This window comes from Lithobates pipiens, unplaced genomic scaffold, assembly GCF_037356315.1.
Source record: "Lithobates pipiens isolate NorthernLeopardFrog02 unplaced genomic scaffold, aLitPip1_a1.2 Scaffold_24, whole genome shotgun sequence".
NCBI lineage: Eukaryota > Metazoa > Chordata > Amphibia > Anura > Ranidae > Lithobates > Lithobates pipiens.
This window is the reverse complement of record NW_027507786.1, coordinates 20,956,449-21,027,557: the sequence shown is the minus strand read 5'-3', so window position 1 is coordinate 21,027,557 and position 71,109 is coordinate 20,956,449. Positions and strand designations below refer to the sequence as shown.

General features: G+C 53.6%; 1 protein-coding gene and 1 non-coding gene across 2 annotated transcripts; one reads left to right on the top strand and one right to left on the bottom strand.

The window, feature by feature from the left end:
- The first annotated feature begins 47,407 nt into the window (after positions 1-47,407).
- PSMA1 (proteasome 20S subunit alpha 1) lies at positions 47,408-68,821 on the top strand. The gene is made up of 10 exons (XM_077453678.1): positions 47,408-47,520; positions 55,511-55,555; positions 58,145-58,246; positions 58,640-58,743; positions 60,111-60,199; positions 62,284-62,354; positions 63,336-63,465; positions 64,415-64,494; positions 65,883-65,987; positions 68,551-68,821. Exons 1-10 carry the CDS (start codon positions 47,518-47,520, stop codon positions 68,605-68,607), a joined length of 786 nt encoding a protein of 261 aa, XP_077309804.1. The 5' UTR covers positions 47,408-47,517; the 3' UTR covers positions 68,608-68,821.
- Positions 52,285-52,356, bottom strand: TRNAG-UCC (transfer RNA glycine (anticodon UCC)). Its single transcript has one exon. It is a non-coding gene; the product is annotated as a tRNA-Gly (tRNA).
- Positions 68,822-71,109: the final 2,288 nt, after the last annotated feature.

The following is a 71,109-nucleotide window of genomic DNA, read 5'->3' as shown; positions in this document are numbered from 1 at the left end:
TGGAGGAAACCAGTGGGACCCAGGTACCCCCATCTACTGTTCGGAGAAGTCTGGTGGAAACCAGTGGGACCCAGGTATACCCAACTACTGTCTGGAGAAGTCTGGAGGAAACCAGTGGGACCCAGGTACACCCATCTACTGTCCAGAGAAGTCTGGAGGAAACCAGTGGGACCCAGATACACCCATCTACTGTCCAGAGAAGTCTAGAGGAAATCAGTGGGACCCAGGTACCACCATCTACTGTCCAGAGAAGTCTAGAGGAAATCAGTGGGACCCAGGTACACCCATCTACTGTCCAGAGAAGTCTGGAGGAAATCAGTGGGACCCAGGTACACCCATCTACTGTCCAGAGAAGTCTGGAGAAAACCAGTGGGACCCAGGTACCCCCATCTACTGTCGGGAGAAGTCTGGTGGAAACCAGAGGGACCCAGGTACACCCATCTACTGTCCAGAGAAGTCTGGAGAAAACCAGTGGGACCCAGGTACACCCATCTACTGTCCAGAGAAGTCTAGAGGAAACCAGAGGGACCCAGGTACCCCCATCTACTGTCCAGAGAAGTCTAGAGGAAACCAGTGGGACCCAGGTACACCCATCTACTGTCCAGAGAAGTCTGGAGGAAACCAGTGGGACCCAGATACACCCATCTACTGTCCAGAGAAGTCTAGAGGAAACCAGTGGGACCCAGGTACCCCATCTACTGTCCAGAGAAGTCTGGAGGAAATCAGTGGGACCCAGATACACCCATCTACTGTCCAGAGAAGTCTGAAGGAAACCAGTGGAACCCAGATACACCCATCTACTGTCCGGAGAAGTCTGGAGGAAACCAGTGGGACCCAGGTACCCCCATCTACTGTCGGGAGAAGTCTGGTGGAAACCAGAGGGACCCAGGTACACCCATCTACTGTCCAGAGAAGTCTGGAGGAAATCAGTGGGACCCAGGTACACCCATCTACTGTCGGGAGAAGTCTGGAGAAAACCAGTGGGACCCAGGTACCCCCATCTACTGTCGGGAGAAGTCTGGTGGAAACCAGAGGGACCCAGGTACACCCATCTACTGTCCAGAGAAGTCTGGAGAAAACCAGTGGGACCCAGATACACCCATCTACTGTCCAGAGAAGTCTAGAGGAAACCAGTGGGACCCAGGTACACCCATCTACTGTCCAGAGAAGTCTGGAGGAAACCAGTGGGACCCAGGTACCCCATCTACTGTCCAGAGAAGTCTGGAGGAAACCAGTGGGACCCAGGTACACCCATCTACTGTCCAGAGAAGTCTGGAGGAAACCAGTGGGACCCAGGTACCCCATCTACTGTCCAGAGAAGTCTGGTGGAAACCAGTGGGACCCAGGTACCCCATCTACTGTCCAGAGAAGTCTGGAGAAAACCAGTGGCACCCAGGTACCCCCATCTACTGTCCGGAGAAGTCTGGAGGAAATTAGTGGGACCCAGATACACCCATCTACTGTCCAGAGAAGTCTAGAGGAAATTAGTGGGACCCAGGTACCCCCATCTACTGTCCGGAGAAGTCTGGAGGATATTAGTGGGACCCAGGTACACCCATCTACTGTCCAGAGAAGTCTGGAGGAAACCAGTTGGACCCAGGTACCCCATCTACTGTCCGGAGAAGTCTGGTGGAAACCAGTGGGACCCAGGTACCCCATCTACTGTCCAGAGAAGTCTGGAGGAAACCAGTGGGACCAAGGTACCCCATCTACTGTCCAGAGAAGTCTAGAGGAAACCAGTGGGACCCAGGTACACCCATCTACTGTCCAGAGAAGTCTGGAGGAAACCAGTGGGACCCAGGTACCACCATCTACTGTCCAGAGAAGTCTGGTGGAAACCAGTGGGACCCAGGTACCCCATCTACTGTCCAGAGAAGTCTGGAGAAAAACAGTGGCACCCAGATACACCCATCTACTGTCCGGAGAAGTCTGGAGGAAATTAGTGGGACCCAGGTACCCCATCTACTGTCGGGAGAAGTCTGGAGGAAACCAGTGGGACCCAGGTACCCCGTCTACTGTCCAGAGAAGTCTGGAGGAAACCAGTGGGACCCAGGTATACCCAACTACTGTCCAGAGAAGTCTGGTGGAAACCAATGGGACCCAGGTACCCCATCTACTGTCCAGAGAAGTCTGGTGGAAACCAGTGGGACCCAGGTACCCCATCTACTGTCCAGAGAAGTCTGGAGGAAACCAGTGGGACCCAGGTACACCCATCTACTGTCCAGAGAAGTCTGGAGGAAACCAGTGGGACCCAGGTACCACCATCTACTGTCCAGAGAAGTCTGGTGGAAAGCAGTGGGACCCAGGTACCCCAGCTACTGTCCAGAGAAGTCTGGAGAAAACCAGTGGCACCCAGATACACCCATCTACTGTCCGGAGAAGTCTGGAGGAAATTAGTGGGACCCAGGTACCCCATCTACTGTCGGGAGAAGTCTGGAGGAAACCAGTGGGACCCAGGTACCCCGTCTACTGTCCAGAGAAGTCTGGAGGAAACCAGTGGGACCCAGGTATACCCAACTACTGTCCAGAGAAGTCTGTTGGAAACCAATGGGACCCAGGTACCCCATCTACTGTCCAGAGAAGTCTGGAGGAAACCAGTGGGACCCAGATACACCCATCTACTGTCCGGACAAGTCTGGAGGAAACCAGTGGGACCCAGGTACCCCCATCTACTGTCGGGAGAAGTCTGGTGGAAACCAGAGGGACCCAGGTACACCCATCTACTGTCCAGAGAAGTCTGGAGGAAACCAGTAGGATCCAGGTACCCCATCTACTGTCCAGAGAAGTCTGGAGGAAATTAGTGGGACCCAGGTACCCCATCTACTGTCCAGAGAAGTCTGGTGGAAACCAGTAGGACCCAGGTACCCCATCTACTGTCCAGAGAAGTCTGGAGGAAATTAGTGGGACCCAGGTACACCCATCTACTGTCCAGAGAAGTCTGGAGGAAACCAGTAGGACCCAGGTACCCCATCTACTGTCCGGAGAAGACTGGAGGAAACCAGTAGGACCCAGGTACAACCATCTACTGTCCAGAGAAGTCTGGAGAAAACCAGTTGGACCCAGGTACCCCCATCTACTGTCCATAGAAGTCTGAAGGAAACCAGTTGGACCCAGGTACCCCATCTACTGTCCAGAGAAGTCTGGAGGAAACCAGTTGGACCCAGGTACCCCCATCTACTGTCCAGAGAAGTCTGGAGGAAACCAGTTGGACCCAGGTACCCCATCTACTGTCCAGAGAAGTCTGGTGGAAACCAGTAGGACCCAGGTACCCCATCTACTGTCCATAGAAGTCTGAAGGAAACCAGTTGGACCCAGGTACCCCCATCTACTGTCGGGAGAAGTCTGGTGGAAACCAGAGGGACCCAGGTACACCCATCTACTGTCGGGAGAAGTCTGGTGGAAACCAGAGGGACCCAGGTACACCCATCTACTGTCCAGAGAAGTCTGGAGAAAACCAGTGGGACCCAGATACACCCATCTACTGTCCAGAGAAGTCTAGAGGAAACCAGTGGGACCCAGGTACACCCATCTACTGTCCAGAGAAGTCTGAAGGAAACCAGTGGAACCCAGGTACCCCCATCTACTGTTCGGAGAAGTCTGGTGGAAACCAGTGGGACCCAGGTATACCCAACTACTGTCCAGAGAAGTCTGGAGGAAACCAGTGGGACCCAGGTACCCCATCTACTGTCCAGAGAAGTCTGGAGGAAACCAGTGGGACCCAGGTACACCCATCTACTGTCCAGAGAAGTCTGGAGGAAACCAGTGGGACCCAGGTACCCCATCTACTGTCCAGAGAAGTCTGGTGGAAACCAGTGGGACCCAGGTACCCCATCTACTGTCCAGAGAAGTCTGGAGAAAACCAGTGGCACCCAGGTACCCCCATCTACTGTCCGGAGAAGTCTGGAGGAAATTAGTGGGACCCAGATACACCTATCTACTGTCCAGAGAAGTCTAGAGGAAATTAGTGGGACCCAGGTACCCCCATCTACTGTCCGGAGAAGTCTGGAGGAAATTAGTGGGACCCAGGTACACCCATCTACTGTCCAGAGAAGTCTGGAGGAAACCAGTTGGACCCAGGTACCCCATCTACTGTCCGGAGAAGTCTGGTGGAAACCAGTGGGACCCAGGTACCCCATCTACTGTCCAGAGAAGTCTGGAGGAAACCAGTGGGACCAAGGTACCCCATCTACTGTCCAGAGAAGTCTAGAGGAAACCAGTGGGACCCAGGTACACCCATCTACTGTCCAGAGAAGTCTGGAGGAAACCAGTGGGACCCAGGTACCACCATCTACTGTCCAGAGAAGTCTGGTGGAAACCAGTGGGACCCAGATACACCCATCTACTGTCCAGAGAAGTCTGGAGAAAACCAGTGGCACCCAGATACACCCATCTACTGTCCAGAGAAGTCTGGAGGAAATTAGTGGGACCCAGATACACCCATCTACTGTCCAGAGAAGTCTGGAGGAAACCAGTTGGACCCAGGTACCCCGTCTACTGTCCAGAGAAGTCTGGAGGAAACCAGTGGGACCCAGGTATACCCAACTACTGTCCAGAGAAGTCTGGTGGAAACCAATGGGACCCAGGTACCACCATCTACTGGTCGGAGAAGTCTGGTGGAAACCAGTGGGACCCAGGTATACCCAACTACTGTCTGGAGAAGTCTGGAGGAAACCAGTGGGACCCAGGTACCCCCATCTACTGTTCGGAGAAGTCTGGTGGAAACCAGTGGGACCCAGGTATACCCAACTACTGTCTGGAGAAGTCTGGAGAAAACCAGTGGGACCCAGGTACACCCATCTACTGTCCAGAGAAGTCTGGAGGAAACCAGTGGGACCCAGATACACCCATCTACTGTCCAGAGAAGTCTAGAGGAAATCAGTGGGACCCAGGTACCACCATCTACTGTCCAGAGAAGTCTAGAGGAAATCAGTGGGACCCAGGTACACCCATCTACTGTCCAGAGAAGTCTGGAGGAAATCAGTGGGACCCAGGTACACCCATCTACTGTCCAGAGAAGTCTGGAGAAAACCAGTGGGACCCAGATACCCCCATCTACTGTCGGGAGAAGTCTGGTGGAAACCAGAGGGACCCAGGTACACCCATCTACTGTCCAGAGAAGTCTGGAGAAAACCAGTGGGACCCAGGTACACCCATCTACTGTCCAGAGAAGTCTAGAGGAAACCAGAGGGACCCAGGTACCCCCATCTACTGTCCAGAGAAGTCTAGAGGAAACCAGTGGGACCCAGGTACACCCATCTACTGTCCAGAGAAGTCTGGAGGAAACCAGTGGGACCCAGATACACCCATCTACTGTCCAGAGAAGTCTAGAGGAAACCAGTGGGACCCAGGTACCCCATCTACTGTCCAGAGAAGTCTGGAGGAAATCAGTGGGACCCAGATACACCCATCTACTGTCCAGAGAAGTCTGAAGGAAACCAGTGGAACCCAGATACACCCATCTACTGTCCGGAGAAGTCTGGAGGAAACCAGTGGGACCCAGGTACCCCCATCTACTGTCGGGAGAAGTCTGGTGGAAACCAGAGGGACCCAGGTACACCCATCTACTGTCCAGAGAAGTCTGGAGGAAATCAGTGGGACCCAGGTACACCCATCTACTGTCGGGAGAAGTCTGGAGAAAACCAGTGGGACCCAGGTACCCCCATCTACTGTCGGGAGAAGTCTGGTGGAAACCAGAGGGACCCAGGTACACCCATCTACTGTCCAGAGAAGTCTGGAGAAAACCAGTGGTACCCAGATACACCCATCTACTGTCCAGAGAAGTCTAGAGGAAACCAGTGGGACCCAGGTACACCCATCTACTGTCCAGAGAAGTCTGAAGGAAACCAGTGGAACCCAGGTACCCCCATCTACTGTTCGGAGAAGTCTGGTGGAAACCAGTGGGACCCAGGTATACCCAACTACTGTCCAGAGAAGTCTGGAGGAAACCAGTGGGACCCAGGTACCCCATCTACTGTCCAGAGAAGTCTGGAGGAAACCAGTGGGACCCAGGTACACCCATCTACTGTCCAGAGAAGTCTGGAGGAAACCAGTGGGACCCAGGTACCCCATCTACTGTCCAGAGAAGTCTGGTGGAAACCAGTGGGACCCAGGTACCCCATCTACTGTCCAGAGAAGTCTGGAGAAAACCAGTGGCACCCAGGTACACCCATCTACTGTCCAGAGAAGTCTGGAGGAAACCAGTGGGACCCAGATACACCCATCTACTGTCCAGAGAAGTCTAGAGGAAATTGGTGGGACCCAGGTACCCCCATCTACTGTCCGGAGAAGTCTGGAGGAAATTAGTGGGACCCAGATACACCCATCTACTGTCCAGAGAAGTCTAGAGGAAATTGGTGGGACCCAGGTACCCCCATCTACTGTCCGGAGAAGTCTGGAGGAAATTAGTGGGACCCAGGTACCCCATCTACTGTCCGGAGAAGTCTGGTGGAAACCAGTGGGACCCAGGTACCCCATCTACTGTCCAGAGAAGTCTGGAGGAAACCAGTGGGACCAAGGTACCCCATCTACTGTCCAGAGAAGTCTAGAGGAAACCAGTGGGACCCAGGTACACCCATCTACTGTCCAGAGAAGTCTGGAGGAAACCAGTGGGACCCAGGTACCACCATCTACTGTCCAGAGAAGTCTGGTGGAAACCAGTGGGACCCAGGTACCCCATCTACTGTCCAGAGAAGTCTGGAGAAAACCAGTGGCACCCAGATACACCCATCTACTGTCCGGAGAAGTCTGGAGGAAATTAGTGGGACCCAGGTACCCCATCTACTGTCGGGAGAGGTCTGGAGGAAACCAGTGGGACCCAGGTACCCCGTCTACTGTCCAGAGAAGTCTGGAGGAAACCAGTGGGACCCAGGTATACCCAACTACTGTCCAGAGAAGTCTGGTGGAAACCAATGGGACCCAGGTACCCCATCTACTGTCCAGAGAAGTCTGGTGGAAACCAGTGGGACCCAGGTACCCCATCTACTGTCCAGAGAAGTCTGGAGGAAACCAGTGGGACCCAGGTACACCCATCTACTGTCCAGAGAAGTCTGGAGGAAACCAGTGGGACCCAGGTACCACCATCTACTGTCCAGAGAAGTCTGGTGGAAAGCAGTGGGACCCAGGTACCCCATCTACTGTCCAGAGAAGTCTGGAGAAAACCAGTGGCACCCAGATACACCCATCTACTGTCCGGAGAAGTCTGGAGGAAATTAGTGGGACCCAGGTACCCCATCTACTGTCGGGAGAAGTCTGGAGGAAACCAGTGGGACCCAGGTACCCCGTCTACTGTCCAGAGAAGTCTGGAGGAAACCAGTGGGACCCAGGTATACCCAACTACTGTCCAGAGAAGTCTGGTGGAAACCAATGGGACCCAGGTACCCCATCTACTGTCCAGAGAAGTCTGGAGGAAACCAGTGGGACCCAGATACACCCATCTACTGTCCGGACAAGTCTGGAGGAAACCAGTGGGACCCAGGTACCCCCATCTACTGTCGGGAGAAGTCTGGTGGAAACCAGAGGGACCCAGGTACACCCATCTACTGTCCAGAGAAGTCTGGAGGAAACCAGTAGGATCCAAGTACCCCATCTACTGTCCAGAGAAGTCTGGAGGAAATTAGTGGGACCCAGGTACCCCATCTACTGTCCAGAGAAGTCTGGTGGAAACCAGTAGGACCCAGGTACCCCATCTACTGTCCAGAGAAGTCTGGAGGAAATTAGTGGGACCCAGGTACACCCATCTACTGTCCAGAGAAGTCTGGAGGAAACCAGTAGGACCCAGGTACCCCATCTACTGTCCGGAGAAGTCTGGAGGAAACCAGTAGGACCCAGGTACAACCATCTACTGTCCAGAGAAGTCTGGAGAAAACCAGTTGGACCCAGGTACCCCCATCTACTGTCCATAGAAGTCTGAAGGAAACCAGTTGGACCCAGGTACCCCATCTACTGTCCAGAGAAGTCTGGAGGAAACCAGTTGGACCCAGGTACCCCCATCTACTGTCCAGAGAAGTCTGGAGGAAACCAGTTGGACCCAGGTACCCCATCTACTGTCCAGAGAAGTCTGGTGGAAACCAGTAGGACCCAGGTACCCCATCTACTGTCCATAGAAGTCTGAAGGAAACCAGTTGGACCCAGGTACCCCCATCTACTGTCGGGAGAAGTCTGGTGGAAACCAGAGGGACCCAGGTACACCCATCTACTGTCGGGAGAAGTCTGGTGGAAACCAGAGGGACCCAGGTACACCCATCTACTGTCCAGAGAAGTCTGGAGAAAACCAGTGGGACCCAGATACACCCATCTACTGTCCAGAGAAGTCTAGAGGAAACCAGTGGGACCCAGGTACACCCATCTACTGTCCAGAGAAGTCTGAAGGAAACCAGTGGAACCCAGGTACCCCCATCTACTGTTCGGAGAAGTCTGGTGGAAACCAGTGGGACCCAGGTATACCCAACTACTGTCCAGAGAAGTCTGGAGGAAACCAGTGGGACCCAGGTACCCCATCTACTGTCCAGAGAAGTCTGGAGGAAACCAGTGGGACCCAGGTACACCCATCTACTGTCCAGAGAAGTCTGGAGGAAACCAGTGGGACCCAGGTACCCCATCTACTGTCCAGAGAAGTCTGGTGGAAACCAGTGGGACCCAGGTACCCCATCTACTGTCCAGAGAAGTCTGGAGAAAACCAGTGGCACCCAGGTACCCCCATCTACTGTCCGGAGAAGTCTGGAGGAAATTAGTGGGACCCAGATACACCCATCTACTGTCCAGAGAAGTCTAGAGGAAATTAGTGGGACCCAGGTACCCCCATCTACTGTCCGGAGAAGTCTGGAGGAAATTAGTGGGACCCAGGTACACCCATCTACTGTCCAGAGAAGTCTGGAGGAAACCAGTTGGACCCAGGTACCCCATCTACTGTCCGGAGAAGTCTGGTGGAAACCAGTGGGACCCAGGTACCCCATCTACTGTCCAGAGAAGTCTGGAGGAAACCAGTGGGACCAAGGTACCCCATCTACTGTCCAGAGAAGTCTAGAGGAAACCAGTGGGACCCAGGTACACCCATCTACTGTCCAGAGAAGTCTGGAGGAAACCAGTGGGACCCAGGTACCACCATCTACTGTCCAGAGAAGTCTGGTGGAAACCAGTGGGACCCAGGTACCCCATCTACTGTCCAGAGAAGTCTGGAGAAAACCAGTGGCACCCAGATATACCCATCTACTGTCCGGAGAAGTCTGGAGGAAATTAGTGGGACCCAGGTACCCCATCTACTGTCGGGAGAAGTCTGGAGGAAACCAGTGGGACCCAGGTACCCCGTCTACTGTCCAGAGAAGTCTGGAGGAAACCAGTGGGACCCAGGTATACCCAACTACTGTCCAGAGAAGTCTGGTGGAAACCAATGGGACCCAGGTACCCCATCTACTGTCCAGAGAAGTCTGGTGGAAACCAGTGGGACCCAGGTACCCCATCTACTGTCCAGAGAAGTCTGGAGGAAACCAGTGGGACCCAGGTACACCCATCTACTGTCCAGAGAAGTCTGGAGGAAACCAGTGGGACCCAGGTACCACCATCTACTGTCCAGAGAAGTCTGGTGGAAAGCAGTGGGACCCAGGTACCCCATCTACTGTCCAGAGAAGTCTGGAGAAAACCAGTGGCACCCAGATACACCCATCTACTGTCCGGAGAAGTCTGGAGGAAATTAGTGGGACCCAGGTACCCCATCTACTGTCGGGAGAAGTCTGGAGGAAACCAGTGGGACCCAGGTACCCCGTCTACTGTCCAGAGAAGTCTGGAGGAAACCAGTGGGACCCAGGTATACCCAACTACTGTCCAGAGAAGTCTGTTGGAAACCAATGGGACCCAGGTACCCCATCTACTGTCCAGAGAAGTCTGGAGGAAACCAGTGGGACCCAGATACACCCATCTACTGTCCGGACAAGTCTGGAGGAAACCAGTGGGACCCAGGTACCCCCATCTACTGTCGGGAGAAGTCTGGTGGAAACCAGAGGGACCCAGGTACACCCATCTACTGTCCAGAGAAGTCTGGAGGAAACCAGTAGGATCCAGGTACCCCATCTACTGTCCAGAGAAGTCTGGAGGAAATTAGTGGGACCCAGGTACCCCATCTACTGTCCAGAGAAGTCTGGTGGAAACCAGTAGGACCCAGGTACCCCATCTACTGTCCAGAGAAGTCTGGAGGAAATTAGTGGGACCCAGGTACACCCATCTACTGTCCAGAGAAGTCTGGAGGAAACCAGTAGGACCCAGGTACCCCATCTACTGTCCGGAGAAGTCTGGAGGAAACCAGTAGGACCCAGGTACAACCATCTACTGTCCAGAGAAGTCTGGAGAAAACCAGTTGGACCCAGGTACCCCCATCTACTGTCCATAGAAGTCTGAAGGAAACCAGTTGGACCCAGGTACCCCATCTACTGTCCAGAGAAGTCTGGAGGAAACCAGTTGGACCCAGGTACCCCCATCTGCTGTCCAGAGAAGTCTGGAGGAAACCAGTTGGACCCAGGTACCCCATCTACTGTCCAGAGAAGTCTGGTGGAAACCAGTAGGACCCAGGTACCCCATCTACTGTCCATAGAAGTCTGAAGGAAACCAGTTGGACCCAGGTACCCCCATCTACTGTCGGGAGAAGTCTGGTGGAAACCAGAGGGACCCAGGTACACCCATCTACTGTCGGGAGAAGTCTGGTGGAAACCAGAGGGACCCAGGTACACCCATCTACTGTCCAGAGAAGTCTGGAGAAAACCAGTGGGACCCAGATACACCCATCTACTGTCCAGAGAAGTCTAGAGGAAACCAGTGGGACCCAGGTACACCCATCTACTGTCCAGAGAAGTCTGAAGGAAACCAGTGGAACCCAGGTACCCCCATCTACTGTTCGGAGAAGTCTGGTGGAAACCAGTGGGACCCAGGTATACCCAACTACTGTCCAGAGAAGTCTGGAGGAAACCAGTGGGACCCAGGTACCCCATCTACTGTCCAGAGAAGTCTGGAGGAAACCAGTGGGACCCAGGTACACCCATCTACTGTCCAGAGAAGTCTGGAGGAAACCAGTGGGACCCAGGTACCCCATCTACTGTCCAGAGAAGTCTGGTGGAAACCAGTGGGACCCAGGTACCCCATCTACTGTCCAGAGAAGTCTGGAGAAAACCAGTGGCACCCAGGTACCCCCATCTACTGTCCGGAGAAGTCTGGAGGAAATTAGTGGGACCCAGATACACCCATCTACTGTCCAGAGAAGTCTAGAGGAAATTAGTGGGACCCAGGTACCCCCATCTACTGTCCGGAGAAGTCTGGAGGAAATTAGTGGGACCCAGGTACACCCATCTACTGTCCAGAGAAGTCTGGAGGAAACCAGTTGGACCCAGGTACCCCATCTACTGTCCGGAGAAGTCTGGTGGAAACCAGTGGGACCCAGGTACCCCATCTACTGTCCAGAGAAGTCTGGAGGAAACCAGTGGGACCAAGGTACCCCATCTACTGTCCAGAGAAGTCTAGAGGAAACCAGTGGGACCCAGGTACACCCATCTACTGTCCAGAGAAGTCTGGAGGAAACCAGTGGGACCCAGGTACCACCATCTACTGTCCAGAGAAGTCTGGTGGAAACCAGTGGGACCCAGGTACCCCATCTACTGTCCAGAGAAGTCTGGAGAAAACCAGTGGCACCCAGATACACCCATCTACTGTCCGGAGAAGTCTGGAGGAAATTAGTGGGACCCAGGTACCCCATCTACTGTCGGGAGAAGTCTGGAGGAAACCAGTGGGACCCAGGTACCCCGTCTACTGTCCAGAGAAGTCTGGAGGAAACCAGTGGGACCCAGGTATACCCAACTACTGTCCAGAGAAGTCTGGTGGAAACCAATGGGACCCAGGTACCCCATCTACTGTCCAGAGAAGTCTGGTGGAAACCAGTGGGACCCAGGTACCCCATCTACTGTCCAGAGAAGTCTGGAGGAAACCAGTGGGACCCAGGTACACCCATCTACTGTCCAGAGAAGTCTGGAGGAAACCAGTGGGACCCAGGTACCACCATCTACTGTCCAGAGAAGTCTGGTGGAAAGCAGTGGGACCCAGGTACCCCATCTACTGTCCAGAGAAGTCTGGAGAAAACCAGTGGCACCCAGATACACCCATCTACTGTCCGGAGAAGTCTGGAGGAAATTAGTGGGACCCAGGTACCCCATCTACTGTCGGGAGAAGTCTGGAGGAAACCAGTGGGACCCAGGTACCCCGTCTACTGTCCAGAGAAGTCTGGAGGAAACCAGTGGGACCCAGGTATACCCAACTACTGTCCAGAGAAGTCTGTTGGAAACCAATGGGACCCAGGTACCCCATCTACTGTCCAGAGAAGTCTGGAGGAAACCAGTGGGACCCAGATACACCCATCTACTGTCCGGACAAGTCTGGAGGAAACCAGTGGGACCCAGGTACCCCCATCTACTGTCGGGAGAAGTCTGGTGGAAACCAGAGGGACCCAGGTACACCCATCTACTGTCCAGAGAAGTCTGGAGGAAACCAGTAGGATCCAGGTACCCCATCTACTGTCCAGAGAAGTCTGGAGGAAATTAGTGGGACCCAGGTACCCCATCTACTGTCCAGAGAAGTCTGGTGGAAACCAGTAGGACCCAGGTACCCCATCTACTGTCCAGAGAAGTCTGGAGGAAATTAGTGGGACCCAGGTACACCCATCTACTGTCCAGAGAAGTCTGGAGGAAACCAGTAGGACCCAGGTACCCCATCTACTGTCCGGAGAAGTCTGGAGGAAACCAGTAGGACCCAGGTACAACCATCTACTGTCCAGAGAAGTCTGGAGAAAACCAGTTGGACCCAGGTACCCCCATCTACTGTCCATAGAAGTCTGAAGGAAACCAGTTGGACCCAGGTACCCCATCTACTGTCCAGAGAAGTCTGGAGGAAACCAGTTGGACCCAGGTACCCCCATCTGCTGTCCAGAGAAGTCTGGAGGAAACCAGTTGGACCCAGGTACCCCATCTACTGTCCAGAGAAGTCTGGTGGAAACCAGTAGGACCCAGGTACCCCATCTACTGTCCATAGAAGTCTGAAGGAAACCAGTTGGACCCAGGTACCCCCATCTACTGTCGGGAGAAGTCTGGTGGAAACCAGAGGGACCCAGGTACACCCATCTACTGTCGGGAGAAGTCTGGTGGAAACCAGAGGGACCCAGGTACACCCATCTACTGTCCAGAGAAGTCTGGAGAAAACCAGTGGGACCCAGATACACCCATCTACTGTCCAGAGAAGTCTAGAGGAAACCAGTGGGACCCAGGTACACCCATCTACTGTCCAGAGAAGTCTGAAGGAAACCAGTGGAACCCAGGTACCCCCATCTACTGTTCGGAGAAGTCTGGTGGAAACCAGTGGGACCCAGGTATACCCAACTACTGTCCAGAGAAGTCTGGAGGAAACCAGTGGGACCCAGGTACCCCATCTACTGTCGAGAGAAGTCTGGAGGAAACCAGTGGGACCCAGGTACACCCATCTACTGTCCAGAGAAGTCTGGAGGAAACCAGTGGGACCCAGGTACCCCATCTACTGTCCAGAGAAGTCTGGTGGAAACCAGTGGGACCCAGGTACCCCATCTACTGTCCAGAGAAGTCTGGAGAAAACCAGTGGCACCCAGGTACCCCCATCTACTGTCCGGAGAAGTCTGGAGGAAATTAGTGGGACCCAGATACACCCATCTACTGTCCAGAGAAGTCTAGAGGAAATTAGTGGGACCCAGGTACCCCCATCTACTGTCCGGAGAAGTCTGGAGGAAATTAGTGGGACCCAGGTACACCCATCTACTGTCCAGAGAAGTCTGGAGGAAACCAGTTGGACCCAGGTACCCCATCTACTGTCCGGAGAAGTCTGGTGGAAACCAGTGGGACCCAGGTACCCCATCTACTGTCCAGAGAAGTCTGGAGGAAACCAGTGGGACCAAGGTACCCCATCTACTGTCCAGAGAAGTCTAGAGGAAACCAGTGGGACCCAGGTACACCCATCTACTGTCCAGAGAAGTCTGGAGGAAACCAGTGGGACCCAGGTACCACCATCTACTGTCCAGAGAAGTCTGGTGGAAACCAGTGGGACCCAGGTACCCCATCTACTGTCCAGAGAAGTCTGGAGAAAACCAGTGGCACCCAGATACACCCATCTACTGTCCGGAGAAGTCTGGAGGAAATTAGTGGGACCCAGGTACCCCATCTACTGTCGGGAGAAGTCTGGAGGAAACCAGTGGGACCCAGGTACCCCGTCTACTGTCCAGAGAAGTCTGGAGGAAACCAGTGGGACCCAGGTATACCCAACTACTGTCCAGAGAAGTCTGGTGGAAACCAATGGGACCCAGGTACCCCATCTACTGTCCAGAGAAGTCTGGTGGAAACCAGTGGGACCCAGGTACCCCATCTACTGTCCAGAGAAGTCTGGAGGAAACCAGTGGGACCCAGGTACACCCATCTACTGTCCAGAGAAGTCTGGAGGAAACCAGTGGGACCCAGGTACCACCATCTACTGTCCAGAGAAGTCTGGTGGAAAGCAGTGGGACCCAGGTACCCCATCTACTGTCCAGAGAAGTCTGGAGAAAACCAGTGGCACCCAGATACACCCATCTACTGTCCGGAGAAGTCTGGAGGAAATTAGTGGGACCCAGGTACCCCATCTACTGTCGGGAGAAGTCTGGAGGAAACCAGTGGGACCCAGGTACCCCGTCTACTGTCCAGAGAAGTCTGGAGGAAACCAGTGGGACCCAGGTATACCCAACTACTGTCCAGAGAAGTCTGGTGGAAACCAATGGGACCCAGGTACCCCATCTACTGTCCAGAGAAGTCTGGAGGAAACCAGTGGGACCCAGATACACCCATCTACTGTCCGGACAAGTCTGGAGGAAACCAGTGGGACCCAGGTACCCCCATCTACTGTCGGGAGAAGTCTGGTGGAAACCAGAGGGACCCAGGTACACCCATCTACTGTCCAGAGAAGTCTGGAGGAAACCAGTAGGATCCAGGTACCCCATCTACCGTCCAGAGAAGTCTGGAGGAAATTAGTGGGACCCAGGTACCCCATCTACTGTCCAGAGAAGTCTGGTGGAAACCAGTAGGACCCAGGTACCCCGTCTACTGTCCAGAGAAGTCTGGAGGAAACCAGTGGGACCCAGGTATACCCAACTACTGTCCAGAGAAGTCTGTTGGAAACCAATGGGACCCAGGTACCCCATCTACTGTCCAGAGAAGTCTGGAGGAAACCAGTGGGACCCAGATACACCCATCTACTGTCCGGACAAGTCTGGAGGAAACCAGTGGGACCCAGGTACCCCCATCTACTGTCGGGAGAAGTCTGGTGGAAACCAGAGGGACCCAGGTACACCCATCTACTGTCCAGAGAAGTCTGGAGGAAACCAGTAGGATCCAGGTACCCCATCTACTGTCCAGAGAAGTCTGGAGGAAATTAGTGGGACCCAGGTACCCCATCTACTGTCCAGAGAAGTCTGGTGGAAACCAGTAGGACCCAGGTACCCCATCTACTGTCCAGAGAAGTCTGGAGGAAATTAGTGGGACCCAGGTACACCCATCTACTGTCCAGAGAAGTCTGGAGGAAACCAGTAGGACCCAGGTACCCCATCTACTGTCCGGAGAAGTCTGGAGGAAACCAGTAGGACCCAGGTACAACCATCTACTGTCCAGAGAAGTCTGGAGAAAACCAGTTGGACCCAGGTACCCCCATCTACTGTCCATAGAAGTCTGAAGGAAACCAGTTGGACCCAGGTACCCCATCTACTGTCCAGAGAAGTCTGGAGGAAACCAGTTGGACCCAGGTACCCCCATCTGCTGTCCAGAGAAGTCTGGAGGAAACCAGTTGGACCCAGGTACCCCATCTACTGTCCAGAGAAGTCTGGTGGAAACCAGTAGGACCCAGGTACCCCATCTACTGTCCATAGAAGTCTGAAGGAAACCAGTTGGACCCAGGTACCCCCATCTACTGTCGGGAGAAGTCTGGTGGAAACCAGAGGGACCCAGGTACACCCATCTACTGTCGGGAGAAGTCTGGTGGAAACCAGAGGGACCCAGGTACACCCATCTACTGTCCAGAGAAGTCTGGAGAAAACCAGTGGGGCCCAGATACACCCATCTACTGTCCAGAGAAGTCTAGAGGAAACCAGTGGGACCCAGGTACACCCATCTACTGTCCAGAGAAGTCTGAAGGAAACCAGTGGAACCCAGGTACCCCCATCTACTGTTCGGAGAAGTCTGGTGGAAACCAGTGGGACCCAGGTATACCCAACTACTGTCCAGAGAAGTCTGGAGGAAACCAGTGGAACCCAGGTACCCCATCTACTGTCCAGAGAAGTCTGGAGGAAACCAGTGGGACCCAGGTACACCCATCTACTGTCCAGAGAAGTCTGGAGGAAACCAGTGGGACCCAGGTACCCCATCTACTGTCCAGAGAAGTCTGGTGGAAACCAGTGGGACCCAGGTACCCCATCTACTGTCCAGAGAAGTCTGGAGAAAACCAGTGGCACCCAGGTACCCCCATCTACTGTCCGGAGAAGTCTGGAGGAAATTAGTGGGACCCAGATACACCCATCTACTGTCCAGAGAAGTCTAGAGGAAATTAGTGGGACCCAGGTACCCCCATCTACTGTCCGGAGAAGTCTGGAGGAAATTAGTGGGACCCAGGTACACCCATCTACTGTCCAGAGAAGTCTGGAGGAAACCAGTTGGACCCAGGTACCCCATCTACTGTCCGGAGAAGTCTGGTGGAAACCAGTGGGACCCAGGTACCCCATCTACTGTCCAGAGAAGTCTGGAGGAAACCAGTGGGACCAAGGTACCCCATCTACTGTCCAGAGAAGTCTAGAGGAAACCAGTGGGACCCAGGTACACCCATCTACTGTCCAGAGAAGTCTGGAGGAAACCAGTGGGACCCAGGTACCACCATCTACTGTCCAGAGAAGTCTGGTGGAAACCAGTGGGACCCAGGTACCCCATCTACTGTCCAGAGAAGTCTGGAGAAAACCAGTGGCACCCAGATACACCCATCTACTGTCCGGAGAAGTCTGGAGGAAATTAGTGGGACCCAGGTACCCCATCTACTGTCGGGAGAAGTCTGGAGGAAACCAGTGGGACCCAGGTACCCCGTCTACTGTCCAGAGAAGTCTGGAGGAAACCAGTGGGACCCAGGTATACCCAACTACTGTCCAGAGAAGTCTGGTGGAAACCAATGGGACCCAGGTACCCCATCTACTGTCCAGAGAAGTCTGGTGGAAACCAGTGGGACCCAGGTACCCCATCTACTGTCCAGAGAAGTCTGGAGGAAACCAGTGGGACCCAGGTACACCCATCTACTGTCCAGAGAAGTCTGGAGGAAACCAGTGGGACCCAGGTACCACCATCTACTGTCCAGAGAAGTCTGGTGGAAAGCAGTGGGACCCAGGTACCCCATCTACTGTCCAGAGAAGTCTGGAGAAAACCAGTGGCACCCAGATACACCCATCTACTGTCCGGAGAAGTCTGGAGGAAATTAGTGGGACCCAGGTACCCCATCTACTGTCGGGAGAAGTCTGGAGGAAACCAGTGGGACCCAGGTACCCCGTCTACTGTCCAGAGAAGTCTGGAGGAAACCAGTGGGACCCAGGTATACCCAACTACTGTCCAGAGAAGTCTGGTGGAAACCAATGGGACCCAGGTACCCCATCTACTGTCCAGAGAAGTCTGGAGGAAACCAGTGGGACCCAGATACACCCATCTACTGTCCGGACAAGTCTGGAGGAAACCAGTGGGACCCAGGTACCCCCATCTACTGTCGGGAGAAGTCTGGTGGAAACCAGAGGGACCCAGGTACACCCATCTACTGTCCAGAGAAGTCTGGAGGAAACCAGTAGGATCCAGGTACCCCATCTACTGTCCAGAGAAGTCTGGAGGAAATTAGTAGGACCCAGGTACACCCATCTACTGTCCAGAGAAGTCTGGAGGAAACCAGTAGGACCCAGGTACCCCATCTACTGTCCAGAGAAGTCTGGAGGAAATTAGTGGGACCCAGGTACACCCATCTACTGTCCAGAGAAGTCTGGAGGAAACCAGTAGGACCCAGGTACCCCATCTACTGTCCGGAGAAGTCTGGAGGAAACCAGTAGGACCCAGGTACAACCATCTACTGTCCAGAGAAGTCTGGAGAAAACCAGTTGGACCCAGGTACCCCCATCTACTGTCCATAGAAGTCTGAAGGAAACCAGTTGGACCCAGGTACCCCATCTACTGTCCAGAGAAGTCTGGAGGAAACCAGTTGGACCCAGGTACCCCCATCTACTGTCCAGAGAAGTCTGGAGGAAACCAGTTGGACCCAGGTACCCCATCTACTGTGCAGAGAAGTCTGGTGGAAACCAGTAGGACCCAGGTACCCCATCTACTGTCCAGAGAAGTCTGGAGGAAATTAGTGGGACCCAGGTACACCCATCTACTGTCCAGAGAAGTCTGGAGGAAACCAGTTGGACCCAGGTACCCCCATCTACTGTCCATAGAAGTCTGAAGGAAACCAGTTGGACCCAGGTACCCCATCTACTGTCCAGAGAAGTCTGGAGGAAACCAGTTGGACCCAGGTACCCCCATCTACTGTCCAGAGAAGTCTGGAGGAAACCAGTTGGACCCAGGTACCCCATCTACTGTCCAGAGAAGTCTGGTGGAAACCAGTAGGACCCAGGTACCCCATCTACTGTCCAGAGAAGTCTGGAGGAAATTAGTGGGACCCAGGTACACCCATCTACTGTCCAGAGAAGTCTGGAGGAAATTAGTGGGACCCAGGTACCCCATCTACTGTCCAGAGAAGTCTGGAGGAAACCAGTGGGACCCAGGTACACCCATCTACTGTCCAGAGAAGTCTGGAGGAAACCAGTGGGACCCAGGTACCCCATCTACTGTCCAGAGAAGTCTGGTGGAAACCAGTGGGACCCAGGTACCCCATCTACTGTCCAGAGAAGTCTGGAGAAAACCAGTGGCACCCAGGTACCCCCATCTACTGTCCGGAGAAGTCTGGAGGAAATTAGTGGGACCCAGATACACCCATCTACTGTCCAGAGAAGTCTAGAGGAAATTAGTGGGACCCAGGTACCCCCATCTACTGTCCGGAGAAGTCTGGAGGAAATTAGTGGGACCCAGGTACACCCATCTACTGTCCAGAGAAGTCTGGAGGAAACCAGTTGGACCCAGGTACCCCATCTACTGTCCGGAGAAGTCTGGTGGAAACCAGTGGGACCCAGGTACCCCATCTACTGTCCAGAGAAGTCTGGAGGAAACCAGTGGGACCAAGGTACCCCATCTACTGTCCAGAGAAGTCTAGAGGAAACCAGTGGGACCCAGGTACACCCATCTACTGTCCAGAGAAGTCTGGAGGAAACCAGTGGGACCCAGGTACCACCATCTACTGTCCAGAGAAGTCTGGTGGAAACCAGTGGGACCCAGGTACCCCATCTACTGTCCAGAGAAGTCTGGAGAAAACCAGTGGCACCCAGATACACCCATCTACTGTCCGGAGAAGTCTGGAGGAAATTAGTGGGACCCAGGTACCCCATCTACTGTCGGGAGAAGTCTGGAGGAAACCAGTGGGACCCAGGTACCCCGTCTACTGTCCAGAGAAGTCTGGAGGAAACCAGTGGGACCCAGGTATACCCAACTACTGTCCAGAGAAGTCTGGTGGAAACCAATGGGACCCAGGTACCCCATCTACTGTCCAGAGAAGTCTGGTGGAAACCAGTGGGACCCAGGTACCCCATCTACTGTCCAGAGAAGTCTGGAGGAAACCAGTGGGACCCAGGTACACCCATCTACTGTCCAGAGAAGTCTGGAGGAAACCAGTGGGACCCAGGTACCCCATCTACTGTCCAGAGAAGTCTGGTGGAAAGCAGTGGGACCCAGGTACCCCATCTACTGTCCAGAGAAGTCTGGAGAAAACCAGTGGCACCCAGATACACCCATCTACTGTCCGGAGAAGTCTGGAGGAAATTAGTGGGACCCAGGTACCCCATCTACTGTCGGGAGAAGTCTGGAGGAAACCAGTGGGACCCAGGTACCCCGTCTACTGTCCAGAGAAGTCTGGAGGAAACCAGTGGGACCCAGGTATACCCAACTACTGTCCAGAGAAGTCTGGTGGAAACCAATGGGACCCAGGTACCCCATCTACTGTCCAGAGAAGTCTGGAGGAAACCAGTGGGACCCAGATACACCCATCTACTGTCCGGACAAGTCTGGAGGAAACCAGTGGGACCCAGGTACCCCCATCTACTGTCGGGAGAAGTCTGGTGGAAACCAGAGGGACCCAGGTACACCCATCTACTGTCCAGAGAAGTCTGGAGGAAACCAGTGGGACCCAGGTACACCCATCTACTGTCCAGAGAAGTCTGGAGGAAATTAGTGGGACCCAGGTACACCCATCTACTGTCCAGAGAAGTCTGGAGGAAACCAGTAGGACCCAGGTACCCCATCTACTGTCCGGAGAAGTCTGGTGGAAACCAGAGGGACCCAGGTACACCCATCTACTGTCCAGAGAAGTCTGGAGGAAACCAGTGGGACCCAGGTACCCCCATCTACTGTCCAGAGAAGTCTGGAGAAAACCAGAGGGACCCAGGTACCCCATCTACTGTCCGGAGAAGTCTGGTGGAAACCAGTGGGACCCAGGTACCCCATCTACTGTCCGGAGAAGTCTAGTGGAAACCAGTGGGACCCAGGTACCCCATCTACTGTCCGGAGAAGTCTGGTGGAAACCAGTGGGACCCAGGTACCCCCATCTACTGTCCATAGAAGTCTGAAGGAAACCAGTTGGACCCAGGTACCCCCATCTACTGTCCAGAGAAGTCTGGAGGAAACCAGTTGGACCCAGGTACCCCATCTACTGTCCAGAGAAGTCTGGAGGAAACCAGTTGGACCCAGGTACCCCATCTACTGTCCGGAGAAGTCTGGAGGAAACCAGTGGAACCCAGGTACCCCATCTACTGTCCAGAGAAGTCTGGTGGAAACCAGTTGGACCCAGGTACCCCATCTACTGTCCGGAGAAGTCTGGAGGAAACCAGTGGGACCCAGGTACCCCATCTACTGTCCGGAGAAGTCTGGAGGAAACCAGTGGGACCCAGGTACCCCATCTACTGTCCGGAGAAGTCTGGTGGAAACCAGTGGGACCAAGGTACACCCATCTACTGTCCAGAGAAGTCTGGTGGAAACCAGTGGGACCCAGGTACCCCATCTACTGTCCAGAGAAGTCTGGAGAAAACCAGTGGCACCCAGATACACCCATCTACTGTCCGGAGAAGTCTGGAGGAAATTAGTGGGACCCAGGTACCCCATCTACTGTCGGGAGAGGTCTGGAGGAAACCAGTGGGACCCAGGTACCCCGTCTACTGTCCAGAGAAGTCTGGAGGAAACCAGTGGGACCCAGGTATACCCAACTACTGTCCAGAGAAGTCTGGTGGAAACCAATGGGACCCAGGTACCCCATCTACTGTCCAGAGAAGTCTGGTGGAAACCAGTGGGACCCAGGTACCCCATCTACTGTCCAGAGAAGTCTGGAGGAAACCAGTGGGACCCAGGTACACCCATCTACTGTCCAGAGAAGTCTGGAGGAAACCAGTGGGACCCAGGTACCACCATCTACTGTCCAGAGAAGTCTGGTGGAAAGCAGTGGGACCCAGGTACCCCATCTACTGTCCAGAGAAGTCTGGAGAAAACCAGTGGCACCCAGATACACCCATCTACTGTCCGGAGAAGTCTGGAGGAAATTAGTGGGACCCAGGTACCCCATCTACTGTCGGGAGAAGTCTGGAGGAAACCAGTGGGACCCAGGTACCCCGTCTACTGTCCAGAGAAGTCTGGAGGAAACCAGTGGGACCCAGGTATACCCAACTACTGTCCAGAGAAGTCTGGTGGAAACCAATGGGACCCAGGTACCCCATCTACTGTCCAGAGAAGTCTGGAGGAAACCAGTGGGACCCAGATACACCCATCTACTGTCCGGACAAGTCTGGAGGAAACCAGTGGGACCCAGGTACCCCCATCTACTGTCGGGAGAAGTCTGGTGGAAACCAGAGGGACCCAGGTACACCCATCTACTGTCCAGAGAAGTCTGGAGGAAACCAGTAGGATCCAGGTACCCCATCTACTGTCCAGAGAAGTCTGGAGGAAATTAGTGGGACCCAGGTACCCCATCTACTGTCCAGAGAAGTCTGGTGGAAACCAGTAGGACCCAGGTACCCCATCTACTGTCCAGAGAAGTCTGGAGGAAATTAGTGGGACCCAGGTACACCCATCTACTGTCCAGAGAAGTCTGGAGGAAACCAGTAGGACCCAGGTACCCCATCTACTGTCCGGAGAAGTCTGGAGGAAACCAGTAGGACCCAGGTACAACCATCTACTGTCCAGAGAAGTCTGGAGAAAACCAGTTGGACCCAGGTACCCCCATCTACTGTCCATAGAAGTCTGAAGGAAACCAGTTGGACCCAGGTACCCCATCTACTGTCCAGAGAAGTCTGGAGGAAACCAGTTGGACCCAGGTACCCCCATCTACTGTCCAGAGAAGTCTGGAGGAAACCAGTTGGACCCAGGTACCCCATCTACTGTCCAGAGAAGTCTGGTGGAAACCAGTAGGACCCAGGTACCCCATCTACTGTCCATAGAAGTCTGAAGGAAACCAGTTGGACCCAGGTACCCCCATCTACTGTCGGGAGAAGTCTGGTGGAAACCAGAGGGACCCAGGTACACCCATCTACTGTCGGGAGAAGTCTGGTGGAAACCAGAGGGACCCAGGTACACCCATCTACTGTCCAGAGAAGTCTGGAGAAAACCAGTGGGACCCAGATACACCCATCTACTGTCCAGAGAAGTCTAGAGGAAACCAGTGGGACCCAGGTACACCCATCTACTGTCCAGAGAAGTCTGAAGGAAACCAGTGGAACCCAGGTACCCCCATCTACTGTTCGGAGAAGTCTGGTGGAAACCAGTGGGACCCAGGTATACCCAACTACTGTCCAGAGAAGTCTGGAGGAAACCAGTGGGACCCAGGTACCCCATCTACTGTCCAGAGAAGTCTGGAGGAAACCAGTGGGACCCAGGTACACCCATCTACTGTCCAGAGAAGTCTGGAGGAAACCAGTGGGACCCAGGTACCCCATCTACTGTCCAGAGAAGTCTGGTGGAAACCAGTGGGACCCAGGTACCCCATCTACTGTCCAGAGAAGTCTGGAGAAAACCAGTGGCACCCAGGTACCCCCATCTACTGTCCGGAGAAGTCTGGAGGAAATTAGTGGGACCCAGATACACCCATCTACTGTCCAGAGAAGTCTAGAGGAAATTAGTGGGACCCAGGTACCCCCATCTACTGTCCGGAGAAGTCTGGAGGAAATTAGTGGGACCCAGGTACACCCATCTACTGTCCAGAGAAGTCTGGAGGAAACCAGTTGGACCCAGGTACCCCATCTACTGTCCGGAGAAGTCTGGTGGAAACCAGTGGGACCCAGGTACCCCATCTACTGTCCAGAGAAGTCTGGAGGAAACCAGTGGGACCAAGGTACCCCATCTACTGTCCAGAGAAGTCTAGAGGAAACCAGTGGGACCCAGGTACACCCATCTACTGTCCAGAGAAGTCTGGAGGAAACCAGTGGGACCCAGGTACCACCATCTACTGTCCAGAGAAGTCTGGTGGAAACCAGTGGGACCCAGGTACCCCATCTACTGTCCAGAGAAGTCTGGAGAAAACCAGTGGCACCCAGATATACCCATCTACTGTCCGGAGAAGTCTGGAGGAAATTAGTGGGACCCAGGTACCCCATCTACTGTCGGGAGAAGTCTGGAGGAAACCAGTGGGACCCAGGTACCCCGTCTACTGTCCAGAGAAGTCTGGAGGAAACCAGTGGGACCCAGGTATACCCAACTACTGTCCAGAGAAGTCTGGTGGAAACCAATGGGACCCAGGTACCCCATCTACTGTCCAGAGAAGTCTGGTGGAAACCAGTGGGACCCAGGTACCCCATCTACTGTCCAGAGAAGTCTGGAGGAAACCAGTGGGACCCAGGTACACCCATCTACTGTCCAGAGAAGTCTGGAGGAAACCAGTGGGACCCAGGTACCACCATCTACTGTCCAGAGAAGTCTGGTGGAAAGCAGTGGGACCCAGGTACCCCATCTACTGTCCAGAGAAGTCTGGAGAAAACCAGTGGCACCCAGATACACCCATCTACTGTCCGGAGAAGTCTGGAGGAAATTAGTGGGACCCAGGTACCCCATCTACTGTCGGGAGAAGTCTGGAGGAAACCAGTGGGACCCAGGTACCCCGTCTACTGTCCAGAGAAGTCTGGAGGAAACCAGTGGGACCCAGGTATACCCAACTACTGTCCAGAGAAGTCTGTTGGAAACCAATGGGACCCAGGTACCCCATCTACTGTCCAGAGAAGTCTGGAGGAAACCAGTGGGACCCAGATACACCCATCTACTGTCCGGACAAGTCTGGAGGAAACCAGTGGGACCCAGGTACCCCCATCTACTGTCGGGAGAAGTCTGGTGGAAACCAGAGGGACCCAGGTACACCCATCTACTGTCCAGAGAAGTCTGGAGGAAACCAGTAGGATCCAGGTACCCCATCTACTGTCCAGAGAAGTCTGGAGGAAATTAGTGGGACCCAGGTACCCCATCTACTGTCCAGAGAAGTCTGGAGGAAATTAGTGGGACCCAGGTACACCCATCTACTGTCCAGAGAAGTCTGGAGGAAACCAGTAGGACCCAGGTACCCCATCTACTGTCCGGAGAAGTCTGGAGGAAACCAGTAGGACCCAGGTACAACCATCTACTGTCCAGAGAAGTCTGGAGAAAACCAGTTGGACCCAGGTACCCCCATCTACTGTCCATAGAAGTCTGAAGGAAACCAGTTGGACCCAGGTACCCCATCTACTGTCCAGAGAAGTCTGGAGGAAACCAGTTGGACCCAGGTACCCCCATCTGCTGTCCAGAGAAGTCTGGAGGAAACCAGTTGGACCCAGGTACCCCATCTACTGTCCAGAGAAGTCTGGTGGAAACCAGTAGGACCCAGGTACCCCATCTACTGTCCATAGAAGTCTGAAGGAAACCAGTTGGACCCAGGTACCCCCATCTACTGTCGGGAGAAGTCTGGTGGAAACCAGAGGGACCCAGGTACACCCATCTACTGTCGGGAGAAGTCTGGTGGAAACCAGAGGGACCCAGGTACACCCATCTACTGTCCAGAGAAGTCTGGAGAAAACCAGTGGGACCCAGATACACCCATCTACTGTCCAGAGAAGTCTAGAGGAAACCAGTGGGACCCAGGTACACCCATCTACTGTCCAGAGAAGTCTGAAGGAAACCAGTGGAACCCAGGTACCCCCATCTACTGTTCGGAGAAGTCTGGTGGAAACCAGTGGGACCCAGGTATACCCAACTACTGTCCAGAGAAGTCTGGAGGAAACCAGTGGGACCCAGGTACCCCATCTACTGTCCAGAGAAGTCTGGAGGAAACCAGTGGGACCCAGGTACACCCATCTACTGTCCAGAGAAGTCTGGAGGAAACCAGTGGGACCCAGGTACCCCATCTACTGTCCAGAGAAGTCTGGTGGAAACCAGTGGGACCCAGGTACCCCATCTACTGTCCAGAGAAGTCTGGAGAAAACCAGTGGCACCCAGGTACCCCCATCTACTGTCCGGAGAAGTCTGGAGGAAATTAGTGGGACCCAGATACACCCATCTACTGTCCAGAGAAGTCTAGAGGAAATTAGTGGGACCCAGGTACCCCCATCTACTGTCCGGAGAAGTCTGGAGGAAATTAGTGGGACCCAGGTACACCCATCTACTGTCCAGAGAAGTCTGGAGGAAACCAGTTGGACCCAGGTACCCCATCTACTGTCCGGAGAAGTCTGGTGGAAACCAGTGGGACCCAGGTACCCCATCTACTGTCCAGAGAAGTCTGGAGGAAACCAGTGGGACCAAGGTACCCCATCTACTGTCCAGAGAAGTCTAGAGGAAACCAGTGGGACCCAGGTACACCCATCTACTGTCCAGAGAAGTCTGGAGGAAACCAGTGGGACCCAGGTACCACCATCTACTGTCCAGAGAAGTCTGGTGGAAACCAGTGGGACCCAGGTACCCCATCTACTGTCCAGAGAAGTCTGGAGAAAACCAGTGGCACCCAGATACACCCATCTACTGTCCGGAGAAGTCTGGAGGAAATTAGTGGGACCCAGGTACCCCATCTACTGTCGGGAGAAGTCTGGAGGAAACCAGTGGGACCCAGGTACCCCGTCTACTGTCCAGAGAAGTCTGGAGGAAACCAGTGGGACCCAGGTATACCCAACTACTGTCCAGAGAAGTCTGGTGGAAACCAATGGGACCCAGGTACCCCATCTACTGTCCAGAGAAGTCTGGTGGAAACCAGTGGGACCCAGGTACCCCATCTACTGTCCAGAGAAGTCTGGAGGAAACCAGTGGGACCCAGGTACACCCATCTACTGTCCAGAGAAGTCTGGAGGAAACCAGTGGGACCCAGGTACCACCATCTACTGTCCAGAGAAGTCTGGTGGAAAGCAGTGGGACCCAGGTACCCCATCTACTGTCCAGAGAAGTCTGGAGAAAACCAGTGGCACCCAGATACACCCATCTACTGTCCGGAGAAGTCTGGAGGAAATTAGTGGGACCCAGGTACCCCATCTACTGTCGGGAGAAGTCTGGAGGAAACCAGTGGGACCCAGGTACCCCGTCTACTGTCCAGAGAAGTCTGGAGGAAACCAGTGGGACCCAGGTATACCCAACTACTGTCCAGAGAAGTCTGTTGGAAACCAATGGGACCCAGGTACCCCATCTACTGTCCAGAGAAGTCTGGAGGAAACCAGTGGGACCCAGATACACCCATCTACTGTCCGGACAAGTCTGGAGGAAACCAGTGGGACCCAGGTACCCCCATCTACTGTCGGGAGAAGTCTGGTGGAAACCAGAGGGACCCAGGTACACCCATCTACTGTCCAGAGAAGTCTGGAGGAAACCAGTAGGATCCAGGTACCCCATCTACTGTCCAGAGAAGTCTGGAGGAAATTAGTGGGACCCAGGTACCCCATCTACTGTCCAGAGAAGTCTGGTGGAAACCAGTAGGACCCAGGTACCCCATCTACTGTCCAGAGAAGTCTGGAGGAAATTAGTGGGACCCAGGTACACCCATCTACTGTCCAGAGAAGTCTGGAGGAAACCAGTAGGACCCAGGTACCCCATCTACTGTCCGGAGAAGTCTGGAGGAAACCAGTAGGACCCAGGTACAACCATCTACTGTCCAGAGAAGTCTGGAGAAAACCAGTTGGACCCAGGTACCCCCATCTACTGTCCATAGAAGTCTGAAGGAAACCAGTTGGACCCAGGTACCCCATCTACTGTCCAGAGAAGTCTGGAGGAAACCAGTTGGACCCAGGTACCCCCATCTGCTGTCCAGAGAAGTCTGGAGGAAACCAGTTGGACCCAGGTACCCCATCTACTGTCCAGAGAAGTCTGGTGGAAACCAGTAGGACCCAGGTACCCCATCTACTGTCCATAGAAGTCTGAAGGAAACCAGTTGGACCCAGGTACCCCCATCTACTGTCGGGAGAAGTCTGGTGGAAACCAGAGGGACCCAGGTACACCCATCTACTGTCGGGAGAAGTCTGGTGGAAACCAGAGGGACCCAGGTACACCCATCTACTGTCCAGAGAAGTCTGGAGAAAACCAGTGGGACCCAGATACACCCATCTACTGTCCAGAGAAGTCTAGAGGAAACCAGTGGGACCCAGGTACACCCATCTACTGTCCAGAGAAGTCTGAAGGAAACCAGTGGAACCCAGGTACCCCCATCTACTGTTCGGAGAAGTCTGGTGGAAACCAGTGGGACCCAGGTATACCCAACTACTGTCCAGAGAAGTCTGGAGGAAACCAGTGGGACCCAGGTACCCCATCTACTGTCGAGAGAAGTCTGGAGGAAACCAGTGGGACCCAGGTACACCCATCTACTGTCCAGAGAAGTCTGGAGGAAACCAGTGGGACCCAGGTACCCCATCTACTGTCCAGAGAAGTCTGGTGGAAACCAGTGGGACCCAGGTACCCCATCTACTGTCCAGAGAAGTCTGGAGAAAACCAGTGGCACCCAGGTACCCCCATCTACTGTCCGGAGAAGTCTGGAGGAAATTAGTGGGACCCAGATACACCCATCTACTGTCCAGAGAAGTCTAGAGGAAATTAGTGGGACCCAGGTACCCCCATCTACTGTCCGGAGAAGTCTGGAGGAAATTAGTGGGACCCAGGTACACCCATCTACTGTCCAGAGAAGTCTGGAGGAAACCAGTTGGACCCAGGTACCCCATCTACTGTCCGGAGAAGTCTGGTGGAAACCAGTGGGACCCAGGTACCCCATCTACTGTCCAGAGAAGTCTGGAGGAAACCAGTGGGACCAAGGTACCCCATCTACTGTCCAGAGAAGTCTAGAGGAAACCAGTGGGACCCAGGTACACCCATCTACTGTCCAGAGAAGTCTGGAGGAAACCAGTGGGACCCAGGTACCACCATCTACTGTCCAGAGAAGTCTGGTGGAAACCAGTGGGACCCAGGTACCCCATCTACTGTCCAGAGAAGTCTGGAGAAAACCAGTGGCACCCAGATACACCCATCTACTGTCCGGAGAAGTCTGGAGGAAATTAGTGGGACCCAGGTACCCCATCTACTGTCGGGAGAAGTCTGGAGGAAACCAGTGGGACCCAGGTACCCCGTCTACTGTCCAGAGAAGTCTGGAGGAAACCAGTGGGACCCAGGTATACCCAACTACTGTCCAGAGAAGTCTGGTGGAAACCAATGGGACCCAGGTACCCCATCTACTGTCCAGAGAAGTCTGGTGGAAACCAGTGGGACCCAGGTACCCCATCTACTGTCCAGAGAAGTCTGGAGGAAACCAGTGGGACCCAGGTACACCCATCTACTGTCCAGAGAAGTCTGGAGGAAACCAGTGGGACCCAGGTACCACCATCTACTGTCCAGAGAAGTCTGGTGGAAAGCAGTGGGACCCAGGTACCCCATCTACTGTCCAGAGAAGTCTGGAGAAAACCAGTGGCACCCAGATACACCCATCTACTGTCCGGAGAAGTCTGGAGGAAATTAGTGGGACCCAGGTACCCCATCTACTGTCGGGAGAAGTCTGGAGGAAACCAGTGGGACCCAGGTACCCCGTCTACTGTCCAGAGAAGTCTGGAGGAAACCAGTGGGACCCAGGTATACCCAACTACTGTCCAGAGAAGTCTGGTGGAAACCAATGGGACCCAGGTACCCCATCTACTGTCCAGAGAAGTCTGGAGGAAACCAGTGGGACCCAGATACACCCATCTACTGTCCGGACAAGTCTGGAGGAAACCAGTGGGACCCAGGTACCCCCATCTACTGTCGGGAGAAGTCTGGTGGAAACCAGAGGGACCCAGGTACACCCATCTACTGTCCAGAGAAGTCTGGAGGAAACCAGTAGGATCCAGGTACCCCATCTACCGTCCAGAGAAGTCTGGAGGAAATTAGTGGGACCCAGGTACCCCATCTACTGTCCAGAGAAGTCTGGTGGAAACCAGTAGGACCCAGGTACCCCGTCTACTGTCCAGAGAAGTCTGGAGGAAACCAGTGGGACCCAGGTATACCCAACTACTGTCCAGAGAAGTCTGTTGGAAACCAATGGGACCCAGGTACCCCATCTACTGTCCAGAGAAGTCTGGAGGAAACCAGTGGGACCCAGATACACCCATCTACTGTCCGGACAAGTCTGGAGGAAACCAGTGGGACCCAGGTACCCCCATCTACTGTCGGGAGAAGTCTGGTGGAAACCAGAGGGACCCAGGTACACCCATCTACTGTCCAGAGAAGTCTGGAGGAAACCAGTAGGATCCAGGTACCCCATCTACTGTCCAGAGAAGTCTGGAGGAAATTAGTGGGACCCAGGTACCCCATCTACTGTCCAGAGAAGTCTGGTGGAAACCAGTAGGACCCAGGTACCCCATCTACTGTCCAGAGAAGTCTGGAGGAAATTAGTGGGACCCAGGTACACCCATCTACTGTCCAGAGAAGTCTGGAGGAAACCAGTAGGACCCAGGTACCCCATCTACTGTCCGGAGAAGTCTGGAGGAAACCAGTAGGACCCAGGTACAACCATCTACTGTCCAGAGAAGTCTGGAGAAAACCAGTTGGACCCAGGTACCCCCATCTACTGTCCATAGAAGTCTGAAGGAAACCAGTTGGACCCAGGTACCCCATCTACTGTCCAGAGAAGTCTGGAGGAAACCAGTTGGACCCAGGTACCCCCATCTGCTGTCCAGAGAAGTCTGGAGGAAACCAGTTGGACCCAGGTACCCCATCTACTGTCCAGAGAAGTCTGGTGGAAACCAGTAGGACCCAGGTACCCCATCTACTGTCCATAGAAGTCTGAAGGAAACCAGTTGGACCCAGGTACCCCCATCTACTGTCGGGAGAAGTCTGGTGGAAACCAGAGGGACCCAGGTACACCCATCTACTGTCGGGAGAAGTCTGGTGGAAACCAGAGGGACCCAGGTACACCCATCTACTGTCCAGAGAAGTCTGGAGAAAACCAGTGGGGCCAAGATACACCCATCTACTGTCCAGAGAAGTCTAGAGGAAACCAGTGGGACCCAGGTACACCCATCTACTGTCCAGAGAAGTCTGAAGGAAACCAGTGGAACCCAGGTACCCCCATCTACTGTTCGGAGAAGTCTGGTGGAAACCAGTGGGACCCAGGTATACCCAACTACTGTCCAGAGAAGTCTGGAGGAAACCAGTGGGACCCAGGTACCCCATCTACTGTCCAGAGAAGTCTGGAGGAAACCAGTGGGACCCAGGTACACCCATCTACTGTCCAGAGAAGTCTGGAGGAAACCAGTGGGACCCAGGTACCCCATCTACTGTCCAGAGAAGTCTGGTGGAAACCAGTGGGACCCAGGTACCCCATCTACTGTCCAGAGAAGTCTGGAGAAAACCAGTGGCACCCAGGTACCCCCATCTACTGTCCGGAGAAGTCTGGAGGAAATTAGTGGGACCCAGATACACCCATCTACTGTCCAGAGAAGTCTAGAGGAAATTAGTGGGACCCAGGTACCCCCATCTACTGTCCGGAGAAGTCTGGAGGAAATTAGTGGGACCCAGGTACACCCATCTACTGTCCAGAGAAGTCTGGAGGAAACCAGTTGGACCCAGGTACCCCATCTACTGTCCGGAGAAGTCTGGTGGAAACCAGTGGGACCCAGGTACCCCATCTACTGTCCAGAGAAGTCTGGAGGAAACCAGTGGGACCAAGGTACCCCATCTACTGTCCAGAGAAGTCTAGAGGAAACCAGTGGGACCCAGGTACACCCATCTACTGTCCAGAGAAGTCTGGAGGAAACCAGTGGGACCCAGGTACCACCATCTACTGTCCAGAGAAGTCTGGTGGAAACCAGTGGGACCCAGGTACCCCATCTACTGTCCAGAGAAGTCTGGAGAAAACCAGTGGCACCCAGATACACCCATCTACTGTCCGGAGAAGTCTGGAGGAAATTAGTGGGACCCAGGTACCCCATCTACTGTCGGGAGAAGTCTGGAGGAAACCAGTGGGACCCAGGTACCCCGTCTACTGTCCAGAGAAGTCTGGAGGAAACCAGTGGGACCCAGGTATACCCAACTACTGTCCAGAGAAGTCTGGTGGAAACCAATGGGACCCAGGTACCCCATCTACTGTCCAGAGAAGTCTGGTGGAAACCAGTGGGACCCAGGTACCCCATCTACTGTCCAGAGAAGTCTGGAGGAAACCAGTGGGACCCAGGTACACCCATCTACTGTCCAGAGAAGTCTGGAGGAAACCAGTGGGACCCAGGTACCACCATCTACTGTCCAGAGAAGTCTGGTGGAAAGCAGTGGGACCCAGGTACCCCATCTACTGTCCAGAGAAGTCTGGAGAAAACCAATGGCACCCAGATACACCCATCTACTGTCCGGAGAAGTCTGGAGGAAATTAGTGGGACCCAGGTACCCCATCTACTGTCGGGAGAAGTCTGGAGGAAACCAGTGGGACCCAGGTACCCCGTCTACTGTCCAGAGAAGTCTGGAGGAAACCAGTGGGACCCAGGTATACCCAACTACTGTCCAGAGAAGTCTGGTGGAAACCAATGGGACCCAGGTACCCCATCTACTGTCCAGAGAAGTCTGGAGGAAACCAGTGGGACCCAGATACACCCATCTACTGTCCGGACAAGTCTGGAGGAAACCAGTGGGACCCAGGTACCCCCATCTACTGTCGGGAGAAGTCTGGTGGAAACCAGAGGGACCCAGGTACACCCATCTACTGTCCAGAGAAGTCTGGAGGAAACCAGTAGGATCCAGGTACCCCATCTACTGTCCAGAGAAGTCTGGAGGAAATTAGTAGGACCCAGGTACACCCATCTACTGTCCAGAGAAGTCTGGAGGAAACCAGTAGGACCCAGGTACCCCATCTACTGTCCAGAGAAGTCTGGAGGAAATTAGTGGGACCCAGGTACACCCATCTACTGTCCAGAGAAGTCTGGAGGAAACCAGTAGGACCCAGGTACCCCATCTACTGTCCGGAGAAGTCTGGAGGAAACCAGTAGGACCCAGGTACAACCATCTACTGTCCAGAGAAGTCTGGAGAAAACCAGTTGGACCCAGGTACCCCCATCTACTGTCCATAGAAGTCTGAAGGAAACCAGTTGGACCCAGGTACCCCATCTACTGTCCAGAGAAGTCTGGAGGAAACCAGTTGGACCCAGGTACCCCCATCTACTGTCCAGAGAAGTCTGGAGGAAACCAGTTGGACCCAGGTACCCCATCTACTGTGCAGAGAAGTCTGGTGGAAACCAGTAGGACCCAGGTACCCCATCTACTGTCCAGAGAAGTCTGGAGGAAATTAGTGGGACCCAGGTACACCCATCTACTGTCCAGAGAAGTCTGGAGGAAACCAGTTGGACCCAGGTACCCCCATCTACTGTCCATAGAAGTCTGAAGGAAACCAGTTGGACCCAGGTACCCCATCTACTGTCCAGAGAAGTCTGGAGGAAACCAGTTGGACCCAGGTACCCCCATCTACTGTCCAGAGAAGTCTGGAGGAAACCAGTTGGACCCAGGTACCCCATCTACTGTCCAGAGAAGTCTGGTGGAAACCAGTAGGACCCAGGTACCCCATCTACTGTCCAGAGAAGTCTGGAGGAAATTAGTGGGACCCAGGTACACCCATCTACTGTCCAGAGAAGTCTGGAGGAAATTAGTGGGACCCAGGTACCCCATCTACTGTCCAGAGAAGTCTGGAGGAAACCAGTGGGACCCAGGTACACCCATCTACTGTCCAGAGAAGTCTGGAGGAAACCAGTGGGACCCAGGTACCCCATCTACTGTCCAGAGAAGTCTGGTGGAAACCAGTGGGACCCAGGTACCCCATCTACTGTCCAGAGAAGTCTGGAGAAAACCAGTGGCACCCAGGTACCCCCATCTACTGTCCGGAGAAGTCTGGAGGAAATTAGTGGGACCCAGATACACCCATCTACTGTCCAGAGAAGTCTAGAGGAAATTAGTGGGACCCAGGTACCCCCATCTACTGTCCGGAGAAGTCTGGAGGAAATTAGTGGGACCCAGGTACACCCATCTACTGTCCAGAGAAGTCTGGAGGAAACCAGTTGGACCCAGGTACCCCATCTACTGTCCGGAGAAGTCTGGTGGAAACCAGTGGGACCCAGGTACCCCATCTACTGTCCAGAGAAGTCTGGAGGAAACCAGTGGGACCAAGGTACCCCATCTACTGTCCAGAGAAGTCTAGAGGAAACCAGTGGGACCCAGGTACACCCATCTACTGTCCAGAGAAGTCTGGAGGAAACCAGTGGGACCCAGGTACCACCATCTACTGTCCAGAGAAGTCTGGTGGAAACCAGTGGGACCCAGGTACCCCATCTACTGTCCAGAGAAGTCTGGAGAAAACCAGTGGCACCCAGATACACCCATCTACTGTCCGGAGAAGTCTGGAGGAAATTAGTGGGACCCAGGTACCCCATCTACTGTCGGGAGAAGTCTGGAGGAAACCAGTGGGACCCAGGTACCCCGTCTACTGTCCAGAGAAGTCTGGAGGAAACCAGTGGGACCCAGGTATACCCAACTACTGTCCAGAGAAGTCTGGTGGAAACCAATGGGACCCAGGTACCCCATCTACTGTCCAGAGAAGTCTGGTGGAAACCAGTGGGACCCAGGTACCCCATCTACTGTCCAGAGAAGTCTGGAGGAAACCAGTGGGACCCAGGTACACCCATCTACTGTCCAGAGAAGTCTGGAGGAAACCAGTGGGACCCAGGTACCACCATCTACTGTCCAGAGAAGTCTGGTGGAAAGCAGTGGGACCCAGGTACCCCATCTACTGTCCAGAGAAGTCTGGAGAAAACCAGTGGCACCCAGATACACCCATCTACTGTCCGGAGAAGTCTGGAGGAAATTAGTGGGACCCAGGTACCCCATCTACTGTCGGGAGAAGTCTGGAGGAAACCAGTGGGACCCAGGTACCCCGTCTACTGTCCAGAGAAGTCTGGAGGAAACCAGTGGGACCCAGGTATACCCAACTACTGTCCAGAGAAGTCTGGTGGAAACCAATGGGACCCAGGTACCCCATCTACTGTCCAGAGAAGTCTGGAGGAAACCAGTGGGACCCAGATACACCCATCTACTGTCCGGACAAGTCTGGAGGAAACCAGTGGGACCCAGGTACCCCCATCTACTGTCGGGAGAAGTCTGGTGGAAACCAGAGGGACCCAGGTACACCCATCTACTGTCCAGAGAAGTCTGGAGGAAACCAGTGGGACCCAGGTACACCCATCTACTGTCCAGAGAAGTCTGGAGGAAATTAGTGGGACCCAGGTACACCCATCTACTGTCCAGAGAAGTCTGGAGGAAACCAGTAGGACCCAGGTACCCCATCTACTGTCCGGAGAAGTCTGGTGGAAACCAGAGGGACCCAGGTACACCCATCTACTGTCCAGAGAAGTCTGGAGGAAACCAGTGGGACCCAGGTACCCCCATCTACTGTCCAGAGAAGTCTGGAGAAAACCAGAGGGACCCAGGTACCCCTTCTACTGTCCGGAGAAGTCTGGTGGAAACCAGTGGGACCCAGGTACCCCATCTACTGTCCGGAGAAGTCTAGTGGAAACCAGTGGGACCCAGGTACCCCATCTACTGTCCGGAGAAGTCTGGTGGAAACCAGTGGGACCCAGGTACCCCCATCTACTGTCCATAGAAGTCTGAAGGAAACCAGTTGGACCCAGGTACCCCCATCTACTGTCCAGAGAAGTCTGGAGGAAACCAGTTGGACCCAGGTACCCCATCTACTGTCCAGAGAAGTCTGGAGGAAACCAGTTGGACCCAGGTACCCCATCTACTGTCCGGAGAAGTCTGGAGGAAACCAGTGGAACCCAGGTACCCCATCTACTGTCCAGAGAAGTCTGGTGGAAACCAGTTGGACCCAGGTACCCCATCTACTGTCCGGAGAAGTCTGGAGGAAACCAGTGGGACCCAGGTACCCCATCTACTGTCCGGAGAAGTCTGGAGGAAACCAGTGGGACCCAGGTACCCCATCTACTGTCCGGAGAAGTCTGGTGGAAACCAGTGGGACCCAGGTACCCCATCTACTGTCCGGAGAAGTCTGGTGGAAACCAGTGGGACCCAGGTACACCATCTACTGTCCGGAGAAGTCTGGAGGAAACCAGTGGGACCCAGGTACCCCATCTACTGTCCAGAGAAGTCTGGAGGAAACCAGTTGGACCCAGGTACCCCCATCTGCTGTCCAGAGAAGTCTGGAGGAAACCAGTTGGACCCAGGTACCCCATCTACTGTCCAGAGAAGTCTGGTGGAAACCAGTAGGACCCAGGTACCCCATCTACTGTCCATAGAAGTCTGAAGGAAACCAGTTGGACCCAGGTACCCCCATCTACTGTCGGGAGAAGTCTGGTGGAAACCAGAGGGACCCAGGTACACCCATCTACTGTCGGGAGAAGTCTGGTGGAAACCAGAGGGACCCAGGTACACCCATCTACTGTCCAGAGAAGTCTGGAGAAAACCAGTGGGACCCAGATACACCCATCTACTGTCCAGAGAAGTCTAGAGGAAACCAGTGGGACCCAGGTACACCCATCTACTGTCCAGAGAAGTCTGAAGGAAACCAGTGGAACCCAGGTACCCCCATCTACTGTTCGGAGAAGTCTGGTGGAAACCAGTGGGACCCAGGTATACCCAACTACTGTCCAGAGAAGTCTGGAGGAAACCAGTGGGACCCAGGTACCCCATCTACTGTCGAGAGAAGTCTGGAGGAAACCAGTGGGACCCAGGTACACCCATCTACTGTCCAGAGAAGTCTGGAGGAAACCAGTGGGACCCAGGTACCCCATCTACTGTCCAGAGAAGTCTGGTGGAAACCAGTGGGACCCAGGTACCCCATCTACTGTCCAGAGAAGTCTGGAGAAAACCAGTGGCACCCAGGTACCCCCATCTACTGTCCGGAGAAGTCTGGAGGAAATTAGTGGGACCCAGATACACCCATCTACTGTCCAGAGAAGTCTAGAGGAAATTAGTGGGACCCAGGTACCCCCATCTACTGTCCGGAGAAGTCTGGAGGAAATTAGTGGGACCCAGGTACACCCATCTACTGTCCAGAGAAGTCTGGAGGAAACCAGTTGGACCCAGGTACCCCATCTACTGTCCGGAGAAGTCTGGTGGAAACCAGTGGGACCCAGGTACCCCATCTACTGTCCAGAGAAGTCTGGAGGAAACCAGTGGGACCAAGGTACCCCATCTACTGTCCAGAGAAGTCTAGAGGAAACCAGTGGGACCCAGGTACACCCATCTACTGTCCAGAGAAGTCTGGAGGAAACCAGTGGGACCCAGGTACCACCATCTACTGTCCAGAGAAGTCTGGTGGAAACCAGTGGGACCCAGGTACCCCATCTACTGTCCAGAGAAGTCTGGAGAAAACCAGTGGCACCCAGATACACCCATCTACTGTCCGGAGAAGTCTGGAGGAAATTAGTGGGACCCAGGTACCCCATCTACTGTCGGGAGAAGTCTGGAGGAAACCAGTGGGACCCAGGTACCCCGTCTACTGTCCAGAGAAGTCTGGAGGAAACCAGTGGGACCCAGGTATACCCAACTACTGTCCAGAGAAGTCTGGTGGAAACCAATGGGACCCAGGTACCCCATCTACTGTCCAGAGAAGTCTGGTGGAAACCAGTGGGACCCAGGTACCCCATCTACTGTCCAGAGAAGTCTGGAGGAAACCAGTGGGACCCAGGTACACCCATCTACTGTCCAGAGAAGTCTGGAGGAAACCAGTGGGACCCAGGTACCACCATCTACTGTCCAGAGAAGTCTGGTGGAAAGCAGTGGGACCCAGGTACCCCATCTACTGTCCAGAGAAGTCTGGAGAAAACCAGTGGCACCCAGATACACCCATCTACTGTCCGGAGAAGTCTGGAGGAAATTAGTGGGACCCAGGTACCCCATCTACTGTCGGGAGAAGTCTGGAGGAAACCAGTGGGACCCAGGTACCCCGTCTACTGTCCAGAGAAGTCTGGAGGAAACCAGTGGGACCCAGGTATACCCAACTACTGTCCAGAGAAGTCTGGTGGAAACCAATGGGACCCAGGTACCCCATCTACTGTCCAGAGAAGTCTGGAGGAAACCAGTGGGACCCAGATACACCCATCTACTGTCCGGACAAGTCTGGAGGAAACCAGTGGGACCCAGGTACCCCCATCTACTGTCGGGAGAAGTCTGGTGGAAACCAGAGGGACCCAGGTACACCCATCTACTGTCCAGAGAAGTCTGGAGGAAACCAGTAGGATCCAGGTACCCCATCTACCGTCCAGAGAAGTCTGGAGGAAATTAGTGGGACCCAGGTACCCCATCTACTGTCCAGAGAAGTCTGGTGGAAACCAGTAGGACCCAGGTACCCCGTCTACTGTCCAGAGAAGTCTGGAGGAAACCAGTGGGACCCAGGTATACCCAACTACTGTCCAGAGAAGTCTGTTGGAAACCAATGGGACCCAGGTACCCCATCTACTGTCCAGAGAAGTCTGGAGGAAACCAGTGGGACCCAGATACACCCATCTACTGTCCGGACAAGTCTGGAGGAAACCAGTGGGACCCAGGTACCCCCATCTACTGTCGGGAGAAGTCTGGTGGAAACCAGAGGGACCCAGGTACACCCATCTACTGTCCAGAGAAGTCTGGAGGAAACCAGTAGGATCCAGGTACCCCATCTACTGTCCAGAGAAGTCTGGAGGAAATTAGTGGGACCCAGGTACCCCATCTACTGTCCAGAGAAGTCTGGTGGAAACCAGTAGGACCCAGGTACCCCATCTACTGTCCAGAGAAGTCTGGAGGAAATTAGTGGGACCCAGGTACACCCATCTACTGTCCAGAGAAGTCTGGAGGAAACCAGTAGGACCCAGGTACCCCATCTACTGTCCGGAGAAGTCTGGAGGAAACCAGTAGGACCCAGGTACAACCATCTACTGTCCAGAGAAGTCTGGAGAAAACCAGTTGGACCCAGGTACCCCCATCTACTGTCCATAGAAGTCTGAAGGAAACCAGTTGGACCCAGGTACCCCATCTACTGTCCAGAGAAGTCTGGAGGAAACCAGTTGGACCCAGGTACCCCCATCTGCTGTCCAGAGAAGTCTGGAGGAAACCAGTTGGACCCAGGTACCCCATCTACTGTCCAGAGAAGTCTGGTGGAAACCAGTAGGACCCAGGTACCCCATCTACTGTCCATAGAAGTCTGAAGGAAACCAGTTGGACCCAGGTACCCCCATCTACTGTCGGGAGAAGTCTGGTGGAAACCAGAGGGACCCAGGTACACCCATCTACTGTCGGGAGAAGTCTGGTGGAAACCAGAGGGACCCAGGTACACCCATCTACTGTCCAGAGAAGTCTGGAGAAAACCAGTGGGGCCCAGATACACCCATCTACTGTCCAGAGAAGTCTAGAGGAAACCAGTGGGACCCAGGTACACCCATCTACTGTCCAGAGAAGTCTGAAGGAAACCAGTGGAACCCAGGTACCCCCATCTACTGTTCGGAGAAGTCTGGTGGAAACCAGTGGGACCCAGGTATACCCAACTACTGTCCAGAGAAGTCTGGAGGAAACCAGTGGGACCCAGGTACCCCATCTACTGTCCAGAGAAGTCTGGAGGAAACCAGTGGGACCCAGGTACACCCATCTACTGTCCAGAGAAGTCTGGAGGAAACCAGTGGGACCCAGGTACCCCATCTACTGTCCAGAGAAGTCTGGTGGAAACCAGTGGGACCCAGGTACCCCATCTACTGTCCAGAGAAGTCTGGAGAAAACCAGTGGCACCCAGGTACCCCCATCTACTGTCCGGAGAAGTCTGGAGGAAATTAGTGGGACCCAGATACACCCATCTACTGTCCAGAGAAGTCTAGAGGAAATTAGTGGGACCCAGGTACCCCCATCTACTGTCCGGAGAAGTCTGGAGGAAATTAGTGGGACCCAGGTACACCCATCTACTGTCCAGAGAAGTCTGGAGGAAACCAGTTGGACCCAGGTACCCCATCTACTGTCCGGAGAAGTCTGGTGGAAACCAGTGGGACCCAGGTACCCCATCTACTGTCCAGAGAAGTCTGGAGGAAACCAGTGGGACCAAGGTACCCCATCTACTGTCCAGAGAAGTCTAGAGGAAACCAGTGGGACCCAGGTACACCCATCTACTGTCCAGAGAAGTCTGGAGGAAACCAGTGGGACCCAGGTACCACCATCTACTGTCCAGAGAAGTCTGGTGGAAACCAGTGGGACCCAGGTACCCCATCTACTGTCCAGAGAAGTCTGGAGAAAACCAGTGGCACCCAGATACACCCATCTACTGTCCGGAGAAGTCTGGAGGAAATTAGTGGGACCCAGGTACCCCATCTACTGTCGGGAGAAGTCTGGAGGAAACCAGTGGGACCCAGGTACCCCGTCTACTGTCCAGAGAAGTCTGGAGGAAACCAGTGGGACCCAGGTATACCCAACTACTGTCCAGAGAAGTCTGGTGGAAACCAATGGGACCCAGGTACCCCATCTACTGTCCAGAGAAGTCTGGTGGAAACCAGTGGGACCCAGGTACCCCATCTACTGTCCAGAGAAGTCTGGAGGAAACCAGTGGGACCCAGGTACACCCATCTACTGTCCAGAGAAGTCTGGAGGAAACCAGTGGGACCCAGGTACCACCATCTACTGTCCAGAGAAGTCTGGTGGAAAGCAGTGGGACCCAGGTACCCCATCTACTGTCCAGAGAAGTCTGGAGAAAACCAATGGCACCCAGATACACCCATCTACTGTCCGGAGAAGTCTGGAGGAAATTAGTGGGACCCAGGTACCCCATCTACTGTCGGGAGAAGTCTGGAGGAAACCAGTGGGACCCAGGTACCCCGTCTACTGTCCAGAGAAGTCTGGAGGAAACCAGTGGGACCCAGGTATACCCAACTACTGTCCAGAGAAGTCTGGTGGAAACCAATGGGACCCAGGTACCCCATCTACTGTCCAGAGAAGTCTGGAGGAAACCAGTGGGACCCAGATACACCCATCTACTGTCCGGACAAGTCTGGAGGAAACCAGTGGGACCCAGGTACCCCCATCTACTGTCGGGAGAAGTCTGGTGGAAACCAGAGGGACCCAGGTACACCCATCTACTGTCCAGAGAAGTCTGGAGGAAACCAGTAGGATCCAGGTACCCCATCTACTGTCCAGAGAAGTCTGGAGGAAATTAGTAGGACCCAGGTACACCCATCTACTGTCCAGAGAAGTCTGGAGGAAACCAGTAGGACCCAGGTACCCCATCTACTGTCCAGAGAAGTCTGGAGGAAATTAGTGGGACCCAGGTACACCCATCTACTGTCCAGAGAAGTCTGGAGGAAACCAGTAGGACCCAGGTACCCCATCTACTGTCCGGAGAAGTCTGGAGGAAACCAGTAGGACCCAGGTACAACCATCTACTGTCCAGAGAAGTCTGGAGAAAACCAGTTGGACCCAGGTACCCCCATCTACTGTCCATAGAAGTCTGAAGGAAACCAGTTGGACCCAGGTACCCCATCTACTGTCCAGAGAAGTCTGGAGGAAACCAGTTGGACCCAGGTACCCCCATCTACTGTCCAGAGAAGTCTGGAGGAAACCAGTTGGACCCAGGTACCCCATCTACTGTGCAGAGAAGTCTGGTGGAAACCAGTAGGACCCAGGTACCCCATCTACTGTCCAGAGAAGTCTGGAGGAAATTAGTGGGACCCAGGTACACCCATCTACTGTCCAGAGAAGTCTGGAGGAAACCAGTTGGACCCAGGTACCCCCATCTACTGTCCATAGAAGTCTGAAGGAAACCAGTTGGACCCAGGTACCCCATCTACTGTCCAGAGAAGTCTGGAGGAAACCAGTTGGACCCAGGTACCCCCATCTACTGTCCAGAGAAGTCTGGAGGAAACCAGTTGGACCCAGGTACCCCATCTACTGTCCAGAGAAGTCTGGTGGAAACCAGTAGGACCCAGGTACCCCATCTACTGTCCAGAGAAGTCTGGAGGAAATTAGTGGGACCCAGGTACACCCATCTACTGTCCAGAGAAGTCTGGAGGAAATTAGTGGGACCCAGGTACCCCATCTACTGTCCAGAGAAGTCTGGAGGAAACCAGTGGGACCCAGGTACACCCATCTACTGTCCAGAGAAGTCTGGAGGAAACCAGTGGGACCCAGGTACCCCATCTACTGTCCAGAGAAGTCTGGTGGAAACCAGTGGGACCCAGGTACCCCATCTACTGTCCAGAGAAGTCTGGAGAAAACCAGTGGCACCCAGGTACCCCCATCTACTGTCCGGAGAAGTCTGGAGGAAATTAGTGGGACCCAGATACACCCATCTACTGTCCAGAGAAGTCTAGAGGAAATTAGTGGGACCCAGGTACCCCCATCTACTGTCCGGAGAAGTCTGGAGGAAATTAGTGGGACCCAGGTACACCCATCTACTGTCCAGAGAAGTCTGGAGGAAACCAGTTGGACCCAGGTACCCCATCTACTGTCCGGAGAAGTCTGGTGGAAACCAGTGGGACCCAGGTACCCCATCTACTGTCCAGAGAAGTCTGGAGGAAACCAGTGGGACCAAGGTACCCCATCTACTGTCCAGAGAAGTCTAGAGGAAACCAGTGGGACCCAGGTACACCCATCTACTGTCCAGAGAAGTCTGGAGGAAACCAGTGGGACCCAGGTACCACCATCTACTGTCCAGAGAAGTCTGGTGGAAACCAGTGGGACCCAGGTACCCCATCTACTGTCCAGAGAAGTCTGGAGAAAACCAGTGGCACCCAGATACACCCATCTACTGTCCGGAGAAGTCTGGAGGAAATTAGTGGGACCCAGGTACCCCATCTACTGTCGGGAGAAGTCTGGAGGAAACCAGTGGGACCCAGGTACCCCGTCTACTGTCCAGAGAAGTCTGGAGGAAACCAGTGGGACCCAGGTATACCCAACTACTGTCCAGAGAAGTCTGGTGGAAACCAATGGGACCCAGGTACCCCATCTACTGTCCAGAGAAGTCTGGTGGAAACCAGTGGGACCCAGGTACCCCATCTACTGTCCAGAGAAGTCTGGAGGAAACCAGTGGGACCCAGGTACACCCATCTACTGTCCAGAGAAGTCTGGAGGAAACCAGTGGGACCCAGGTACCACCATCTACTGTCCAGAGAAGTCTGGTGGAAAGCAGTGGGACCCAGGTACCCCATCTACTGTCCAGAGAAGTCTGGAGAAAACCAGTGGCACCCAGATACACCCATCTACTGTCCGGAGAAGTCTGGAGGAAATTAGTGGGACCCAGGTACCCCATCTACTGTCGGGAGAAGTCTGGAGGAAACCAGTGGGACCCAGGTACCCCGTCTACTGTCCAGAGAAGTCTGGAGGAAACCAGTGGGACCCAGGTATACCCAACTACTGTCCAGAGAAGTCTGGTGGAAACCAATGGGACCCAGGTACCCCATCTACTGTCCAGAGAAGTCTGGAGGAAACCAGTGGGACCCAGATACACCCATCTACTGTCCGGACAAGTCTGGAGGAAACCAGTGGGACCCAGGTACCCCCATCTACTGTCGGGAGAAGTCTGGTGGAAACCAGAGGGACCCAGGTACACCCATCTACTGTCCAGAGAAGTCTGGAGGAAACCAGTGGGACCCAGGTACACCCATCTACTGTCCAGAGAAGTCTGGAGGAAATTAGTGGGACCCAGGTACACCCATCTACTGTCCAGAGAAGTCTGGAGGAAACCAGTAGGACCCAGGTACCCCATCTACTGTCCGGAGAAGTCTGGTGGAAACCAGAGGGACCCAGGTACACCCATCTACTGTCCAGAGAAGTCTGGAGGAAACCAGTGGGACCCAGGTACCCCCATCTACTGTCCAGAGAAGTCTGGAGAAAACCAGAGGGACCCAGGTACCCCATCTACTGTCCGGAGAAGTCTGGTGGAAACCAGTGGGACCCAGGTACCCCATCTACTGTCCGGAGAAGTCTAGTGGAAACCAGTGGGACCCAGGTACCCCATCTACTGTCCGGAGAAGTCTGGTGGAAACCAGTGGGACCCAGGTACCCCCATCTACTGTCCATAGAAGTCTGAAGGAAACCAGTTGGACCCAGGTACCCCCATCTACTGTCCAGAGAAGTCTGGAGGAAACCAGTTGGACCCAGGTACCCCATCTACTGTCCAGAGAAGTCTGGAGGAAACCAGTTGGACCCAGGTACCCCATCTACTGTCCGGAGAAGTCTGGAGGAAACCAGTGGAACCCAGGTACCCCATCTACTGTCCAGAGAAGTCTGGTGGAAACCAGTTGGACCCAGGTACCCCATCTACTGTCCGGAGAAGTCTGGAGGAAACCAGTGGGACCCAGGTACCCCATCTACTGTCCGGAGAAGTCTGGAGGAAACCAGTGGGACCCAGGTACCCCATCTACTGTCCGGAGAAGTCTGGTGGAAACCAGTGGGACCCAGGTACCCCATCTACTGTCCGGAGAAGTCTGGTGGAAACCAGTGGGACCCAGGTACACCATCTACTGTCCGGAGAAGTCTGGAGGAAACCAGTGGGACCCAGGTACCCCATCTACTGTCCAGAGAAGTCTGGTGGAAACCAGTGGGACCCGACATCCACCGAAGATCTGTGCTTATTTCTCCAAGATGTACATAGAAGAACCTACCTGCCGAGTTCCTTCCCATACTGGGGGTAAGTCTACCTAGAAGAAGGCGGGGGGGAGGGGCAGCCCAATTATTGATTGAATTTGGATTTCTCTCCATTTCCATTTTGCTATTGATAAAAATTTACAGGTAACAGTTTAATTTCGGAACGTATTCTTCATTTACAGCATCACACCTGCCTAAGACTTTTGCATAGTAGTGTAGATATATATATATATACACACAGAGCTTGTCTTTTGGTGTGCTGTTGGTTGCTGTGGGATACCGCCGCCCCTCCCCCGGGGCCGCTCCCCGCACCGTCCCGCGGGCTGCGCACACAACCCTTTGGCCTTTTGTTCCGGCTGGAAGATAAAGAGAGAAGTTTCTTCTGCTATTTGTCACGGTGCCGGAATGATGATTATTATTGTAGCCGGCTGTTCTATCATTTCACCATAATAAGGGCCCCTGAGGGCCCCGTGGGAGGAGCTCACACCGTGCACTGGGGGCGCTTTATTAACTCTGAACCCGGAGGAGACAACCTGGAGAGGCGGAGATCTTCCTGAACAACATGGAGGAGATCACAGGGTGCAGACGGCTTTTTATACGAGATAACCACCAGTGAAAAGTAATAAAGGTTTGAAGAGTGCAGGGGTCAGGAGGATGTAATGTAGAGTGTGGGGGTCAGGAGGATGTAATGTAGAGTGTGGGGTCAGGAGAATGTAATGTAGAGTGTGGGGTCAGGAAGATGTAATGCAGAGTGTGGGGTCAGGAGGGTGTAATGTAGAGTGTGGGGGTCAGGAGGATATAATGTAGAGTGTGGGGTCAGGAGGATGTAATGCAGAGTGCGGGGGTCAGGAGGATGTAATGCAGAGTGCGGGGGTCAGGAGGATGTAATGTAGAGTGCAGGGGTAAGGGGGATGTAATATAGAGTGTGGGGGTCAGGAGGATATAATGTAGAGTGTGGGGTCAGGAGGATGTAATGCAGAGTGCGGGGGTCAGGAGGATGTAATGCAGAGTGCGGGGGTCAGGAGGATGTAATGTAGAGTGCGGGGGTAAGGGGGATTTAATGTAGAGTGTGGGGTCAGGAGGATGTAATGTAGAGTGTGGGGGTCAGGAGGATGTAATGCAGATTGTGGGGATCAGGGGGATGTAATGCAGAGTGTGGGGTCAGGAGGATGTAATATAGAGTTTGGGGGTCAGGAGGATGTAATATAGAGTGTGGGGGTCAGGAGTATGTAATATAGAGTGTGGGGTCAGGAGGATGTAATGCAGAGTGTGGGGTCAGGAGGATGTAATATAGAGTGCGGGGGTCAGGAGGATGTAATGCAGATTGTGGGGGTCAGGGGGATGTAATGCAGAGTGTGGGGTCAAGAGGATGTAATATAGAGTGCGGGGGTCAGGAGGATGTAATGCAGAGTGCGGGGGTCAGGAGGATGTAATGCAGAGTGCGGGGGTCAGGAGGATGTAATGCAGAGTGTGGGTTCAGGAGGATGTAATGTAGCGTGTGGGGTCAGGAGGATGTAATGTAGCGTGTGGGGTCAGGAGGATGTAATGTAGCGTGTGGGGTCAGGAGGATGTAATGCAGAGTGTGGGTTCAGGAGGATGTAATGTAGCGTGTGGGTTCAGGAGGATGTAATGTAGCGTGTGGGGTCAGGAGGATGTAATGTAGCGTATGGGGTCAGGAGGATGTAATGTAGCGTGTGGGGTCAGGAGGATGTAATGTAGCGTGTGGGGTCAGGAGGATGTAATGTAGCGTGTGGGGTCAGGAGGATGTAATGTAGCGTGTGGGGTCAGGAGGAAGTAATGTAGAGTGCGGGGGTCAGGAGGATGTAATGTAGAGTGCGGGGGTCAGGAGGATGTAATGTAGAATGCGGGGTTCAGGAGGATGTAATGTAGAGTGTGGGGGTCGGGAGGATGTAATGTAGAGTGTGGGGGTCGGGAGGATGTAATGTAGAGTGTGGGGGTCAGGAGGATGTAATGTAGAGTGCGGGGTCAGGAGGATGTTATGTAGAGTGTGGGGGTCGGGAGGATGTAATGTAGAGTGTGGGGGTCAGGGGGATGTAATGTAGAGTGCGGGGGTCAGGGGGATGTTATGTAGAGTGTGGGGTCGGGAGGATGTTATGTAGAGTGTGGGGGTCGGGAGGATGTAATGTAGAGTGTGGGGGTCGGGAGGATGTAATGTAGAGTGTGGGGGTCGGGAGGATGTAATGTAGAGTGTGGGGGTCGGGAGGATGTAATGTAGAGTGTGGGGGTCAGGAGGATGTAATGTAGAGTGCGGGGTCAGGAGGATGTAATGTAGAGTGTGGGGGTCAGGGGGATGTAATGTAGAGTGTGGGGGCAGGGGGATGTAATGTAGAGTGTGGGGGTCGGGAGGATGTAACGTAGAGTGGGGGGGTCGGAAGGATGTAATGTAGAGTGTGGGGGTCAGGAGGATGTAATGTAGAGTGTGGGGGTCAGGAGGATGTAATGTAGAGTGTGGGGGTCAGGGGGATGTAATGTAGAGTGTGGGGGTCAGGGGGATGTAACGTAGAGTGTGGGGGTCAGGAGGATGTAATGTAGAGTGTGGGGGTCGGGAGGATGTAATGTAGAGTGTGGGGGTCGGGAGGATGTTATGTAGAGTGTGGGGGTCGGGAGGATGTAATGTAGAGTGTGGGGGTCAGGAGGATGTAATGTAGAGTGTGGGGGTCAGGGGGATGTAATGTAGAGTGTGGGGGTCAGGGGGATGTAATGTAGAGTGTGGGGGTCAGGGGGATGTAATACATCGATATTGGAAGATTTCCCCTCACTTCCTGTTGCGGTGACAACAGTATGATTTTGGATTTCCCCTCACTTCCTGTTCCGGGGCCTATAGAGGGGTGCGCCTCCCCCGCACAGAGGGCCTGGCCCTCCCAGAAGGTAATAACCGGTTCTGGGCGGAGTTGGGGCGTGGACTGGCGCCGCTGGGTGGGACTTGTTCTCTGCGGAGCCCCTCAGTGTGTCGGAGACCCATCCCCCCACCCCCAGAGTGCTGCATACTGCCTGTTCACATTGAGGAGTATAAAGTTGTGAATAATATACAAAAAAATCAAGCTTAGAAGCCGTTCAGTGTACAGAGCGGAGACGTGTCAATAAAGTTTCTATCAGAGGATAAAAAAAAAAAGCCGGGTGAATCAAGTCATGTGACGCGGCGGAGTGGAGTGGATTGGTCGGGTCTGGGGGGCGGGGCGGAGAGATCAGTCCGGACCAGTTGAGCGCCGATTTCCGGCATTATTCAGCAGGTCGGCCGGCGCAGAGGATCAGCATGGTGAGTCCGGGGAGAGTGAGGGGGACCCCTACCGTACAAATCACCGGCACCACACCGCCTGCGGGGCCGCCCACCGCTGGGAGAGGGGATCGGCAGATTGATGGATCGTAATTGTCATCTCTGGGGTCACCGAAACAGGAAAGAGGCCAAATCCCCTCACTGGGGACACAGAGAGCAATGAAATCCCCATAGGAGGAGCTAATCCCGCCACACCCCGCCCACAACTCAAGTCACAGCTTTGTCTGGAGTTCTCCTTTAATAACATGGTGGCGGGGTGACCCCCCTCCCCAATATAGTGACCCCCCTCCCCCATCATAGTGACCCCCCCCTTCCCCATCATAGTGACCCCCCCCTTCCCCAATATAGTTACCCCCCTCCCCCAATATAGTGCCCCCCTCCCCCATCATAGTGTCCCCCCCGCTATAGTGACCCCCAAATATAGACCCTCCTCCCTCATTAGTGAACCCCCCCTCCCCCATCACAGTGCTCCCCCTACCCCGCTATAGTGACCCCCAAATATAGACCCCCTCCATCATAGTGACCCCCCTCCCCCATCATAGTGACCCCCCTCCCCGCTAAAGTGACCTCCAAATATAGACCCCCCTCCCCTTTATAGTGATCCCCCTCCCCCTTTTTAGTGACCCCCGTTATGACCCCCTCCCCATCATAGTGACCCCCCCTCCCCCATCATAGTGACCCCCCTCCCCCATCATAGTGACCCCCCCCCCTCCCCCATCATAGTGACCCCCCCTCCCCCATCATAGTGACCCCCCCTCCCCATCATAGTGACCCCCCTCCCCCATCATAGTAACCCCCCTCCCCCATCATAGTGACCCCCCCTCCCCCATCATAGTAACCCCCCTCCCCCATCATAGTGACCCCCCCTCCCCCATCATAGTAACCCCCCTCCCCCTGTTTATAGTACTATTTGGAAACCTGTAAGACTGTTTTGATGATTTTTTTCCAAAACAGCCGTGTTCTGTGATGCCCATCGGTGTTGCCTGTCGGTGTCTCCTTATCAGTGCCCGTCAGTGAAGGAGAAAACTTACTTATTTATAACACAAAGAAAAACTTTTTCTTTTGTTCCAAAATATTTTTTTTTTTTCATCTGTTTAGCAAAAAATAGAAAGAAGGAAACGCGTCGGGTGTAAATCGTTATGTGGGGGATAACCCGAGATGAATGTGATCTGCAGGAGCCCAGGACAGTTGGGGGGGGGGGATGCTTTTGTGGCGGGGGACAGAATTCTGTGGGCTATGAAAAGTGTGCCAAGATGCCACGTTGATTGGTGGGCGTTCCTGGAGGACGTGGTCTATGGTGACACAGAGGGCCGTACATGGAGTGTAATGGTGTCCACATGGAGTTTGGGGGAAGCGGCGCTTGCAATACCAACCAAGTACAACACCTTCACTTCCATAAATTTGAGTTAAAACTTTTATTCCATCACTAATGAGGACTAAACATGGGAGGCCTCTGTTCTCTAAGGCCCGCCCCCGCAGAGCAGTGTAACTCATTGATGTACGTCAGTGTCAGGATGGGGGGGAGGGGGGGGGGTCGGTGTAATATTCCTGTTGGGGGGACGTCGGTGTCAGGATGGGGGGGGTGTTGGTGGTGTCAGGATGTCAGTGTCAGTGTAATATTCCTGCTGGGGGAACGTCAGTGTCAGGATGGGGGGGTGTTGGTGTAATATTCCTGTTGGGGGGGAAGTCGGTGTCAGGATGGGGGGGTGTCAGTGTAATATTCCTGCCGGGGGGACGTCAGTGTCAGGATGGGGGGGTCTCGGTGTAATATTCCTGCTGGGGGGACATCAGTGTCAGGATGGGGGGTGTCGGTGTAATATTCCTGCTGGGGGGACGTCAGTGTCAGGATGGGGGGGTGTCAGTGTAATATTCCTGCTGGGGGGACATCAGTGTCAGGATGGGGGGTGTCGGTGTAATATTCCTGCTGGGGGGACGTCAGTGTCAGGATGGGGGGGTGTCGGTGTAATATTCCTGCTGGGGGAACGTCAGTGTCAGGATGGGGGGGTGTCGGTGTAATATTCCTGTTGGGGGGGATGTCAGTGTCAGGATGGGGGGGTGTCAGTGTAATATTCCTGCTGGGGGGGACGTCGGTGTCAGGATGGGGGGTGTCGGTGTAATATTCCTGCTGGGGGAACGTCAGTGTCAGGATGGGGGGGTGTTGGTGTAATATTCCTGTTGGGGGAACGTCAGTGTCAGGATGGGGGGGTGTTGGTGTAATATTCCTGTTGGGGGGGAAGTCGGTGTCAGGATGGGGGGGACGTCGGTGTAATATTCCTGCTGGGGGAACGTCGGTGTCAGGATGGGGGGGTGTCAGTGTAATATTCCTGCCGGGGGGACGTCAGTGTCAGGATGGGGGGGTCTCGGTGTAATATTCCTGCTGGGGGGACATCAGTGTCAGGATGGGGGGTGTCGGTGTAATATTCCTGCTGGGGGGACGTCAGTGTCAGGATGGGGGGGTGTCAGTGTAATATTCCTGCTGGGGGGACATCAGTGTCAGGATGGGGGGTGTCGGTGTAATATTCCTGCTGGGGGGACGTCAGTGTCAGGATGGGGGGGTGTCGGTGTAATATTCCTGCTGGGGGAACGTCAGTGTCAGGATGGGGGGGTGTCGGTGTAATATTCCTGTTGGGGGGGATGTCAGTGTCAGGATGGGGGGGTGTCAGTGTAATATTCCTGCTGGGGGGGACGTCGGTGTCAGGATGGGGGGTGTCGGTGTAATATTCCTGCTGGGGGAACGTCAGTGTCAGGATGGGGGGGTGTTGGTGTAATATTCCTGTTGGGGGGGATGTCAGTGTCAGGATGGGGGGGTGTCAGTGTAATATTCCTGCTGGGGGGGACGTCGGTGTCAGGATGGGGGGTGTCGGTGTAATATTCCTGCTGGGGGGGACGTCGGTGTCAGGATGGGGGGTGTCGGTGTAATATTCCTGCTGGGGGGACGTCGGTGTCAGGATGGGGGGGACGTCGGTGTAATATTCCTGCTGGGGGGACGTCGGTGTCAGGATGGGGGGGTGTCGGTGTAATATTCCTGCTGGGGGGACGTCGGTGTCAGGATGGGGGGGTGTCGGTGTAATATTCCTGCTGGGGGGAACGTCGGTGTCAGGATGGGGGGGACGTCGGTGTAATATTCCTGCTGGGGGAACGTCAGTGTCAGGATGGGGGGGACGTCGGTGTAATATTCCTGCTGGGGGGACGTCGGTGTCAGGATGGGGGGGTGTCGGTGTAATATTCCTGCTGGGGGAACGTCAGTGTCAGGATGGGGGGGACGTCGGTGTAATATTCCTGCTGGGGGGACGTCGGTGTCAGGATGGGGGGGTGTCGGTGTAATATTCCTGCTGGGGGAACGTCAGTGTCAGGATGGGGGGGACGTCGGTGTAATATTCCTGCTGGGGGGACGTCGGTGTCAGGATGGGGGGGTGTCGGTGTAATATTCCTGCTGGGGGAACGTCAGTGTCAGGATGGGGGGGACGTCGGTGTAATATTCCTGCTGGGGGGACGTCGGTGTCAGGATGGGGGGGACGTCGGTGTAATATTCCTGCTGGGGGGACGTCGGTGTCAGGATGGGGGGGTGTCGGTGTAATATTCCTGCTGGGGGGACGTCGGTGTCAGGATGGGGGGGTGTCGGTGTAATATTCCTGCTGGGGGGAACGTCGGTGTCAGGATGGGGGGGACGTCGGTGTAATATTCCTGCTGGGGGAACGTCAGTGTCAGGATGGGGGGGACGTCGGTGTAATATTCCTGCTGGGGGGACGTCGGTGTCAGGATGGGGGGGTGTCGGTGTAATATTCCTGCTGGGGGAACGTCAGTGTCAGGATGGGGGGGACGTCGGTGTAATATTCCTGCTGGGGGGACGTCGGTGTCAGGATGGGGGGGTGTCGGTGTAATATTCCTGCTGGGGGAACGTCAGTGTCAGGATGGGGGGGACGTCGGTGTAATATTCCTGCTGGGGGGACGTCGGTGTCAGGATGGGGGGGTGTCGGTGTAATATTCCTGCTGGGGGAACGTCAGTGTCAGGATGGGGGGGACGTCGGTGTAATATTCCTGCTGGGGGGACGTCGGTGTCAGGATGGGGGGGTGTCGGTGTAATATTCCTGCTGGGGGAACGTCAGTGTCAGGATGGGGGGGACGTCGGTGTAATATTCCTGCTGGGGGGACGTCGGTGTCAGGATGGGGGGGTGTCGGTGTAATATTCCTGCTGGGGGGAACGTCGGTGTCAGGATGGGGGGGACGTCGGTGTAATATTCCTGCTGGGGGAACGTCAGTGTCAGGATGGGGGGGACGTCGGTGTAATATTCCTGCTGGGGGGGTGTCGGTGTCAGGATGGGGGGGTGTCGGTGTAATATTCCTGCTGGGGGGACGTCAGTGTCAGGATGGGGGGGTGTCTGTGTAATATTCCTGCTGGGGGGGCGTCGGTGTCAGGATGGGGGGGACGTCGGTGTCAGGATGGGGGGGACGTCGGTGTCAGGATGGGGGGGACGTCGGTGTCAGGATGGGGGGGGCGTCTGTGTCAGGATGGGGGGGTGTCGGTGTAATATCCCTGCCGGGGGAGGTGTGCAGGAAGTTCCTCTCATACGATGGACACGGTGAGCGTCTTCTATCCATTGCTGGGTTCTCCTTCTATGGATTCTGGGGGAACATTTTCATTTCTTCCTCAAACATTCCCTTCATTGGTTTTATTCCACCGCTAATATATACTCCGCATTGACCTTGTATGGCGCTTTCCTCTCTGAGGACTCCAAGTATTGGAGAGGCGTTGGCCGGGAATGGAACCCGGGTCAGCTGCTGGGAAGGCAGCTATGCTCACCACTGCACCACCAACGCAAGGTAGCGTGTCTTTGTAGTGTGGGAGGAAACCAGGTCAGGGATGGGCGGGACTGCTACCCAGACCCGCCCCTTTGTCAGGCAACCAGCGTATAGGGAAACAGCGGGCATTTCTAGATTGGTGGCGGGGAAAAGACGCCCGGGGGTAATATGAATTGTCCCTTCACATAGAATTGTTGGTTGTTGGGGGAGCAAATAATTATTTTACTCCATTTGTAACATTTGTATTGTAGGTTTTTTCTGGATTTTATGGTTGATTTTCTGTCTCTATAATGTAATAAATATAAATATACACACATATATATATCGGCGGTCGTCCGCTGTAACAAAGCCCCGCCTCCTCCTCACCCGTGATAGACGGAACACTGATACAATGCAGGGAAACTGTATCAGCGTTCCATCCATCATCATCGACGAGGAGGCGGGGCTTTGTGAGAGCGGACGGCCGCCGAACACATAACCAAAACAGAGGCTGTCTCCCGCCATGTCCTGGGGTCTTATCAAAGGTGCGGGTGCCGGTGGGCACGGTGAGGGTGCGGGTGCCGGTGGGCACGGTGCGGGTGCAGGAGGGTGCGGGTGCCGGTGGGCACGGTGCGGGTGCAGGAGGGTGCGGGTGCCGGTGGGCACGGTGCGGGTGCAGGAGGGTGCGGGTGCCGGTGGGCACGGTGCGGGTGCAGGAGGGTGCGGGTGCCGGTGGGCACGGTGCGGGTGCAGATGCGCTTAGTTTACCCAGTAGATGCTGCATTTCCCACCCTAGTCTTGTACTCGAGTCGATACGTTTTTCCATTTTTTGTGGTAGAATTAGGTACCTCGGCTTATACCCGAGTATACGGTATATATATTATATAATACCCCGGGAGAATCGGTATACAATGTAACAAGGTACGGGTGATGGGCTCTATAAATATGTATTCAGGGGAAGGAGGAGTATACAATGTAACAATGTGAGGGGTGCGGACTCTCCATGGAAGGTTACATTGTATGATGGAGACTTCATAGGAAATGTGTGCGGGAAACTTTCCATCTATGATGGGGGGAGGGGGGGCGCCCTATGGCTGGGTGTATACTGGATATACAGTATGATGTATATACGGTGTATACAGGACTGGTGATGACATCATTGCAGGAAGTAGCGGCTCTTCTCTCTCTGACTTTCACTTTTACTTTGAGAGTCTCTCTGGTTCTCGGGGATTGTTTCTGCCATCTCATGTCTGTTCAGTGCGGGACTTTCCTCCCCTCCCCCTCCCCCTCCTCTCCCCTCCTCCTCCTTGTGTCTGATCTTCTCTCCATTATCCACACATAATAGAAGGTTCTCATTGAATTTTACTGACTTATAAAGTTCTTCAGCTGAGAGAAAAATCTCCCAGAGTAAAGAGTCCGAGTATACCCCGGGGGAGGGCAGATTCTACCCCCCCCCTGTTTGAGATACGGGGGGGGGGGGCTTCGTGTTCCACCCCCCTGCCCCCCCCGGGACTATTGGGTTCCCAGCCCCTCCTCCCCATTCCAGGGGGATCAGAAATCGGAGCCTGCTTCCTCTTGAGTGGCCTTTTCTCCACCCACCTCCTATAGTTTTCTGTAGTGGGTGGAGCCTGCTGGCCCCTCCCACAGCTCTGCTTCCTCTCCTTGTGCAGGCTGACTGGTCTTGTCTCCGCCCCCTCCTGTAGTTTTCTGTAGTTGGTGGAGCCATGATCGGCCCCTCCCACAGCTCTGCTCTCTCGCCATATGCAAGCTGACCAGTCTTGTCTCCGCCCCCCTCCTGTAGTTTTCTGTGGTTTGTGGAGCTTGCTGGCCCCTCCCACAGCTCTGCTCCCTCTCCTTGTGCAAGCTGATTGGTCTTGTCTCCACCCCCTCCTGTAGTTTATTTTGTAGTGGGTGGAGCCTGCTGGGCCCCTCCCACAGCTCTGCTCTCTCGCCATGTGCAAGCTGACTGGTCTTGTCTCCGCCCCCTCCTGTAGTTTTCTGTAGTGGGTGGAGCCTGCTGGCCCCTCCCACAGCTCTGCTGGTTCCTTGTGTAGGGTGACGAGTTTTGTCTCCACCCCCCCCTGTAGTTTTCTGTAGTGGGTGGAGCCTGCTGGGCCCCTCCCACAGCTCTGCTCTCTCGCCATGTGCAAGCTGACTGGTCTTGTCTCCGCCCCCTCCTGTAGTTTTCTGTAGTGGGTGGAGCCTGCTGGCCCCTCCCACAGCTCTGCTGGTTCCTTGTGTAGGGTGACGAGTTTTGTCTCCACCCCCCCTGTAGTTTTCTGTAGTGGGTGGAGCCTGCTGGCCCCTCCCACCATCCTGTTCTCACCAAGGCTATGTACAGCACAGTGATGATGTCATTGCTACTTATACAACGTATCAAATTGTTTTCTTTTGTGTGTTGGGTATATATGGGAGGTGATCAGCTAGAGATCTGTGTCAGTGGAGGGAATCACCCCGATTTAGTAAATTATATTGGAACAAAAGGTAGGTAGTGGGATTCTAAGTACCCCTCCAGTCATCACACGAGTGCACTTATGTAAGAAAAAATATACAAAATCTTTATTTTAAGAATAAAAATGTTATTTTGTCATAGTGATAGCGGCACAACATTATCCACTACAAACCTGTATAGCTGTTTGACAAGATGAGGAACACGGGGCAACGCGTTTCGTGGAAATGATTGCTTCTTCAGGACCTCACAAGTCTATCCTAAGATATAAATATGAATATCATTTGCAAAACATGAAACATAATGACATTTATTTATAATAATCATTGGGTCTATCCCCGGGGAGAGACAAATGATCGTAGCTGGAAATGTGAATATATTGGGGGGGGGGGGGGGGAGGGGGGGTCCTCCATTATGTGGGATAAAATGAGATTTTTTTTCTCTTAATATAATTGTGTAATAAAATAGAAATCCAAAAATGAACGTGGCGAGGTGCTGATGTAACAGCTGTATAATATGTTCTCTAGATCAGTGCTCTACAAAAATAGAATGTAATACTTTTACAAGGTAATATCTGGGTTTGTGGAGGCACACACTGTGCATTTCTATCCTGAGGAATGGATGTAATGATTGGTTATCGTGTAGATGGTGTCGGGGGAGGGGAGGCGGGTTGGGTGTTCTCTGTGGATGATTTTTGTTACATTGATGAGATCTCATGACATTGTTTGTTTGTTCTTTTTTCAGTTTCGCAATCAGTATGACAACGACGTGACGGTCTGGAGCCCCCAGGTAAGCTCCGCCTTTGTCTAAACACATTTTATGTATCGCACAATTCTCTCCTCCTGAGATCCGCTCCGCCCCAAACATGTTCCGTCCCCCGGAGACGGGACAGACGCCTTGTGATCTTCCAGCATCAAAGCCGGCGGCACATTCAGATCAAAGCTGACGCTGCAGATTCATTCCACGGCGGCACCGGAGACAACGGCCTCCTTGTGTGTCTGTCCTGGCGTGTCCGGGAGATCAGAGAGATTGATGGGTCACACCCCCCTCCATCATCGGGGGGGGGGGGGGGGTCACACCCCCCTCCATCATCGGGGGGGGGGTAACACCCCCTCCATTGTCGGGGGGGGGGGGGGTCACAACTCCCCCCATCAATGGGGGAAGGGGGAGGGTCACCCCCCCCTTCCATCAACGGGGGGGAGGGTCACTGACCTTATAATAGAATTGTATGGAGGGGCGATATAACACATAGATCCGATCTGACTGAACACCCCCATCCCAGTGTGCGACCTCACTGAACCTGGAAGGGGAGGAGTTCAGCAGTGGAGATGGGCTGGAAATGGGAGGTGTTTAGGCAGTGATAGTTGGGAGGCCTGGAAGGGGAGGGGCTTAGGCAGTGGAAGGGGAGGGGTGTAGGCAGTGGTAGGGAGGTGGGCTGGAAGGGGAGGGGTGTAGGCAGTGGTAGGGAGGTGGGCTGGAAGGGGAGGGGTTTAGGCACTGTTAAGGAGGTGAGCTTGAAGGGGAGGAGTTGGGTCACTGGTAGGGAGGTTGGCTTGAACGGGAGGGGTTTAGGCACTGGTAGGGAGGTGAACTGGAAGGGGAGGGGTTTAGGCACTGGTAGGGAGGTGAGCTGGAAGGGGAGGGGTTTAGGCACTGTTGGGGAGGTGGGCTGGAAGGGGAGGGGTTTAGGCACTGTTGGGGAGGTGGGCTGGAAGGGGAGGGGTTTTGGGCACCGGTAGGGAGGTGGGCTGGAAGGGGAGGGGTTTAGGCACTGGTAGGGAGGTGGGCTGGAAGGGGAGGGGTTTAGGCACTGGTAGGGAGGTGGGCTGGAAGGGGAGGGGTTTAGGCACTGGTAGGGAGGTGGGCTGGAAGGGGAGGGGTTTAGGCACTGTTGGGGAGGTGGGCTGGAAGGGGAGGGGTTTAGGCACTGGTAGGGAGGTGGGCTGGAAGGGGAGGGGTTTAGGCACTGGTAGGGAGGTGGGCTGGAAGGGGAGGGGTTTAGGCACTGGTAGGGAGGTGGGCTGGAAGGGGAGGGGTTTAGGCACTGGTAGGGAGGTGGGCTGGAAGGGGAGGGGTTTAGGCACTGGTAGGGAGGTGGGCTGGAAGGGGAGGGGTTTAGGCACTGGTAGGGAGGTGGGCTGGAAGGGGAGGGGTTTAGGCACTGTTAGGGAGGTGGGCTGGAAGGGGAGGGGTTTAGGCACTGGTAGGGAGGTGGGCTTGAAGGGGAGAGGTTTAGGCACTGTTGGGGAGGTGGGCTGGAAGGGGAGGGGTTTAGGCACTGTTGGGGAGGTGGGCTGGAAGGGGAGGGGTTTTGGGCACCGGTAGGGAGGTGGGCTGGAAGGGGAGGGGTTTAGGCATTGGTAGGGAGGTGGGCTGGAAGGGGAGGGGTTTAGGCACTGTTGGGGAGGTGGGCTGGAAGGGGAGGGGTTTAGGCACTGGTAGGGAGGTGGGCTGGAAGGGGAGGGGTTTAGGCACTGGTAGGGAGGTGGGCTGGAAGGGGAGGGGTTTAGGCACTGGTAGGGAGGTGGGCTGGAAGGGGAGGGGTTTAGGCACTGGTAGGGAGGTGGGCTGGAAGGGGAGGGGTTTAGGCACTGTTAGGGAGGTGGGCTGGAAGGGGAGGGGTTTAGGCACCGGTAGGGAGGTGAGCTGGAAGGGGAGGGGTTTAGGCACTGTTAGGGAGGTGGGCTGGAAGGGGAGCGGTTTAGGCACTGGTAGGGAGGTGGGCTGGAAGGGGAGGGGTTTAGGCACCGGTAGGGAGGTGAGCTGGAAGGGGAGGGGTTTAGGCACCGGTAGGAAGGTGGGCTGGAAGGGGAGGGGTTTAGGCACCGGTAGGGAGGTGAGCTGGAAGGGGAGGGGTTTAGGCACCGGTAGGGAGGTGGGCTGGAAGGGGAGTGGTTTAGGCACCGGTAGGGAGGTGGGCTGGAAGGGGAGTGGTTTAGGCACCGGTAGGGAGGTGGGCTGGAAGGGGAGTGGTTTAGGCACCGGTAGGGAGGTGGGCTGGAAGGGGAGGGGGAGCGCAGTAGTAGCAGTAGTCCACTGATCTCCAGTGAGTGGGCGGCAGGCTGTACGAGGATCTACAATCGTGAACAGAACGATCACTGTCTACCTGTACACTGTGGCCGGGCCGTGCAAATCTCAACAACGGCTGAACAGAATTTTAAATCCTTCTATAGGTAGCACAGTTGACATTCTTCTATCCAGCTGTTGCCCCAGATGATGAGATTTCAGGCTCATTCTATAATAATTGGGAGGCTGAAATGATTACATTCAGTTTCAATAAATGAATATTCTATAAAATGTGTTTTTAATACCTCGTCCCCCTAATGGGTGCCCCTCCCCCGATATGATGAATGGTTCTGATTGTTGTCTCCTCTCCAGGGCCGGATCCATCAGATCGAGTATGCCATGGAAGCGGTGAAGCAAGGCTCCGCCACGGTGGGGCTGAAGTCCAAGACTCACGCCGTCCTCGTAGCTTTAAAGGTCAGTTTATTCCTCAACAGAGAGACAGGTTCTCTTTTAAATTGGTGCAATAACATTCCCATAGGGGGCGCTTCACACACTGCTGGATAATCAGAAACATCACACCGTTGGCTCTCGGTGAAATAAATAATAAGGGCAAAGCATCGGGGGGGGGGGGGGTTCATGCAGGTGCCCCATATTTCTTTTATAATTCAAAAATAAAGTATTGGTTTCTGACTGAATTAGTGCTTTAGTGTGGGGGGAGGGGACATTAGAGTGTAAGCTCCTCTGTACAGAGACTGATGTGATTGCTCGGTGATCTCTGTACAGCATTGTATAATGGTGTGTGACTGTGGGGGAGGGGACATTAGAGTGTAAGCTCCTCTGGTGATGATGGATTGCTGTGTTGTACAGAGAGCTCAGTCAGAGTTGGCCGCTCATCAGAAGAAGATCCTCAATGTGGACAATCACGTCGGCATTTCCATCGCTGGTCTCACCGCTGACGCCCGGCTGCTCTGGTATGACTTTACTCTGTTCTGTCTCCACCAATTACATCTGTTATCTGTATGGTAACAATTTATTATATTTAAAACTATCTTATCTCTCTTGCCCTCTCCTCTTGCCCTCTCCTCTTGCCCTCTCCTCTTGCCCTCTCCTCTTGCCCTCTCCTCTTGCCCTCTCCTCTTGCCCTCTCCTCTTGCCCTCTCCTCTTGCCCTCTCCTCTCGTCCCGTCGTCTCGTCCCGTCGTCTCGTCCCGTCGTCCGTCGTCCCGTCGTCTCGTCTCGTCCCGTCGTCTCGTCCCGTCGTCTCGTCCCGTCGTCTCGTCTCGTCTCGTCCCCTCGTCTCGTCGTCTCGTCCCGTCGTCTCGTCCCGTCGTCTCGTCCCGTCGTCTCGTCCCGTCGTCTCGTCCCGTCGTCTCGTCCCGTCGTCTCGTCCCGTCGTCTCGTCCCGTCGTCTCGTCCCGTCGTCTCGTCCCGTCGTCTCGTCCCGTCGTCTCGTCCCGTCGTCTCGTCCCGTCGTCTCGTCCCGTCGTCTCGTCCCGTCGTCTCGTCCCGTCGTCTCGTCCCGTCGTCTCGTCCCGTCGTCTCGTCCCGTCGTCTCGTCCCGTCGTCTCGTCCCGTCGTCTCGTCCCGTCGTCTCGTCTCGTCCCGTCGTCTCGTCTCGTCCCGTCGTCTCGTCCCGTCGTCTCGTCCCGTCGTCTCGTCTCGTCGTCTCCTCTCGTCGTCTCCTCTCGTCGTCTCCTCTCGTCGTCTCCTCTCGTCCTCTCCTCCTGTCCTCTCCTCTTGCCCTCTCCTCTTGCCCTCTCCTCCTGTCCTCTCCTCCCGTCCTCTCCTCTTGCCCTCTCCTCCTGTCCTCTCCTCCCGTCCTCTCCTCTTGCCCTCTCCTCCTGTCCTCTCCTCCCGTCCTCTCCTCTTGCCCTCTCCTCCTGTCCTCTCCTCTTGCCCTCTCCTCTTGCCCTCTCCTCCTGTCCTCTCCTCTTGCCCTCTCCTCTTGCCCTCTCCTCCTGTCCTCTCCTCCCGTCCTCTCCTCTTGCCCTCTCCTCCTGTCCTCTCCTCCCGTCCTCTCCTCTTGCCCTCTCCTCCTGTCCTCTCCTCCCGTCCTCTCCTCCTGTCCTCTCCTCCTGTCCTCTCCTCCCGTCCTCTCCTCCCGCCCTCTCCTCCCGCCCTCTCCTCTTGCCCTCTCCTCTTGTCCTCCCGTCCTCTCCTCTCGCCCTCTCTCGTCCTCCCGTCCTCTCCTCTTGCCCTCTAATATGGCATTATAGGTATGAAAGTTCTCTCAGCCTTTGTAAACTTTATAAGTGGAAGCCAGGATGGGGGCGCAGGGGGTGGAGTCGGGACACTTTCCCCGGTGACGGGTATAACTCAGTCTGTTTTTTATTTTGCAGTAACTTCATGCGTCAGGAGTGCCTGGATTCCCGGTTTGTCTTTGATCGCCCGCTCCCGGTCTCCCGTCTGGTGTCTCTGATTGGAAGCAGTATCCTTCTATGTACCGCGATTGCGAGATCTCTGATATCAGAATGCAGCGGGGTCACTCTGCGCCCCCCCCCCCAATCTCACTCGTTATTTAAACAGGAACTAAACCAGGGGTGCCCAACCAGTGGCCCGGGGGCCAAATGTGGCCCGCGGAGCCCTCTGATGTGGCTCGCGACCTCCTGCTCTGGGATGGCGGATTGGCAAGTCCAGATTGTGGGTTGGCGACCCACCATCCCAAAGCAAGAGTGTTGTGAATGAAGCCGGCGGTAGAGGAAGCAAATGGTTGCGGAGCAGAGCCGCATCAGCTGACCTGAATGGAAGACTGTTGTTAAAGGTAAGTTTATGACTAAAATCAGTGTGTATGTGGGCATATCTGGGCTGCTTTCAAACTGATCCGCAGGTGCAGCGCAGAACACCTGCAGGTGACCTGCACTGAGCCATAGACTTCTGCCATTACCTGCGGGTTTGGTGCACGTCAGAAAGCGCACCAACCCTGCAGGATATAATAGAAGTCTATGACAAAGTACAGCTAAGCCACAGGTGCCTTGCCCTGCACCCTCAGTGTGGGTAAACCACAGCGCGTCAGTGTGAAGGCAGCCTTAGGCTGCTTCTGACACGATCAGAACCTCCGTTCACCTTTATTGAACCAGAGATGTAAACGGACTTGTGGCCAGTTACACCCACCTACCTCAAATCTAATAAAAAAAAGACGGGGGGGGGGGGGGGAGCCATCCCTTTCCATCTGGGCAGATCTTATGTGAGGGCGCATAGAGTTGAGCGGGCTGTGTCTGTCAGCTCTGCATATGCGGCGTGCACTTGGACCTGTCATCCTCCCACTTGTTGTGGCCGGTGACTAGTTACCAATTTACTTACGTGGCCCTCGCTCTTCAAAAGGTTGGGCACCCCTGAACTAAACTCTGGGAGCCAAAATATTCCTAAATGCAAAACAAATGTAACATATATACAATCTAATATATCAGGAGTGCCTAGGCACAGGAGGTGCCCCATCGCCGGGGGGGGGCCGCACAGGAAGTGCCCTGATAGTTTTCAGACTTATTCCAGGTAAAATATTTCCAGGACACTGCTTAGGCACAATTATCATTACTAGATAATCCTATGACAGAGCAAATCCTTTTGACCCGACGGTGGGGGGGGGGGGGGCACGGAGGAGGTGCCCTGGAATTGGGTGCGGAGGAGGTGCCCTGGAATTGGTGGGTGCGGAGGAGGTGCCCTGATAGTTTTCATGCTTATTGTGGGTAAAATATTTGCAGGACACTGCTTGGGCACAATTTATTACTAGATATTCCTATGTATATTCCCCCCGGGAGGACATCAAAGCCCCGCACTTAGCCCATGTAGGTAGCGGGTGGGCAGCCTGTCCGGCGGCTTTCTTCTTCCTCCTGTGGTGTGGAACAAGGCACCTTACACCGCGCATGCCCCTCCTTTTCTTTCTAGGCGTCCAATAGGATCAGCCAATAGGGAAACGGGTATCAGACCTGCGTTTTCCTGATTGCTCAAGAGGCGATTTCATGTTACAAAAACACATTCTGAAGCCTATTAGAGCCTCTGGCTAGGAATGTATCTCTCCATTAACCATATGGGGGGGGGGAGGGTGGCGTCCTTAATGGACGGGCCACCTCTGGTGAGCATGGAGAAGTCTTCTCAGACTCGATCTACAAGAAGTGTGATGATCGATGACCTGCCGCTGACCCGTTCCGTATCATATCGGGCGATAGAATGTCATGTTGCTCTTCTTCTCCTTCCTTCTCTCTTCTCTTTCTTCTCCTTCTTCTTCTTTCTTTTCTTTCTTATTTCTTCTCCTCCTTCTCTTTTCTTTCTTCTTCTTCCTTCTCCTCCTCCTCCTCCTCCTCCTCCTTCTTTTCTTTTCCTTTCTTTTCTTTTCCTTTCTTTTCTTTTCCTTTCTTTTCTTTCTTCTCCTTCCTCTTCTTCTTTCTTCTCCTTTCTCTTCTTTCTTCTCCTTCTTCTTTCTTCTCCTTTCTCTTCTTTCTTCTCCTTCTTCTTTCTTCTCCTTTCTCTTCTTTCTTCGTCTTCCTGTGTGAATTTTTTTTCCTTAATCTTTGTCAGAAACACAAATTCCAACCCAGCGCTATGGGCGGAGACCTTACGGCGTGGGGCTGCTGATCGCAGGCTATGATGTAAGTAGTCGGGTTGTGTAGGTGGAAGGCGATTGGTCTTTGTTCACCCCCAGAAAAAAAATCTGAAAGTCGTGGGAATGACTCCTAGTGGAGATTATTTACTAATTGTGGATGCCGGAAATACTACACACCGAAAATCTTCACGGACGTCATTCCGCCGCCGCACTTCTCATACACTTGCTGGCTATTTCCGGCTGTCAGGATGACAGCTGGGAGTTGCTGTGTAAATGGTGTAACTGCAGAAGCTGCTGCTGTCAGGTGACAGACTGTCTGACACCGGGGTTTAAAAACCTTATCAGGAGGAAATGAGAGGGAGAAAAAAGAAAGATTGTGGTTGATTTAATAAAGGCAAATCCGCTTTGCACTACAGGCGCACTTGGAAGCGCAGTCACTAGATCTGAGGGGGACAACTAAGGAAAATAAACAGCGTCTTTGCTTGTAACTGATTGGAAGATAAAATCAGCAAAGCTCCCCCCCCCCCCCCCCCCCCAGATCTAAAGCGACTGCACTTCCAAGTGCGCAAAGTGGATTTGCCTTTCGTAAACAAACCCCAATGTTTCTAAACATTGATCAGACAGGAGATAAAAGCAACATTGTTTATAAACATTGATTGGACGGGAGATAAGAAGATAGAAAGCAACACTTTATAAAAATTGATCAGACGCAGATTGAGAGATAGAAAATAACATTGTTTATAAACATTGTTCAGACCGGAGATACAAAGCAACATTGTTTATAAACATTGATCAGATGGGAGATAGAGAGATACAAAGTAACATTGTTTATAAACATTGATCAGATGGGAGATAGAGAGATACAAAGTAACATTGTTTTCACCATGAGAAGTCCTAATTTGTTCTTGTAAAACAATATAGATATTTTGATAAAAAAAGGTTTGTTTAGCTCTTGGAATCGCCTCCTTTTGATATCTCCTGGTAGTGATAACACATTCCTGTATCTCCCCCCCCCCCCCCCCGGCAGGACATGGGGCCGCACATCTTCCAGACCTGCCCCTCTGCAAACTACTTTGACTGCAGGGCGATGTCTATCGGGGCGCGCTCCCAGTCCGCCCGCACCTACCTGGAGAGACGCATGACGGAGTTCAGCGATTGTGAGTCCGGGGTGTTTTATATATGGGGGGGGGGGGTTCTGGAGAGGGTGGCCATAGTGTGCGGGGGGGGGGGGGGTGTTTCTGGAGAGGGTGGGGCATGGTGTGGGGGAGGGGTAATTGGAAGTGGCAGAGCAGCTAGGAGACGGCCTCCATTTCTACACCAGACCAAATTCTCCCCCGGCCTCCCCTTCAGTCTTGCACAGGTGTAGCGGCTCCTCTCCTGGACTGAAACGGCTTCCTCTGATTTCACTGCACACTGTGAGCTTCTCACCATGTGCATTAGAAGCTGCAGCAAGTCAGATAGAGCCCCGCCCCATTTCCCGGCTGGAGGACATCTAGAATCTAGCCCTTTCCTCCCCACCCTGACTGCCCCTGGCCCCGCCCCTTTCATTAATTGGATTCAGTTCAATGGGGTAGGCACCCTGGGGCTCTCCAGCTGTTGTGGAACTACATTTCCCATGAGGCATTGCAAGGCTGGCAGTTAAAATTACTCCCAGAGGCATGGTGGGGCTTGTAGTTCCTTCCCCTGCTCTAAGTCATATGTGGGCGTTACCTATGCAAATACAGCCTGCCTAGGAATGCCCACTCCTCCAGATTGACACCCACCCATTAAGACAGTTTAATATTTGCATAACTCCTCCCACTGCTTGCATCATGGCTGAGCGCTCCTGAGAGGAGAGATGAGGCCGGGGGCTGGGATGTAATCAGGAAGCGATGTACCGCCCCCTGCCGGACCCTCCCACCCCCTCCCACCCGCCATGATCTACATTGCATAGAGAAACACAGAGACCTGGTTATGACATCACTGAGGCTTACATAGGATCGGTCATGAAAATGGAAGCCTCATTAGCATATTGATGAGAGGAGAATGGGGGGGGGGGGGACCAGGGAGGGCAAAGTCATTATTTACTCTTGTCCCTGACCCATGTGATTGGTTATTCCCATACAGGTAATCTGAATGAGCTTGTGAAGCACGGACTGCGCGCCCTCAGAGAGACTCTTCCTGCAGAACAAGACTTGACCACTAAGGTGACGTCACATCTCCCTACCCCCACCCCCCACCACTAAGGTGACATCACACCTCTCTGCCCCCACCACTAAGGTGACATCACATCTCCCTGCCCCCACCCCCACCACTAAGGTGACATCACATCTCCCTGCCCCCCTCCCCCACCACTAAGGTGACATCACATCCCCCCTCCCCCACCACTAAGGTGACATCACATCCCCCCTCCCCCACCACTAAGGTGACATCACATCTCCTACCCCCCACCACTAAGGTGACATCACATCCCCCCTCCCCCACCACTAAGGTGACATCACATCTCCCTACCCCCACCACTAAGGCGACATCACATCTCCCATATATCTATATCTTTTTTTTTTTTTTTTTCTATTATTATATCATTTTTATATGTATGTATGTGGGACTTGCTGTCTGTTTAGCGCAGGGGAGGGGCCTAGCTGCCAGTGTGGTGCAGGGGGAGGGGCCTCGCTGCCAGTGTGGCGCAGGGGGAGGGGCCTCGCTGCCAGTGTGGCACAGGGGGAGGGGCCTCGCTGCCAGTGTGGCGCAGGGGGGAGGGGCCTCGCTGCCAGTGTGGCGCAGGGGGGAGGGGCCTAGCTGCCAGTGTGGCGCAGGGGGGAGGGGCCTAGCTGCCAGTGTGGCGCAGGGGGAGGGGCCTCGCTGCCAGTGTGGCGCAGGGGGGAGGGGCCTCGCTGCCAGTGTGGCGCAGGGGGGAGGGGCCTCGCTGCCAGTGTGGCGCAGGGGGGAGGGGCCTCGCTGCCAGTGTGGCGCAGGGGGGAGGGGCCTAGCTGCCAGTGTGGCGCAGGGGGGAGGGGGCCTAGCTGCCAGTGTGGCGCAGGGGGGAGGGGGCCTAGCTGCCAGTGTGGCGCAGGGGGGAGGGGGCCTAGCTGCCAGTGTGGCGCAGGGGGAGGGGGCCTAGCTGCCAGTGTGGCGCAGGGGGGAGGGGGCCTAGCTGCCAGTGTGGCGCAGGGGGGAGGGGGCCTAGCTGCCAGTGTGGCGCAGGGGGGAGGGGGCCTAGCTGCCAGTGTGGCGCAGGGGGGAGGGGGCCTAGCTGCCAGTGTGGCGCAGGGGGGAGGGGGCCTAGCTGCCAGTGTGGCGCAGGGGGAGGGGCCTAGCTGCCAGTGTGGCGCAGGGGGGAGGGGCCTAGCTGCCAGTGTGGCGCAGGCAGGGTACAGACCTGGCCTCCTGTTGACAGGTAAGGAGGTTTTATTGGTGTCAGAAGATTCTGGGGCAGTGTGCTGCCTCTTTATTACCCCGGAGTGGTGTCAGGTTTGTGTTCTCTCTGGTGTGAAGTTTGGCTCTGGTGTTTTGTGTCTGTGCTGGGCGGAGTCCTGAATCAGCCAATAGCGATGATCCGTGTGAGGGGAAATAACATGAGAATTTCTGTCTGCAGAACGTGTCGATCGGCATTGTGGGGAAGGAGATGGAGTTCACCATCTATGACGATGACGAGGTGGCCTCCTTCCTGGAAGGGCTGGAGGAGCGACCGCAGAGGAAGGTCAGTGATTTCAGACAACTTGCTTCCTTTTTTTATTATTTAGTTTATTTATTTTTTTATAGATGAGGCGGGCCTAGATCCTCTGTCAGCGGGGGCTGGGAGATCTTCTCTCTCTGTCCTGGGGAAAGCACAGGAAGTGAAGAGAAATCTCCCCCTGTAGGGGACACAAATGGCAACAAAAGCCCCCGACACATACAGCATTGGCGTCGGAACGTGTCGGTTGAGTGACGTCGCTTGCGCACCTCCCGCAGCACCCCAACCCCCTAACCGGCCCGTCACTACCATTCCTACCATGTGACTCGGGGGCAATACTGACGTCTGTGACCTCCAACACCTCAGTACGGAGGAGCGGCATTGTCACTCTGGGACAGGACTCCTCCCCCTCCTCCTCCTCCTCACTATAACACAGGGAGGTGTTCTGTAGTCCCGAATGGGGATTTAAAGCTGAATTCCAGGCTGACGCCTAACTAGTCTAATAAAGACCCCAAAACCTCTCCATAAAGAGGACCTGTCACTGCCGGCTGTGATCACCGAGGAGGTTTACATTCCTTCTGACAGCAATAAAAGGGATCAAAAAAAAAAAAAATTAAAGGGACAGTGTAAAAATAAATAATAAAAAAAAAAAGCGCCCCACCTCCCTGCAGAAAGACGCCCGCGACCGTCCCGCGCCTGTGAGGTATCGCCGCAAACGTCAGATCACCGGCCGTCATTCCAGCACCAGACCCCCCTCTGTACATCTGGAATGGTGACCTATAAAGGCTTTTAAAGCCACGCCTACTGATGGTAAAAATTGTATGTAGATTGTCGCCGTTGCACAGTCATGCCTCGTTTTAAAGTGTGACGTGTTTGGTATCTTTTTACTCGGCGTAACGTTTGTTATATTTTACAAAAAAAATAGTGATTTGTGTTTTTATTTTTATTTTATTTTTTTGCATTCATATTCAAAAAAAAAGTAATTTTTTTTTTTAATTTTTTTTTCAAAAGAGGCGTTTGAAAAAAAAAAAAATGGAAAAACCCACCAATGTATTTATTTATTCTATAAGGTCTCTGCTTTAAAAAAAAGGGTGTGTGTGTGTATATGTATGTATATGTATGTGTATATGTGTGTGTGTGTGTGTGTGTGTGTGTGTGTGTATATATATATATATATATATATATATATATATATATATATATATATACATATATACATATATACGCAAATATAATGTCTGGGGGTTCCAAGTAATTTTCTAGCAAAAATTGTGATTAAGTGTAAGCAGTTAACCACTTCAGCTCCAGAAGATTTACCCCCCCCCCCCTCCCCTTCCTTCATAACCAGCACGTCGTACTTTAAAATTGATGTCCCCCCCAAATAGAGCTTTCTTTTGGTGGTATTTGATCCTCTCCGTTTTTAGGTTTTTCTTTTTTTTTTTTTTTTTTTTTTTTTTTTTGCACAAAAAAAAAAAGCGACAATTTAAAAAAAAAAAAAAAAAAAAACAATATTTTTTTACTTTCTGCTATAATAAATCTGATATAAAAAAAAAAAAAAAATTATAATATATATATATATCAGATTTATTATAGCAGAAAGTAAAAAAATATTGTTTTTTTTTTGTTTTGTTTTTTTATTTCTTCATCACTTTTGGCCAATATGTATTCTGCTACATTTTTGTAAAAAAAATAAATAAATAAAAAATAATCCCAATAAGCGTTTGTGCAAAAGTTATCACATTTAAAAAATAGGGGATATTTTTATGGAATTTTCATTTATTTAGGATTTTACTAGTAATGACGGCGATCGGTGACTTATATCAGGACTGCGATACTGTGGCCGGCCATCTAATACTAGTGAAATTTTTTTTGGGGGGGACCAGTGACACCAATACAGTGATCAGTGCTAAAAAATATGCACTGTCACTGTACTAAAGACACTGGCAGGGAAGGGGTTAGTATCAGGGGCGATCAAAGGGTTAAATGTGTCCCTAGGGAATGCTTGCCAACTGTGGGGGGGGAGGGGGGAGAGGTGCTTCAATTGTGGGAAGACACAGATCCATGGTCCTGCTTAGCAGAAACTCAGGATCTCTGTCTTCCCTCCCAACAGAACGGTGATCTGCCTTGTTTACATCGGCCGACCGCTGTTCTGCCTCTGTTGGGGGAACAATCGACGGACATCGTGGTCCGCCGGACCCACCGATTGGCTCTCGCTGTGCCCAATCACAGCGGGAGCTGGTTCGCCGGCGCGGCACGTGCGCACCGCAAACACGGAAGTAAGAATCTCATACAGGTCGCTGTGCATGTCCGTGGGGGGCGGTAACCTGGAATTCTACTTTAATACTTTCACAACTCCACCAAATAAATATTTTGGAGTCGTCCCCCCCCCCCCGATATCATTGCTTGTAGCAGCCAATCAGAAGTTGCCATTCCTTCCACCCAAACAGAACTGGAATTAGCAGTATTTTCTCTGTGCCCACACTGGGGGGGGGGGGGGGGGGGGAGGGGCGGCATTATTATCCTCACCGGTGTCACTATGGGATTTCCTGTGTGTGATTATTATAGTGAATTTTTCCTCTCCTCTCCTTAGGTGGCGCCCCCCGCAGAGGACGTGGCCGACAAACCAGAGGAGCCGATGGAGCACTAGAGTTCGTTTTTTGTTTTTTTACATTCCTGTTTAGTTGACCATCACTGTCCTCCCGGGTACGGGGTGTACACTCGTCTCTACCCCCCCCCCCCCCCAAGTATGGCATGTACACCCGACTCCCCTCCCCCCCGGCGGGGCTGAACAGAAATGGTTCTTTTTCTATGACTTGTGTTGCTTTGATCACTAATGAGGTGAATAAAATAAAATAAAATTTCCTTGATTTTGAATTTTATTATTAAAAAGTTTTGATTTTAAGTTTATGTATCACAGACAGTGACCGTTTCTATATAATAATGATATCAGACACAGTGATTGTAAACCTCTCAGACATGAAATCTGAACAAAGCACTTCCGTCTATAGTGTGAACTTGTCTCAGTCCAGAGCACTGCACGCTTCTAGCCACTTCTGACTGTCTATGATGTCATCACATGATGAGCTCGGGACCCCGCCCTGCATCCCCCAGCATGTGACTGACAGCCTCAGCTGTGCATGTTTTTTCTATTCCCTCCACTCGGGTCTCAAATTACACCCAGCTCCTATGCTGTGCAGTGTGTGTGACATCAGATACACTCCCCTCCCCGCTGTCTGGTAGTTCATACGATATTATTTTGGTAACATCCACTGTGTATGTTGCAGTGACTTCAACATACTCACTCCTTTTACGTGTTTCGCCCCATGGCTTCTTCAGGAAGTATCCCTTTCCCGCCGAGCGTATGCAGATGTGCGTACTTGGCTTCCGGGGGGTATACCGGGATGATGCCGTTTTTTTCAGCAGGCGATTGGCTATCCAGCCATAACAACCGATGCAGCTAAAAGCCGCTCGGCTGTTATGCCGGAGGAGCGGGAGGGGACGTCCCCCCTCCCGCCGCCTCTCACCGCTGTTACCGGTGCTCCCGCTCGATCGGGAGCACCGATTAGTGATCTGACGCCTCCGGCCGCTGGAGAGGAACTGGAATGACACCGTAATCGGCTTCATTCCAGTATCCTCATAGTAAACACGGAAGCGACGTCATGACGTCACTTCCCGTTTACTCGGCTGCCAGTGGCGCCGGATTTAAAAAAATATCCGGTATTCAGAATCGCCGTTTTCGGTGATCTGAATACATTGAAGTGTAAAGGAGGGGTGGGGGGTCTTTTAGACCTCCGATCCCTCCATAAAGAGGACCTGTCACCGCCTATTACTGTCACAAGGGATGTTTACATTCCTTGTGACAGCAATAAAAGCGATCAAATATATATATATTTTTTTTAAAACAATTTAGTAATTTTAAAATAAATAAAAAAAGAAAATAAATTTTTTTAAAGCGCCCGCCGTCCCCTGTGAGCTCGCGAAGCAAAGAAAACGCATACGGAAGTCGCGCCCGCGTATGTAAACGGTGTTCAAATCACACATGTGAGGTATCGCCGCGATCGTCAGAGCGAGAGCAATAATTCTAGCACTAGACCTCCTCTGTAATACTAACCTGGTAACCGTAAAAAAAATTTAAAGCGTCGCCTATTGAGATTTTTAGGTACCGTACTTTGTCGTCAATCCACGAGTGCGTGGGATTATAAAGTGTGACGTGTTTGGTATCTATTTACTTGGCGCAACATTATCTTTCACATTACGCAAAAAAATTGGGCTAATTTTACTGTTTTTTTTCTTTTTTTTTTTTTTTTTTATTCATGAAAGTGTCCCTTTTCCCAAAAAGTTGCGTTTAAAACACCGCTGCGCGAATACCGTGTGACATAAAATATTGCAACAATCGCCGTTTTATTCTCTAGAGTCTCTGCTAAAAATATATATATAATGTTTGGGGGTTCCAAGTAATTTTCTAGCAAAAAATATGGATTTTAACTTGTAAACACCAAATGCCAAAAAATAGGCTTAGTCATGAAAGGGTTATATATGCATACAGGATACTACCAAAGACCCAAAAGTATATGTAAGATTCAAAGTATTATGGATTTAAATTGGGGTTATTGTGTTTGGGTGTTTTTTGTTTTTATCTATGAGTACCGATACTTTCGGTCAAGTACTCGCTGATATCGATTACTGATACTCTGTGGTGCGATTTGTGTCAACACAAAACAAAATCGGTGCAATAAGAAATAATGGAAACTCGGATGATTCGTTCCGCAACAATTTATTGATAAGTCCTTCGGTTTATAGTCCATAAAAAAAAGATTCTAGCGATGTGATTGGTTGTGTAACTATAAAACGTCCGTCCACAAGGGGATTCGAAGCAAAATCCAGCAGGAGCTCCAGAGTATAAAAGAGAAGAGAGGAGCCTCTAAGTGTAGCAATGTGTTTCTAAATGTTGTACCTTCATTAAATGTAACCATATTGCTACACTTAGAGGCGCCTCTCTCTTCTCTTTTAGGCTGGGTTCACACTGCTGCGATGCGGGAAACGCTGCGAATCCGCGGCGGGTTCCCGCATCGCATGCCTCCCGGCGGCAGTTCACATTGCCCTATGCGAACTGCTGGGAGTGTCAGTGAAATCTTATTGACACCCCCAG

Coding starts and splice junctions, on each gene's coding strand:
- PSMA1 (XM_077453678.1), top strand. Junction 64,495..65,882: donor AACAAGACTTGACCACTAAG/GTGACGTCACAT, acceptor TTCTGTCTGCAG/AACGTGTCGATCGGCATTGT. Junction 65,988..68,550: donor AGGAGCGACCGCAGAGGAAG/GTCAGTGATTTC, acceptor TCCTCTCCTTAG/GTGGCGCCCCCCGCAGAGGA.